We start from the raw sequence: 54,448 nt of genomic DNA, 5'->3' as shown, positions 1-54,448 counted from the left end.
GTCTCTCCTCCCTCCTTGTTCTCCGTGTCCCCTTGATCCTCTCCTTCTCTCTCCTCGTTCTCCTGCGCGTCCTCCTCTTTTTTTCGGCAGCGGAACCGCGCGATGAGCGAGGAACGGCACACCGTTTGCCGTCCGCCGCCCGCCGATTGGTCGCCACGCCGCATGCGGCGCCGCATTATTGGTCGAGAACGGGGGCGGCGCGTTCTTCTACCCCCGACCGAGCCGACGGGGCTTCACCCCCTCGCGTACGCGAGAGCGGTTCGCCGGCCCGCACGACGCTCCCGATTCCTCCGCGCGCGCGACGCAGAATTCTCACCTGGCGGCCTCCACGACGGACCGATTACCTGGATGTATCGGATTTCGGCGATTCTTCTACCTCGAGGGAGACGAGCGTGCGCAATTTCTCGTTTTCTTTTTCGTTATGTAACTGCTGCGGCGAATTATGGCCCCGTGCGCCGGACTCTTTTCTTCCGACGCTGCATTTTTTGTCGCACTTATGCGTTCGTCGAGTAAGCTGTTGTGCGATGAAATTCATTGCATCCTGCTCGTTTGACTTGTTCCGTAAAAATTCGTCCACGCACGAATTAATTCAAAGCGAAGGAAACCTGTTTGTTGGGACTTTGCAGTTTGCGGCTGGCAATTTAACGTTTTCCCGCGCGATTTTTATGTATGCGGTATAGATACCGTTTTCCGCTATTGCGGAGCTACCCTGACCAATAAACACCGGAAACGAAACGTGTCAACGTTACCGTACACCGTGTTGTGATTCCACGCGACGCTATCGCGCCTCGTGTTCGACTAATTTCACAACAACCGCCAGCAATCATCCACCCTTCGCCGGTGGATTTGACGAAAGAATGAGTGTCATAAATTCATTTATGGATCAGCATTTGGACGTCAACATTGTAAATGTTTCACCGTGCACAATGCGCGCGTGACGTGGAGTGAATAGATTGAGAAACAACTCGTCAATCTGACGAAATAATTTTATAATAAAATCAAATCAAACATTTGTTAAATCATCGCTCGCTCCAAGTTGGATAATTAATGTAATTATAATGATAATTCACGTTTACGATGTCAAGATGCGTATGCAGAATGAAAAGTTCTCCAAACAGACTCTCGTTGCAGAATCATGTATTGCAGGAGGCAAATACATCATTTTTCAGAGATTCATTCCCTTTTTCATCCCCTCGCGAAGGTCGTCGGCTCATCTCCGGAGTCATGTTATGATACACATTTCTGCAAATATGATCCAACGCGACAAACGTAACTTTAGCTGCAGATCGGTCCGAATATGAACTCGTACACGCCCAAGGATCGGTTTCGTTCATTCACGACCGTCGCATGTAGGATCGTTTGCCGTTACAAACACGTGTGTCTTGCGCACGCGTGTATTTCGCGATCGTTTACCCCGGTTTTATAATTTCGATGGAATTTAACGTCGCGCAACATTATCAAATGTTTTCAATGAAAATCTTACGATATCGCGGTTGAATGCAAACTTTGCAGAAAATTTTATATATAAAATACAGAAGTAAAAAAAAGTTTATTTAAAAAAATTAGCGGATAGCGTAATTACATTATTTGACGGTATCCGCGCGGATACTTCAGGGTTGATTAAATCGCGCGAGGAATAATCAAGACGGCGTCTCGCGCCTAGAGTGTTCATCACGTGACGGAAATCTGGTGGTTGAAAATAGCGAAAAGTCTGGTGGATTGCCAGGCGTTATGTAGATCAATGAGAGCCGATGCACCGATGATGATGAGCGAAGCCGTCTTTCCTCGCCACGCCTCGCCAATCCTTTGAATCCGCTCCGCCTTTTCTGACTAATTGCCGTTCGCATGTCGCGCGATGCAGACGTGGCGTGACGTACCTCGGAAGAGCATAAAAAATCCCTCGGTCAGGATTCAAGCGGAACATTCGTGAACCTATTATAGAACAGGCTCTTTGAGAGCAACAGCAAATCGTTAGGAAAGTCGGATATATTTCAGAGTCGAATCAACATGATTCAACTTGAAAATGAAAATAACTGTCTGTAAAGCAGGTGGACATATAAAAAAATATATAAAATTGAACGCGTAATGAAAGCTCAAAATTTAAATCGAGCTTGAAGCGAAAAATAAAGTTTCTCTGTCTGTTCGGACTTGCGAAGCAAAATTTTACGAAAAGTTGTACATTTTGAAGTGTTGCGAATCGAAATGGGTGTCCTGATATTTTTGCGAGGGAGAAATTGCGCCCCATATTTGTAATTTTATTAGATTTTTAAGTAACGTCACTGATGGCAAATTAAGGGTAGACCGCGAGATTTACGAAAACGGAGGAAGTATGATAATGATTTTGATTTACTCGGCGCGAGCTTGCAGGCGCAAGGGTGACACTGTGCCGAAGCCAAGACCCAATGATAAAGGGGCGGCGCCGCGCTTTGCGATGGCGTCTCCTTCGATTTGGTGTCGGATTACCCTCCGGGCCGCCATTTTCTCTCCTCCTCTCTGTCTCTCTCGCCCTCTTCCTCCGTGCGTCCTCCCGTTTCCGACCCTTAGGACAGGGATGATGCTCTTCCTTATCAAAACGAACCCGGAGACGACCGACTTTGTCGTACTTCCTCTCCTTCACCCCCCAAATCCCGTCAGATCCAAGGGCGCACTTGACAATCCGATATTCGTTCGAGTGTACGTCGAGTTTACGTCAACGAGCGATCCTGGAAAATGATTGATTAGTATTTAGTTAGCGTTCGATAACCGCATTTATTGTCACAAAGGGATACATTTAAAAATAGCTTTTGAAAGTGAAGGGTAAATTATACATTATACCTGTTAACCGTTACAATGTTACAACGTAGATTTACGAGATAATTTACTATTTAAAGTTAGGACATCTACTTGTAATATTTTTTCGTTATCATAGAAATTATAATACTTATAATACTTATAATCAAATGAATCTTTGTCAATGGCATAGAGAGAGAAAGATTAATTTAATTGCCACGCAGGACGGATATTTATTCCCTCACTTTAACTTCGCGGGTCTCTAGTCGTCGCAGAGGAGCCGAGCAATACATCGACGAAATGAAATGATTTTCGAATTAAATCGAGAAAGAGAGACAGAGACAGAGAAAGAGACAAATAGATGGAAAGAGAGCGCTTTGAAGCGGATGCGAACGCATTTCGCCGGAGATGAAGCGCGCGAATCCATTTTACGCCTCGTCAGGACTCGACCGTTCGGTAAGCTCTGAAAGCACGGGAAAGCACCCTGTTTGTTATACCTGGGCACATCAAGGCATTCGCGAGGCAAAGAGCACCGGCAGGTGCTACGCGGGTGGAAAAGCGAGGGTGGGAAGGGATAGAGATAGAGCATAGAGGTTGCGGAGGAGGGAAGCAGCAGCAACAGCAGCAGCAGCATCAGCAACAGCAGCAGTAGCAGCAGCAACGGCGGCGGTGTCGACGGCGTTGGCGGCATCGTGTTTCACTGTACTGCGTTTAATTGCATTCCAAAATGGCTCTGTGCAAAATCCTCCCCCTCTCGTCCGCCTACCACTCTCGCAATCCTCCTCCAACCGGGCACAGACGGCGAGGCATCTTCAGTGCCGTAAATCCAGATAAATTAAACCGGCGGTGCTAGTTCTCTCTCTGTCTTTCTCTCCCTTTGCCCGTCTGTCGGTCTCTCATAGATTTCAACGCGCCCTCGTTTCCCTTCCGTCTCGCCTCCGCCGTTTGTTTCGGACCGTACCGGGTCGTCCTCTCGCAGTCGCGGGCGAATCTACGGTTTCACGTAAAGCGACGTGGCGATAAAGAGCCGGCGAGCCGTTTGTAATGACGGATTCGCAAGTGCCATAAAATCGCGCGTGCAAAGGACACCGGGTCGGGAAGAACGGCGAGATGCATAAACTTTCCGAGGTACAGCGATGTGAAACACTATTCCACAATGACGCTCGCGGATGAGTGGTTCATGATATTTTCCGTGTTTTTCATCGCAGGCACTCGTGTAAATCAAATTTCCGTGGGATAAGAGGAAATTCCTCCAAGAGCCTACGATGATACGTCAAATCAATTTAATTAAACGCAACAAAACACAGTAAACAGAATGACGTTCAAAACAAAAATACACCAATATTTCAAAATTGCCTTAAATCTTTTCATTCCCATGGATAATAAAATAATTAGACGCGCCATAAATTCTCTCCGTCTCTCTCTGCAAAATGTCCCAGCCATCGGGTACAGGCGCTCGCGAAATGGCGAAGAAATATCATCACGAGGGCGAATTCGTGCGATCCCGCAGACGACGCCGCACGCTCGCAGGTGCATCTCGTGTTTCCTGACACGCGGTGTCATCGTCCGGCGCATCTACGCGCCGTTAAAATTAATATCGTCGAACAATAAGCCGGGTCGAGAGGTGACGAAAGGAGCTCGCCTGCTCGCGCGGCGACGGCGACGTCGTGTTGGTGGCCGGACACCGGACACCACCTTCGTCGAGAGATAGCGGCTATCTCTGCGTGCACACGTTACACGTACGCTGCACTCTGTCCCCCGAGTGCCCCCCGCTCCCCGTGGACGATCGGCCGGTCTTGCATGCGTGCGACCGGATTTATTTTTAGCAACCGACATTCCCGATGCGCACTTGAGGCGACGTGTCGGATCTCGTCGGCACGGAAATACACGCGCGAACAAACACTCGACGCAATCATTTCGGCGTTGATCACATAATCGTGTCTCCTGCACTTTTTGCGGAGTCCTCGTCGTTCATTATCACGCCTGCCGTCATCGCGTGCCTGCGATCTAGAATTCAGCAATCTCGATTCGATCGCCTCGTAAGGTGCCTTTAATTTCTCTTCTCTTTCGCCAAGGATGCAGAGATTACCCGCGATCGAGAGGGGACAAAGTCAATTATTCAATTTCGCCATGGTTCCACGAAAGGAAATAATTTGATTATGTAAATCATTAATATATTTAAGTATCAAAGTGCGGAGTTTAAGCCGATTTGAATGACGATCATCGGACTTGACGAGCGTCTCTGGAGGAACATCCCCACATCATCACACATCCGCGCACGATCTGGAAGAAGTGAGCGGGAACAAAACGCTCGTACTCGCTGGAATCGCTTCAAAAAACGCGATCGCGCGTCGAGGGGCGGATTAGGCGACATAATCCGTCGCTTATTTTCCCATTAGCGGCCACGGTGCAACGTAGAGATCGGCGCGCGAGATTTTTTGTCCCGTTCGCGCGAACAGGCGTGAACACAGGTAGCCGATCCGGAACCCGCACAAGAGAGTCCCCCGGCCTAATGCCCGAAAATATGCTCTTTATGTGTCACTGGCCACTTTATGCCGCAGTTCACGCCGTGTCAACGGACCCGTTCGTAGATTCGAGGGCTCGATAGGCCTTCCGCTCGTCGAGCGATACACAACGAACGTTATTTATAGCTGCCAAGTGTCGTTATTAGCGCGAAGTGAATAATCGGACAAAAAGACGAATTTTATTGATATTCGGTGTACGATGGCATTTGTAGATTTTTATATAATTTAATTTAAGGAAATGTTGATCGAAATGATGCTTCGTAGTTGTTGCATGAACGCACTTTTCTTGCAGCAAAGTTTTCCGGATTGCGCAGGCGTTATCGAGTTGACAATCTGTAATAAACCGTTGTAGATTAATGAGTCGCGTTATAACTATAATTATTATTACCTACCGTCCAGCGCGTGAGAGGCGCTGTCTTTATTAGGGCTTACGTAGCTCGTAGGGCGTCGTAATAGGTTGAAATTGTCGATTACACGGTTAGTTAGACGCGCTCGGTGATTTGAGGGTAGCGCGCGAGCGGTGTATTGTCATCATCCCCCCGTAACGTTTGTATGCATATCCCTGTATCTTCTTAGGAAGCGCATCTCGCTCTAAGTCCATGCGTTTCACAAATTAAAGAGGCGGAGGATGAAAAAAGATGGATGAGCAGCAACTCTCGCAAAGTGCAAAACGTGTCCAGCGATACGTGTCTGAAATCCCGAAATTGCAGCTATATTATTGGAGTCGTTTTTTTTCGATGCAAAAAGATGTAATCCAAAAAGATGAATCCATTCGATTCGACGAGATTCGTGAGGGGCAAGTTTTGTTTGGTAATACTTATATCGGTGCATTGCGTAAAACGGTGATCGAAATCGCGAACTACGTAACGACGAAATCACGAGCGACGCACATGAAGGATCGTATTGCACGATGCAACGATTACTATGCAACTGCATATGCTTTGGTATGCATACGACGCAGCTCTCATGTCGAAGATCGGTCAACCGGAAAATTTACTTCACATTCATGGATATTTCAAAGAAATATCCATGAGCGCGATAGCCGATGCCAATAGCATCGGTATTTTACGAACGTAACGGAATACTGCATTAAAACCTCGATCGTCGATTGTGACCGCGTCACTAAAATGAATCCCATAATTCGCGTTTGAACAATGTAAAAAAAGTATCTAATTTTTATAACAACACACAAGAACGAAATGAAATAGCGGTTCCTCGAAAGTGTTTTTCTCAGCGTCGAAAACAAGTAAAAAAAAATATGCAACGACGCGACGTCAATCGACATCGATCGAGCCAATCAATCGAACCTTTTTGAAGCTCTCTTCCTGTTTTTTACAGCTTTTATCGGAGGTGCAAAGGCGCGGAAACCGCGCGTGAACCTCTCACTTACCCCCTCGCTGTAACGAATAACGTCGCATTGGAGTTTTGCGAAAAGCAGAAAATGGAGATAAAAAAAGAAGGGAAAAGGGATAAGCAACGGGGAACTCGATGTTTAATGGCGTGGACTCGCGCGGCGGTGTCGAGATTTATGGTGGCGGCTAATTATTATCGGGACACGGGGGAGAAAGCGCGACATGTGCCCGGAGCGGCGTAATGGCGCAACCCTTACGGCAGCGGCTCAGGATAGGGAACCGTGGATGTGACGCCAATTATGACGATCTCTGATGGATCTGCCGGGGGCCGGAACGGCGACGTTTATTAAGGCTTGATACCCGCACCGGCTAATGGACGCCACGCCGTGTGTCACACGATGGGACGTACGTTTCACGCATCGCTTCGCCCACGATGAGACCGCCATCACAAATGCGTAACCATGATACGGTGGCGAGATATTTGCCTATCTTGTCGATCGTGAAATGCTTTAAAAACGATCCTCCGCATGGATCTCTCGTTCAACTGCAACGGATAAATAATTGGAGAGAAATAAATAATGAGTTAGTAACAGGAGCAAAATGGAGAACGAACGAGCTGCGTGCGTTCTCCAGGAAAGATATTGTTTAGCATTTTGCTATTAATAATTGTTAAAAGTTTCTTCGTCTTTCTCTCGCTGCGGATTAAATAAAATATTATTTGTTTAAAAGCGGACAGTGTTTACCGCGGAAAACCGATGCGGTTTTCATTATGTTGGCTAGTCCATAATCATTAGAACGGCGGTTTGCTGCTCGCACGGATGCACAATTCCTCGTACGAGAGACTCCTCCCCATGTGCCAGTTCGCACTTTCCACGTTCCCTTATCAGTGGAACCTGTGTCAGGTGAGTTTTGTGGGAAAAAAAGCTGGACGTAGTTCCGCGCGCAGCGGATCGTCTTACGCCAACTCGCACGATTTATCTGCAGGTACATCGCAACGCGCTCGAATCGTCGCGAAACGTTGCAGCGTGCCACTGCGGGGCACACTCTCACATAATCACTTTACGTAATTCGACGATAATAAAAGGATAAAAGAAGAGAGAAATATATCTCGAGAGTCCCGGTGAAGCGCGGCGCGTACTTTTCCATGAAATCGACCCCTCGGCGATCTCCTTTCGATCGGAAATTAGAGAAGTCGCGGGATCTGCAGTCCCAATTTGAAAGAATCCAAAATCTCTCGCGCGGTCACCTTTCACAGCGATCTGACGAGATTTGGAGTCTCCCACGATGCGCTATCGCGCACGGTGCACTCCGTATTACACGAATCTTATTCATAATTATGGAATTAACACCCGCAAACGTACTTTTGCCGTTACTGCCCATCAAACTGTAAGAGAACAATAAACAAATGGTCAATTGTACATTCGCAAGTCGCCTTGTCGAGTCAGACTTGACATCTAGCAATTTATTTATTCCTCATATACATTCATATATGAATACTGTATATGTCATACGTATTTTACAATTAAATAATCACGTAAAAAGTCAGACAATCCTCAAGTGGCTGATATTTCTTTGAGATATTTTGGCAGAATTTCCTCAAGATATCACCACGAAACTGCTTCGCTCTTCCCGACTTCCGGCGAAGATCCTTAGTCCACGATTCCTGCGACGCTTCCTACGACATGTTCGCACTCCCACAGGGAGTACCCGATAAAGGGCTTGACGCCATAGGGCGACGTCGCCGCTGTTGTATCGACAATATGTTCCGGATCCTTAATAACGACGACAGAGTGAAGCGGTATTAAGAGGCATTACAAAGCGGCGGACACTTGAATGCCCGTCGAGGAGGGTTCGCGCGCTCTTGAAAAGAGCATCTGAACACGAGGAACGCCGTGCTGCCGCCATCCCACCCTTCACGTTATTATGAACGCCCTTCTTTCTGTCCCGTGTCACCATGTCTCCGTCCTTCCCTCGTCGCCGCTTCGTTCACGGGACTTCCCTCTTCCTCTTTGGCTGAGACACCCCTGTACATGCCACTATTCGACCACCGAATGGTTCGCGAGGGTATAAATATATAAATATTATATTGTACTTCTTATTCACTCACTCGATAATGGCAAGACTCTGTTTCGATTCGAGTAAGTTAGGAAAACTTATAAATTAATTTTGCACATGCACGTATGTCCGATTGTAAATGTTTTAAGTTTATCTTCGGACTGTTGTGTGTATTTAATCTATACGCATGATTAAATAAGGCTAATGAAAATTGTTATTAATTGATTGATGTCAGTTTCAATTAAAAAATGTACACTTAAAATGTAAACTTAAATAAAGAAAGTTTAATATTGAACACTTAGTTGTTTGGAAATTATAGATCGCAGGTGTAGATCGAAATTTATCAACAAGTGCCGAATAATTTAATGTTTTATACAGCAACCATTGAAATTGAATACTCTTTTGCTCGGAATGAAAACATGTGAAATAAAAATGCGATGTTAATATGAGCAAATAAAGCTCCGAAATGTACATTTATGGCGGACCGAAAAAGGGGGGGTGAGAAAAGTTTTGCAGGTTTCGCGTTACATCATTGTCACCCTGGAGCACCCCAATAGGTAGCTATACGCTTGTAGGTAGGATAGGTGGTGGATGTACGAATCAACCCCACGAAAATCCCCCGTTTACGTGTCCGTGCGTCATACTCCCCGTTAGAGGGTGGTTTTGCAAACGATGAAATCGCCCGAGCCGCAACCAAGATTTATTCAATTAGTTTCACCGCGTTTCCTCTCCTTCCTCGGTTTTGTCCGTCGTGGTTACCCATACAGCACCGATTAATACAGAAAGCTTTCAGGAAGGTTTTAAAATCATTTCAAGATTTCACATTTCATATGCAACATTTCTGAAAGAATTCCGCAATATGTCATATGACATGTTGCAACAGAAATGTTTCTAAAACCTACCACATGCAATAAATTTGAAAAAATGTGAATATTGTAAAAAGTAAAATTATATATATATACCTAGACCAAGTATTCGATCTTTAGTGAAGCTAACCAGTTGACAAAAAAATGCATTATTTTCACGTATCCTTTTTTTCTTTCAAATATAAGTGTTGGTTGAACAGAGAATTATATATCTATATAATTCTTTCCTTTTAATCAACTATTTGGAGGAAGAAAAAGGAAAATATATAATATAAGAATGGCTCTTTGTCAATGTGCCAACAATTCACGCTTTTTAAAGGGAAACTTGGTGAATACTTGGTTTAGCTATGTATGTGTATATCTATATATCTTATATATATAGATATATATGCATATCTATATACATCTTATATATATTATGTATTTTTTTCATTAAGCATATTTCAGAAATCATATTTATTATATTAATTAGATTGTAAATATTAAATAAAAACGTACAATAAAAATAATAAATACATTTTATATATAATTTTTATTATAACTTTTTAGTATTTGCAATCTTCCGAATACTCGTATAATAAATTTAAATATAATTTCTGAAGTATTTTCAATTTATTTTAATAAGAGCTTTGTAATTTGTGTGCAACATCATAGGAAAGTTTCAAAATTATTTCAATTAACCTTTAGTAATATATCAAAAAGATTTCAGCTATTTTAATAATCTTTCGGCAATATTTCAGAAAGGTTGCAGATTGATCTATACCTTTCAGCAACCTTTCTATAAGGTTTTGAATGCAAGTGTCGCGGACATTTTGCTATTCCGGAGTTGTCTCATAACTGTTGCAGAAACATTTTGCAATGTTTATGAGATGCTTTCATCTGTCAGATGAAATACGTCTGAAATATTTCTGAAATGTTTTCGTGCTGTATGGGTAATATACTAATGCTTAAATTGAACAAAAATATTTCCTAACAGAATAAAATGCCGCATACTTGTGAATATTGCATTTGCCGACTTATTATCACAATTACACTCCTTCTGCAAACAACGCGCAATACAAAAATTTTTTTCTTTGAAAAGATCGCGCAATACAAAAATTTCAAAATTTTTCTCGTATTCTTGCTCTTAACATTCTTCTACATCATTATCATTAAAAAGATCTCAGAATCGTCGAATCTCGAAGGTGCAATTTGGACGCTGAAATGTTCTAGAACGTTGGTTCGAAGAATTTCGCTAATTCGTGCGGCAAGCTCGGCAAGTCCGACATATCAGTACTAATTCTTTCATTCTTTCACGCTACACACGTAAGAAGATGACGTTTTCACGAAGACGAGGACGAAACGCTGCCTACGACGATTCTTCGAGCTGACCATGCAGACTCGTCAAGGCCGCGTCGCCTTTTATCGACTTATCAAGACGTTGTCACGCCGAGCCGCTCGTCCACGCTGTGGGAACTGAAGAATCATCGCGTCATACATCCAGGAGGTGTATTTATAGCGTCTCTAGGAAGGAAGGATCTCCTCGGTGAGTCCACGTGTGGGGCTGATTATAGCGCGACTTTGGAGCGCTGCTGCATCGACGCTTTCCCGCCAGCGATAGCGAGCCGGTTCAAACGAAAGAGGAAAGTATTTTTAACCCGCTGCTAAACAGGCGTTAGTATCAATTCAATTACAAAATGACAAATCATCCGATCGTATGATTGAGTACGAGTCATTATGGTGAAAAAAGTTGATTTTATGCACAGGAATGATTCATGAAAATATGTCAACGAGATTTGCGTTTGAGAAGGCAGAATGCGTGCGAAACTATAACTTTTAGAAAAAAGGCGTGAAACTTGGAAAATACAGAAATAAACTAAGAAAATTCTCCGCGAATAGAACATTGTTACAGACGACTTAATTGTTTGTAAATTATATTTAATCGTGTTGAACGATCTCCCAATACATGCGTACTAATGAATTAATAGACACGGCGCTCGATATCGCCGATCTGTCTAAGCGGCACGTGGCGGAAGTAACAGGAGAAATAAAGTAGATGTTGCAAACGCGGAGTCAAGTATTCCATTCAGGCTGTTTAGAGCGTGCTAAATTAATGTTGATTTAACCGCAAATCCCGCCGGCTACCTGCGCGCAGGTACGAAACCACTGGCCTGTCAAAATACGAGCGCAATTCATCACCTCCAGCCTCTTCAGGTTTCTACGAGGACACTAGCCAGGTAAATGGGGTGTTATTGTACGGGGTCTCGTCCACGGATGGGTTTTACAACGAGTTCGCACCGAAGGAAGGTAGGTGGTTGTTTCTTCGTGCCTAACAAGGTGTGAAGTGGTCGCTGACAATGGCACGGTAGTTATCTGCGTGAAATCGTTGTCCTAAATCGAGACGCACCGGGCTGATGAGTGCGTGTACCGTAAAATCATCAGGTTAAAAGATGTACGTTTGTTTTCGACGGGGTAGTGATTAGAAGGATCAGGATTATTGTATGTACAGGAGTATTGTATTATTTTAAGTATTTCTTTATATTTTGTTCTTTAAATGTGTTATAATAATTATAAGAAATGCAAAGAGTTGTAAGCGCGTTCAAGGATATGCATTTATTGACATTCTGACCCATCACTGTTATCCGTGATTAGTCCGACGTCTGTTTAAAATTGTTTTAATGATTTCAGGGTAATTTATGAATATATTTCAATAGCTTCCAGGGCAGGAAAATAGCGAATCGTCCATCGTTCGGTTCCAAACGACGTCTCGCTCGACGTTCTCGCCGCTAACGAGTTCGAAGGGATGAAAGGCGGCGGGTGGGCGATTCGCTGCAACCGCGGTCGTTTATTAACTCAACCCCCGGCGGTGATATCACGCGAGACATAACTTACGCTTGGACAGGGTTGCAAACTACACTATACAGAGAAATAGAGAGACAGAGAGAGAGAAAGAGAGAGAGAGAGAGAGAAAAGGGGAGGAAGAAGGGACGAAGGGTGAAAGCGGGGAAGATAACCGTACGTAACGACGCCCAAGGTTATGGCGTTACACGGCGGATGGTGGAGTGGCACCGGTGTCCAGTGACTCCCATGTCGGCTTGTTATCCGGACCGCCCCGTCGTTATCTGCAATTACCCCAAAACAGCCCCTAGTTTATAAATTATAGACCACCCCCGCCGTCCCGCCGTACGTACGTAGAACGAGGGTACGTACGTACGTACGTACTCCCTTCGTTCTCGCTCCGCTCATCGCACGCGCGGAGCATCCCCCTCGGTATCTGGTACAGTACATCTGTCATCAAACGCAAGCCAATTACGCTCAATTATCCCGGTCACCGGCCGCGTTCGCCATGCTGCCGGCACCGCGGCCGTGTTATCGCCGATGCGGCCACGTTATCATCCGACGCGCGCGAAGAATAAATTTCCGGCAAATTAAGCGAAACTGTGTCGCGGTAATTGCTAATTAGGCGCGGGTCGGCCAATTACAAACTCGCACGTGACCACCGCGAGAACTGCGAATATCGCCGGCGAAATTCCGCCGTTCGAATTTCCACTCCGGTGGTTCACGCAAGCTTTCCCGCCTGATATGGTATAACGATATCTCGCTATCTATAATTGCCCTCGCGCAAACGAATGAAATCAATGAAAGCCGACTCGGTTCCGGAACTCGCGTGGTCCTACGAAACCAGTTTAGGTTCGCAGTTTCGTGATTTGATCCGGACGTTAAATTAGCGGAATGGTGGCACATCGTGACCTAATTCAACAGCGTGATCTCCGCGCGACGAGACGTAATCCTCGGTGACGGGGGCAGCGATTTTTCCGATCGCTCGCAGGGGCACCCGCAGCCCCGGGATGCTGTCGCAGACCGACAATGCGATCGTCCCGTCGCGCGCCATTGTCGCGCGAGAGATTTCAATGGACATCGCGACAATGAATTGACGACGGTGCCCCGCGTTGCGCAAAGGGAGCCCCTTCGGACTGGCATAAGCCTGCTTGACTGTACTTTTCACGCCCTTTCCGCAGCGCGAGATTATTATGTCTCCGACCCTCCGGCGCGTGAACGCCAAATAGACATCTGCTTTCGAAAGGCGTAATGCCCCATGTATATGAAACGAAACGCGATTACGGGATCCGTATTTTGTCTGTACAATGTTAAGCGCATTCATCTTTCTCGATGGCGACTACATGAATCAGGTATAAATGTGCTCTTACGAGCGTTACATTGTCACTCCAAGAGAGCAGAAAAGAGTCGCTTTGATCATTGAATAATTATCTGGAGCGAGATATTTGTATTTAAGACATTTGCTTTCTATGGGAATCTTTTGCGGCCACAGCCAGAAGCGGTGAAGCAAGAAATGTTCGCTTTCGAACACCCACTTCATCTTGATTGCTCGCATCATTGTTTGCTGTGGAAGCACGTGTAGATAGATGCAATCGACCGTACGCGCTCGCGTGAATTTGTATAACAGCCTTTATTTGATCGATATGATACAATTTTAGTAGATGTATGTCGCTAAGTTACGTGAAATCTCGGTAATCCGTCTCTCCCGTTTCTCTCGCGGTCCTCGTGGCGACGCCACGCATTGCAGTAATCGTTACGAGGCTTGACACTGCGGCTATAATAGGTCACACAAGCGATATGTTCAGAATTCGACGACATTCCAATGCGTCATGAAAGTTTCGCGATTCAGCGGTTTCGCGTCATCGCGCGTCCCTCGCAATTTTGCGGAAAGGCAAGCTACGCCGCGCGACTATCGCCAAAGACTAACAAGCCGAAAAACCGACCAGGTTGGCCGTATAGCGAGACGCGAAACCGCGAAATCGCTCTCGTCCATCTCGATAATCGCCGCTACGATAATGATTGACTTTTAGCACAAAAATACATCTCCGTAATTATAAGGTGGACCACTCTCGTGCTAGTTATCACGGTACCGCGAGCATGCGTGATGTTCTGTCGATCTGTTCGATCTACCTCCAGAGGAAAACGCGCTCTAACAATGCTAACTCTGGAGACTCGCGTCTGTCGAGAGACCGTCCCTATATTGTACAGAGGGTAATCGTTTAAAGACTGCTTCGTAGATTTACTCAAATCCTTTCAAGATCTAGTGAATCGTCATAACGCGGCCGGCCACATTCTCACGTCGACGACGACGAATCTTGGAAATACGATACATACGATATATCCGTAATATATTTACACACGAAGTAACTTTAATATATGCATTTGGAAGACAGAGGTTTATATGTTATGCGTATATCGATAACGTAAGTTTAATCTTCATGTATATATATAATATGTATATGTCTATCTATACGAGACGTATGTGTGCGCGCATAATTATGTATAATCTCCAATTGCATGCACGCGCGAACGCATACGCCTTACACTTAGGTACGCCATAACTCGTTAATAACTATATTAATAATTATCGCGCCGCCATCGCCTGCGATCAGCCACGTATCCGATGTAGAAATGAACCTGCCTTCATCGTCAACGCACTCAACCGTCCTTTCGTGTCAATATATGCGTATGTCTTAAATAAGCGATGAAACCGCGGAATATCGTCATTTGCGCGACACCCTCTTCCGTTCCGACGTGAATTTATGTTGATTTAATTACGCAGAATTTTATACCGACCAAACATCGTTGGCGTAAATCATTCCTCAATGACGAATGATTTACAACGTTCTTAACAAGCAAATATTCACGATGATAACTGGATATATCCAAGAAAATTCGAAATAGAGGACATAGAATACAGAGAGAAAACTCTTGCGAGAGAAAAAGTTTGCGAGGGAAAATCGCGTACGCTAATTCTCACAAGTGCCCTTTCGCGTTCGTAGCATACGCGTGACATGTCTTATTCATCATCGCTCATGTATTTACATGATATATTATACAGCACACACAGTATTATATACCTCGAATGAAAGAATCTTAGCCTTAGCGTAACGCCGTTCTCAATACGAGCAGTTTATTAGTATGGTTCTTAAAAATTGACATATTCATATAAATATCTCGAAGAAGATTTGAGAAATATATATATATATATATACGCTGCGAGATACATATGCAATTTCCCGCCTACTACGAAAAAAAAAATAGCGAGTTCGAATGACAAGGTAATCTGAATCATAATTTACGATTCGTCACAAATGAAAACACCAACGGATGACAAATTAATTGTATTTACAGCTGAACGCGTTAGACACAAATAAAAATCGAGTAGAATCGATACGTAAAAAATTGCCGATCTACCGTTAAATTATACAGACGACTGCTATATACAAGATGGATAATTAAGGCGTCCCGTCGAATGTATCAGTGCACGTAATACATTCACGTTAATTAATCTAATCCGCCTATCTAAGATCGTTAGCTGCCGGGAAGGACCGTTTTACGTTCTCTCGGGCATCGGAGCCACGCTTCGGAATTTTTTCATGTGGATTGACGTTATCACTACACGTAATCTATAGTTGTGTTCACAAAGGGAGCGAAGGTATCGCTGTGTCCCCTTAATTGCGATGCGAGTGCCTGTCGCGCATGACGGACGTTAACTTATATCTTTTTGGTCTAGAAAATTATGTAAAATCCAAGAATCTCCAAGTAATTGATGTTAAATTTTGATGACGACAAAATACAAAGGCTTGAGGACTGTTTCTCTCCCAATGCTCTCATGTGTGATGTAACGACGCGCAAATCGGGATCTACCAGCTGCAAAGTCTACGGATACAACCGTCCGAGTTTGCGACTCTCATTTCTCCAGTAAATTCCAAGCGAATGCGAATTGACAGACGCGTAAGATATGTTTAATCAAGAAATTCTATTGCATCGTCCGTCAACAGTTTGATAATGTGATATCTCGATATGTGTGATATCCAACTCAGTGTTCGCATATTAAGGGGGGAGCCTGCTTTAGAACGCTGAAAATAAGGTATATTTTACGAATTGTTTTTGGAGAAACTATACAGCGGATCATTATAAAACTTTGATGCATTTATTAGTACATGTTTAAAGATAAAAAAAATTATTTTTTTATTTGAATATATCGCTTGTAGAGGTCGTCCTGGAGAAATCTTAGTGCAGCCGCGTCGCCGGCATTGCAAATTGGTGAGCATTCTCCTGCCTCCAAATTTCGTCTAAACTGAAAAATTGAAATATCTTCTCGTTATTTATGAATTCCCATCGTCGATGAACCAAAGAGAGAAGAAAAAAGTTGAAAAGTGCCAAAATGGTGGAACTTAGAACACAAAAGTACGATTTTTAGGTAAAGTTTTTGAACTTTTTCATGCAAAAATAATTGTTTAACTTAATGTTTTTATGAATATTAAAGGTTCATCGACGATGGGAATTCATAAATAACGAGAAAATATTTCAATTTTTCAGTTTGGATGAAATTTGGAGGCAGGAGAATGCTCACCAATTTACAATGCCGGCTGCACTAAGATGCCTCCAGGACGACCTCTACAGGCGATATATTCAAATCAAAAAATAATTTTTTTTATCTTTAAACATGTACTAATAAATGCATCAAAGTTTTATAATGATCCGCTGTATAGTTTCTCCAAAATAATCGTAAAATTATACCTTATTTTCAACGTTCTAAAGCAGGCTCCCCCCTTAATACATTAAAACGCAAGAAACGTTCCAATTTTCGAATCGACGAACATTTCCAATGATTTCGTTAAAAATGGTACTCAGCTGAAAGTTTGATAGACGATTAATTGACGATTAATTAACGAGATAAAAATGCGATTAAAAATCATTTTAAGATATGTATCGCTTGACTTGACGCTTGCCAGATGATCGGGGAACCACTATTATCACTGGGCAACGAATACCAATTTACCGAAAGATAGTGGAATTCTAATGTTGGGTACTCGACGTTACCCAACACATCGAAACAATAGTTTCTGCTAAAATTCTTTAAAAACTCCGATTACGCACACGCTGCAAATGTATATTCGTAAGAGGGAGAGATATCGGATACTCAGATATGTCTACTTAAAAGGGTATCTCTGTATGATATCTCGCCTGCTCGGAACCCGCTTTAACATCGCCGGATTTCCATCTCGCCGATCCGCTCATCAAGATTCCATCAGCGACGATTGCGAATCGTCCCGGCGAGAAATCCGCCGATGCGTGCGCCTCGCGAGGAAGAAGAAGCGTCCAACGGAGAACTAGATGAATCTCTGATTTCGGCTGGCGCGAGGGGATGGTCGGGGGTGGTGCTTTAAAACTGCGGTGGTCGCCCGTTCGCGATCACCGCGGCGTTGTTCTTATTCCTTTTTGGCGGTACGCTTTGCTGCTTTGGCATCGTCGTGACAGTGGGATCCTCTTCTGGGGTTCCTTACTCCATCGTGTCGTACTTGACTTTCTTCACCTTGAAGTATCGATAGGCCGCGTAACCGGTGATCGTCAGGAGGACCGCGGCGGCCAGCGTGGAGCCGACCGCTACCGGCGCGGTCTCATCTCTTCCGGCGCGCGCGCTCAGCGCAGTGCACGAGAACTCGGCGGCGAACTCGTTGTTCTTGAACTTGAACGGCTGCAGCTTGATGTTCCTGAAAGTTCCCATTGCCCCCGTTAGTACCTCATGCATGTCTTTTTCTCGCGCGACGCTCGAATACTTTGCCGATAAAATACGGATGGTCGTAACGATATTTGTTACGTAAGATAGGAAGGAATTTATGTCATGGAAATTTTTATCAACGACAAGCTCGCTTTCTGATGTGTTTAAAGGTTTGGGGATGTTAAAGCTACTACGACTAATTTTTATCTACGTAAAAAGTGATTTAACGTAATATTAATTGGATGAATGGTACCATAGAAATACGGTGGCGTGATTCTTGCCGTCGGTGAGCGGAATTTGGGTTTCGTTGGCGCAGGCGTACGATTTGCCGACTGGCGTGGGGAACAGCATGGAACTGTGCTTCTGGCCAGTGCTCAATCGAATAGTCTTGTCTGCAATATCGAAAAAAAATCATTAATTCTGGTTAATATTTGATCGAAACATGTGAAACATATTCGAGTAATTTAATTTTATCGTTTACAAATTTGAAGAGAAATTAGATTCGACAGCTTGATGTATTCACTGCGTAATTGTTAGCACTTTGCAAACAATTAAGTAATTGACTTGTGCGACATCATCTCGAAACGTTTCGCGTGGAATGGAGAATTACGCAAAATTAGTGAAATTGACACCAGTTGCACTCACTCGGCTGATCAATGTGCTCGAAGTGTTTGTCGCTAGAGTTGTAGATCAGTTCAATCTTCTCGACGTACCAGCGTTCGCCACCGGGTGTCTGGAAAATGAGTAGCGAAATCAAATAAGTATAATTTAGTATTAATAAGAGTTAAAATATAAGTACTAATATAACTACCTTGAATAAAAAAATGTGTGCCTTACTAAGAGAAACTCTTTATATGCTTAATTATCTTTTAACGTGAGTTACTGAGAAATTAGAGAGACAAGACAACGCGATGTAGTCCTAAAGCAGATTTTCATTGTCGCATACGGGTAACATCTACCGCTCGTCGAACGCAATTTTTCCTTTGACGATATCGCGTCACTTTCGATAGAGAGAGTTTGAGTTATTTTTACCCCGCCTACTGTAGCGGTTCGCGATATAATTGTGAAATAGCGTGGTGGTACCTCCTGACACGCAGTCAGCGATACAAAGGTGAAAATCAAATGAACTATATGCCGGCAAAAGGGTCACGTATTGATTTTCGCGGGAAGCGACACCGTACCTGGCAATCCGGATTTATCCCCCGGCTAATTGCCCTCCGACCTGACAATTATTCTCTTGACGTAACTGAAAATGAATAAAACATTTTCGGAAAATTACCTTTGCAAAACTCCAAGACAACACGTAGTGTTCCCATTTGAGCGACATCGTCACCGTATTCTCGTTGTCGCAGTTTCCGGTTACGATCGCGTCGCTGGGCACGTAGATGCCTGCGTCCTGAAATTCAGCCTCAATTATAATTGCCAATCAATTTGTTGTTAAGCATCGTTAATTTATTATTATTCTCGCTATTGTCCCTATTATATATTCTATTATATATATTACTAGCTTTAATACCCGACCTTGCCCGGTAGAGTTTACATTAAACAGTGTTTAATTAACTTGTAGTAGGTATAGATACATATAATAGTATAGATAGATTATTTCCTCTGAAAAGAATTATTTAAAAAAAATAAAGACGTTAAGACCTTCTTCTCGTCAAGACGAACAAAGTGATATAACACACTTGTAGGTATAGTTCATGTTTATTGAGAAAATGCATCTCAAAATATGCACTTTCAAATTTATATAATAGTATAGATTATTACTATTACTAATTAATTGGTTCTTGTTTAACGAGCAAGATCTTTCCGTCTTTCCGTGATGCAAGATTCTTACCCGGTTGTCCCCGAGCTTCGTGCGATACTTTATGGTGATCAACGCATCCACTTGAAGAAGTATGCAGGCTTGCCCGTTGCTTCTATCCAATCGGTACAAAGGTTGTTCGGAGGAGGGTGCTCTGTGTGTGGTCGTCGTGGTTGAGGGCATGGTCGTGGTTCTTTTCAGCTCGGAGTTGGCTACCGACTTAAAAAGAAGGCGACGACGTTAATTAATAAACGAGCGATGTATCAACGGTTATTTATCGATTACAACGACAAACAAAATCACGTTAATGTCAGCGGAAAATTGTATCAGGGGAAGCTTTCAAAGAAACAAATTGGCTCGAATCGTTCTGCCCACCGCGTAATTCTCCTATTTGCAATTCACATATGTGCAATTTTCATTTTGCGTTTTGCGAGCAATAAAACAACTTCCTTCTATACGCGGCTGACCTTCTGTCAGCGGGCAATGCAAATATGATGCAAATGTACTTTCGCAGGGGCAATTTTTTTTCCCGCGCGCGACGAGTCATTAAGGGCCCGCGCAGCAGCGTTGCAACAAGTGTAAACCTGCTGTTACATCAGGAGCATGAGCAGGGACATAGCTCTCTCTCTCCTAAGTCCGTTGCGGGTGGGTAATAGTAAAAGTTTCCACTAGGATGACGCAAAGTCTTTGCACGGTGATGTCACGTAATACCATCGAAATGTCAAGGAGTATAAAGCCGGCTATTAAACGTTAGAAAAAACTTAACGTCGGGGAGTGTAAATACTCTATACACGCGAGTGTAGCGAGTTGTCGAGATTCTCTCTCAATATTAAATGGATAACGATTACTTTTTTTTCAAACTCATACTCATTAAATTATTTATTATTCGAACGTTCTGTCGACATTGGGCTAATAAACGATTAAGTTTCATTCGTGATTGCGAGAGGCAATTTTCGATTGTAGGGTACTTGATAAGCTCATACTGTGCGATGGCTGAGTAAATAGCGCGCGATTGTAGCATAGTTTATAAGAAGACATTAATGGAACGAACAACACGCAAGCCGTTAGCTCCTGCAAATTTTATCAGCTATTTAGTATACACCCGAGCGTATTCGCAAGACACGATTCTGCTATCACGATATACAGAATGTCCATATAGATAAAGCGAGTTTCTCCATTCAATTTAGAAGTCAATTTGGATTTTTGTCTAATACAAAATTCCGCGTCACCAGTTTTCGCCTGTCGGCACATCGAAGGTGTCTCTCTTCGCTTAAGGTGCTCCCAGATTCCCGAAAAGGGCAGCGTTCCGCTATCATTAATTCAGCACGCGCAAATTACGGTCGATCGCGAATGATCGCGGCAGTAAAATCCTATACGCGCGATATGCATAGATAAAGCAGAGTACGCCGGTGGCATTTACAGCCGGAAGTTATACGACTTGTGTCGCGACGGCGGTGAAACGTAAATTGCATGCGCGTGTCATTCAGCGAGATATTTTCAAGCAGCAACAGGCCGCGTCCGACGCGAGCGATAAACGCGTTTTATTATGAGGGATCACGCTAGGCGGAGCGATCGCCGGACGATATAGCGTTTCCGTTCTGACACTTTGCGGCCGAGGGCGATCTGGCTGATCCGATTGCAACGGCACACGTGACGCACGACGATACAGGAAGACGCAAAAGGTGTTACGAGTACCACGAGAATCCCTCAGACAATATCAATGTTCGACAGAACTTTCGCGTGGCACTAGCATTGCAACTGGAAGTGGCTGTCATTTACGCTATCGTCTCGCGATAGCGTTCATAGAAATAGCGGTATCGTGACGATGTCACATTATGCAAGAAACAATTGTTTCTTAACTTAAGTTCCCTTTTTTTCTTCTTCTAAATCCCTCCCCTTTACGGCGCGGCGCCGTCGTACGCGCGAATGAAGGCCGGCACTAACTTTCGACGTTAAAACAAAAGAGAGGACGTAAAGGGAAGACGCAAGGAGCAGGCAACAATAAGGCCAAGGCCGCGCGAACAAGTTTCTGAGATTGCTTTACGTGCCGTGCTCCTTTATAAATTTCACGGGTTATTATACGTTATAACGTGACACCGGCGTAAAACCACCCTCGCGGTCACGCCGGAGTAAGGTCGCGGCTTTGCCAGGAGGAAAGCTTCGCGAGGGCGGCTTTCCCAAGAATGGAGCGCGATCTCAATCGGATGACGACGTCCGGGTATTTTCTCCGGAATTAATTATCGGATTTCACCCTTGGATTAAGTAAACCGCCCGTAATGAGCGGTAACGCGATTACACGCGGATTTTAATGCGGCTCGCGTACGTAGGAGTGGTCGCCGCCCACCCTGCACAGAGGGTATTAATGGGTGTAGATGGGTGCACGTAGATATGCACGATCCAACGTCGGCCGATCGCTCGCAACCCTTAGCGTGAACATATTCCAGCGTGTTCCGCGAATCCATTTAAATAATTACTCCTGCGTAAAAGAATACGATTGTGCTTCTAAAAATGCATACAAGTGCATATCGATCGGTGAAAAGAAAACGCTGCACTCGCCTGGTAATGTAACGCGGTTGCAAATAAATTGTTGAGGAAGCCCGTAATTGAGCGTTTAACGCGCGCGCTGAACTGTTCCGAGATCTGAGTTTGACGATTAATGACGATTAATTGTAGATTAATTAGGATTGATTAATCATGCGTACTTTTAATAATTGAGTTTGATCGTCGGTGATTGATGAAAATGTAGGAATGGTGCTTGCAAAGAGAATCCCGGAGAGTAAGTGAGAAAAAACGGTGCTAAGAATTCCGAGCATCGCGTATACGAAATCTAATGGATACTTACAAAAGGTATTCTCGTTCTCGGAGTGGGCATGTCTACAAAGACTTTCAGTGTCCTACGTGTGGTGTAACGTAGTTGCTCCTCCAATTTAAGTGGCATCGGCGAAGGGAGAGAGACACTTAGCGCTATACCTGAGACACACCCTGCGAAAAGTGACTTTAGTAAGAATGTGGTAATGTCACAATGCACATATACACGTACTACATTTTGCGAATTAATGACAAATTAGAATGGATGCATGCAAGAAGATTGTTTACAGTTAAATATTAATTTCTAACTCGACGAAATGAGATGAAGGAAAGAAGTGCAGAGTTTAAGTCTCTCTAGTCGAGCTTAAAAATAAAATAATTAAGAAAGTTCGCCAAATAAAAGGCGATTCAGAATTCATTATTCAACGTTCAACATCTGAACTCCTTCGGTCTAACTTTCCCCTTCCGTGAATGAATAATTCGCGCCGCCCTTTTACGTTCCGCGCGAATTAGGCTCCGAAATCGAGGGTTAAATCGAAACTGAGGCCAAAAATAAACATCCTAAAAATACTGGGGAGTATCCCTCAGATCGATTTAAAGTGTAAGTTGAATCTGGATTTTCAGTTATAAAAGACCTCGAAAGCACATAATTTATTTAAGAGCCTCGTCCGCGGAATTTCTTGAGAATGCCATTTCTCACGTGAAAGCACCCTCGTTTGTCTTGCTTCTCACAATATGCTTGTCTTACTTCTCACAATCCTCATATATACCACACTGGTGCTGTAGCAGCACTACAATCGCGTAATTGTAGGGTTGCCAGAAACACCGAGTAAGCGAAGAAAATAATATTCCGCGAACACGGCTATTCAGCACAATTCCGTTACGGCCAAGTCCACACACACACACACACACACACACACACACACACACACACACACACACACACACATATAAATGCACGCATACGCGTTACCAATTTTACACCGGAATTCCATAATGACTTGGATTACAGCCTCGAGCTTTGCAAGTAAATAAGTGAGAGCTTTGATCAGAACTCTTTGATCGCGCCTCTTTGAAATCTCCAGTTACCGACGTTCGCGGCGCTTCAACCCTTCGACGCACCGAACGCTCGCGGATCTCCTCTGCAACCCTCATTATTCCGCACGTACTTTCACCGCGTTCTACTTCAGCATCTCACCAACCACGAGCAACAACTCCAATCCTCCCTATCCTACAATCCGATCCAACTGGAAGTTCAAATTGACGCAATCTTCCAGTATCGGGGCATCGAAGGGTCAAATGACGCAATCCGCCCTCGCCGTTGCAACCCCGTTGACGAATATGGATGTACGTGGAGAAAGAAAACCCGCCAAGTGTCGGCGCACAGCGAGAAAAGGAATCTCGCGCGACCCTTCCGGGAGACTCACACAGTAGGAGGATCGCCCTGCCGTGTTCGCCGCGACGTGACATGGCGTTGCCGCAACTTCCTCGCCTCCTGGTGCACTCCTGATGGCCGATCGACGAGACGGGGAGCACGAGACGGTAACGAGTCGCACACGGAGTCGCAAATCGGCACCCCCAGCGTTCGGTGGTGTGCCGGGACGGGTTGCTCGGTGGCGACGTTTGCGAGGCTTGTGAGGACGAGCGGGAGCGAGCTCGGGGGTGCGGATGGATCGATAGTCGCGCGGCTTTCAGCATGCGCTACTACGCGGCTGCCGTTCGTGCCGTATAACGCACGATGGTAGAGGCACGGTAGGGTGTACTCGGTGGCGACGCCGCCACCACTGTTTCCCCGCCGGTGACGTCGTCGTCGGCCCGTCTCATCGTCAGAGGCTGTTCATTCACATTATGCGCGCATAGCGATTCCGCGTAGGGGAATTGCGGGGGCGACGCGGCAGGAATTTCACCCTTCCGTTTGCTCTCTCTCTCTTTTTCCTTGTTAAAATTTTATTTTTTTTTTTCTAATAGCCAAACGTGACTTCTGGAGGATTGTCTTCAAGATCAGAATTCTCCTCACGGCCAGGACTAAAGGACTAAAATGTGATGAATTTATTTCATCGGTATTTTAGAAATGGAAAATAGCCGCAGCGAGCCAAGTCGGGTAGAATATCTATATGAGATTCCATTTTTTCCTGCTGCGGCGATGCTGCGGGATGCGCTTCTCTCGAGTCTTATATAAGAAAGATATATTTCTAAACTTTTCCAATCATGCAACCGCGCGATAACCCGTGTTCAAGTTCCGATAGTAACTTCCGCAGTTTCCTTATTCCCAATGCAGCAGCCGTAACGTTGTGATATATCCAGCATACGAAACTCTGCGGAACCGCTGCAGTCATATCGCAGTGAACTTTCAGTGGGCGGCCGACGAAAGTTCAAAAGATCATCGATTCTCTTTGCAGATTTGACAATTATACGGTCTTAAGAAAGCTCTCCATAATTCTAAATGTAGCGACTTGTAAAATTGCACGCGATCATGTATGTGTGTGCAAAATATGGTATCTCGTTTGCAATCTCCATCGCATTTTTTAAATGTCAGACCGCGTTCAACATGACCGCGGGGCGCATATTTTTGTTAGCTCTCGTATCAGGATCAGGAGCATTCTGCTTGCACAAATCCAGCTTCAACCACGCTCCGTTCGGAATAAATAAATACAATTATCGGGATAATATCGAAAGCGAAATGGATTCGAATGAAATTCAACCGGTTGCTTCATGCGGGAGAGAGATCCCGCGTGAATACTTTGCGAGACGCACGCCAGGGCATACGCAACGCGACTTGATGTCGCGGAATAAAATGCACTTTTTAAGTTCCATGCTTTTATTCGTGGCAAAGAAGAAAAATGTAATTGTGTGAAAAAATCATGCAATTTCATATTTAATCTCTTCCTCAATCTTTGCAGTCAGCGGAGTGAAAACTCGATCTCACGAAGGAAAGTTTGTAAAAGAAGACCTTCCATTTCGCCCTCCTTTATTTCGTTTTTCATTTTCTCGCGGAGCAAACGTTTGTCTATTAGATTTACACCGGAACTTTGCCGAAACGGCAGTTCGATCGTACAATGTAAGATCGTAAAACCCGTGACATTTACGTGATTGTCGAGCGTTTGGACAAGTGTCCATTAAATGGGGCTGAATTCCGAGTTACCGTTTCGCTGAGGGTGCGCTAACGCCCACGGGCAATTCCACCCACGAATTCCCGCGAATCGCCGCTCATTTCGGCCGTGACTGCGGTAAAAGCCAGACTGTTAGCATCCGGTTATCGAGGTAATTAGATTAGCTCTTATTTTCCGCGATGAATTGGTTTACCGGCCTGGCGAGACTGCCATTTGCAAATCAAATTGCCGCTTCATTCAGTTTTACCGACATCGATCTTATTGCGAGTATAATTGTTCATTATACATTCCACTCCTCGAGCAATATCCCCTTTTTAACTCTTCATTTCTTCATAAGAAGAATCCATTATTCTTCGTTTATCTTCGAAAAAATGAGAGAATAAAATTGCCATTTGTTTGGAATATTATTATTAGATATTTTTCATGTTACATGTAGTCAGGTATTAATTTCGTGAATTTTTATTTATTTATTACTCCAAGATAAATCATTAATTTCGTCACGTTTCTCATTCCACCCTCACCCCCCCCCGCCGAAAAAAAAAGATTTCAACCCCTGCGAGAGGTACATTATCATCGCGCGATTGCTCGCGCTGAAGCTTCGTAACACCGCCGCCAAGTGACAGCACTTGTACGAAAAAGTGAGAAAAAAAGTACCGCTAAACGTCGCGAGGTGGCGGTACCGGCCTCGTCGCCAGCTGATTGAAAAATCTTCAATTCACCGCGTTAGGGCAGCGGTGTCTTCGCGATACGTTTATCGAATTCGTGCGGCGGAATTGTCACAGCGGCGCCTCCTCGCTATCAGCGACGTCGATGACTGGCGAGATTCTCGGAATCGGAGCGAGTCGCGGAATATGCTGGTTCTGAAAGTAAGGCAGACGAGCGTGCCCGGTCCCGCGTGAGCTCCGCTGCGAGAACTGCTTTTGGTTTCTAGGCGACCGTTGTTAGTTGCTCCCGCAGACGCGTCCGCGTCCTTCCGAGCTTCTTGTCGAGGTGCAATTCGGCTGCGTCGACCAGTCCCTGTGGCAGAATGTCGTTCGACGAGGAAAAACGTAAGAGGCCATGATGTAGCGGTCGCACGGTTGAATTGGGGAGGCGGGTTGATCTCGCAGGTATTATCACGTGTCTTTTCTGCGACTAGAGAAATTCTTGAACATGCCGGCGGAGGAGAAGCGAGGTTTCTACAAAGGTAGCGTCACCACCGTGGACCAGGTCCCCACGTGGCCGGAGTACTGGGACAAGAACAAGTCCAGCGTCGCCAGGACCCTCGAGAAGGCGGACAAGGTCGACGAGCAGTTGGCCGGCAAGGTGTCCATGTGGCAAGGAGACATAACGTCGCTCGAGATCGACGCGATCGTCAACGCCGCAAACTCGAGTCTTCTAGGTGGTGGTGGAGGTACGAAGCGCTCTTGTCACAAAGTTCTGCGCGGGATGCACGCATGTTTCCGTGTTCAGTGATGATAACTATCCTCTGCAGTCGATGGAGCCATTCACAGAGCGGCAGGACCGAATCTGAAGAAGGAGTGTGCGACGTTAGGCGGCTGTCGAGTTGGCGAAGCCAAAATCACGGGGGGTTACATGCTCCCGGCCAAATGTTAGTGATCAGAAAATCAAGCCAACGTACACACGTGATTCGCATCTGACTGACGAACAATTGCAATGTTCCAGACGTTATTCATACGGTGGGTCCCCAGGGCGAGAAGCCAGAGAAATTAAGGGAGTGCTACGAGAACAGTTTGGCGCTGGCTAAGGAGAATCACCTGCGCACCATCGCGTTCCCCTGCATATCGACTGGAATCTACGGGTACCCGCAGAGGCCCGCGGCCAAGGTGGCCCTGTCCACGGTGAAGAACTTCCTCGTCGAGAATAAGGACGCCGTAAGGGCATTCAATTTTTTTCGGCACTTTTGCAACTATCTTGGTAGTCTGTGACGTAATAAAATTTCTATCATGGATTGTTCTTTCTTCAGGTGGACAGAGTTATCTTCTGCTTGTTCCTGAAAACGGACAAGGAGATCTACGAGGATTTACTGCAGAAGTATTTCGGTCTCGATTAAGTCTATCAGGTGAATCTCCCATTTTTGCAAGTTTCTTTACAATATTTAGTGTAATTTCATATAAGGTTGTACCTCTGGTGATAAATATAAAGCATTAAGTTCTGCAATCATGTTATCCCGTTCTCGACCTTATTTCCAGAATTGCTCAACTAGCTGCCACGAATTAATGACCCGATTGTACACGAAATCGTGGTTTCGTTATTGCGACATTTACGATGGACTCGCAAGCGGCGTCGTATTACGCGTTTCACGCGCCGACATTGCGTTAATCGCGAGCCTGTTCTGCAAAACTGCAGTTAACAGCAATTACGCGTCACGAGTCGCCGCCGTCGCGGTGCTACGCACGTCTTCAAATTTCAATTTCGAATGGCAACACGGCGCGGAACCGCGAATCCACGAAAGAACGTACGGTTCAAAAAGCGCGCGCGTCGTTCTCGGCGCGCAGGCGCGACGGCGCGCACCGGGGCCGACGACGACGGCGCGCCGCCATGTTGAAAAATCGAAGTGCAGCGACGTCTGTACTCGAGGGTAGGTGGGGGACGGTCGGTCGTTAACGCGGTGTATCTCGAACGGAAAATCCGTCGCGAATGGGCGAATATCCCTGAAGACCGAGGCCCGAGCGCGCCGTCGTACGAGCCGCGTACTCTGCGAGCGTGTCGCGCGACACGGCACGACAGCCCAGCGGAGCGGAGCAAGCAAAGCAAAGCAGCGACAACAACCGTCCGTCGACGTCGTGATCGCCGCCGCCGTGCAACCGCATCGTTACCGCCGCCTCGAGCACACCCAGGGCTTCGCCGGTCGGTCGGTCGGTCGGTCCTCGGTAATCCCCCCGTGGCGAGGCTACGCGGGCACAATTGCATGCCCGGTGAGTAGAGTGAGATACAGCGTGCGCGCCGGAAAGAAGAAAGAAGAGGAGAAAGGAAGAGCGAAGAGGTAGAGGGGGGGCGGAGAAGTACAGTGTCGATAGTAGAGCCGTGTGGCGGTGGCCGGTCGTGCCGTGTATAGCTCGGAGCGAGCGTCGCGAACGCGAGCCGAGAGTGTCCGAGCGTCGCGAGCGTGTCCGTTCGTGTCCGTCCGCGGTGATCTCGCCGCCGCCGCCGCTGTCGTAGCCCGCGCTCGATGCTCCGAGAAGGCGCGATATCGTTCGTCGTCGCCGTGCAACGTGAGAAGAGGTTTCGTACCAGCACGGCGTGCGCATCCGTAATGGGCGAACGGAACGTGCGCGCGTCCGCAACGTGAGCAGTATCGTCCCCGTGTACCGCGGACGTCTCGTTTGGACGCGACGTGGTGAAGGTGCGCGCGAGTGCAGTACGTCAGCGAGCAGACGTATCGCCAAGTGGAGAGAAAGAGAAGGAAGAAGAGTAAGAGAGAAAGAGAGAGAGGTGCCGTCACCCTCGATCTCGACCAGAGGCGAGACAAGAAGGTGGACGTACGTACGGAGGACGGAGTCCCGTAATCCTGAATGGCCGCCGCGGCCGCAGCTTTCTAGGTTACTGACGGACAAGTCGAAGTGCGCGCGCGAGAGCGACCGAGCGCGAAAGAGAGACAGCGAGACGGGAGCGGACGTAAGTGAAAGAAACGGAGGTCGGAAGAGGCGAGGATCGCGAACGCGGGAGGAAGAAGGACAGCGAGTCGTGCGTGCGCGCGTTCGTCCGTCCGTGAGTGAGTGAGTAGTGAGTGAGTGAGTGTGCGAACCGAAAGGACGGCGGCCGAGAGAAAAGAAGAGAAACGTGCGCGCAGGAAAGAGAGACAGAGAACGACCGTGAGCGCTCGCGGGCGCGCACCCGCACCCGCCGCCGCCACCATCGCCGTCGTCGCCGTCGCCGTCGCCGTTCTCGTGCCCCGAAGCGGGCTCCGACGACACCCCGCCGATGTGCGGCCACCGAGGGAACTGTGCGCGACCAACACCGTGCCCGGGGCGTCCCTGCTCGCCGGCGGAACGTCGCCGTCGCCTCCACCATTGCTGCCGTTCGTGAGTCGTCGGAAGTCTGAGGCATCGGCTGTCGCTTCCTGCTACCTGGTGCCGCAGCCGTTCGTCGTGAAGCAAGTCTGTGCATCCGCCAATTTGTCACCACTGCAGCAGCAGTAGCAGTAGGAACGGCACGCCACGCCATCGTCGACGCCGACAGCGGCACCGCCACCGTCGCTCGTCCTCGCACGTCCTCGTTGCCGTCGCCGAGGCTCGTAGCTCGCATGTATGCATCTCGACGCGTGAGTACTCGCTACTATGCATTTTGTCAAATTTAAAAAAAAAAGTCAGAGAAAGAGACCGAAGAGAGAGAAAGTACCGTTTCGGCACGTATATGGACGGGTTTCGCACGCGTGTGTTGCACGCGGGAGCTGCGTGTGCGTAGGTGAGTGCACGGTGTGGTGAGTGTCCAAAAAAATCGGGTGGGGAGGTCGGTTAGCCAGTCGAGAGTTCGCTGCCGCGAGGAGTCACTCCGCTTTTCTTGCTGCTCCCTTTCTCTCTTTCTCTCTCTCGCTCGCTCGCTCTCCTCGATTTGGCTCCGAGGAGGCTTCCTGCCTTCACTCTCGTCTCTCTCTCTCTCTCTCTTCCTCTCCCCGTTTCGTTCCTGCCGTTCGTCTATCTCGCTTGGAACCTGTCCCCGCGTATTTTAACCAGCTCGAGGCTTCCTAACCTCACGTTTTCGTCTGTCATCAATCGTCACTTCCGACGAGAGGAACATCTCCCTCCGCCCCGCCCTCTCTCTCTCTCTCTCTCTGCGCTCTCTTGGGAGCGGCTTTCCCGACATTGTCGCAACGTAAGTTTCGCGTACGAATCGAACCTCGCGGATATCGATTTCAGCATCGCGGATATTATCGGCGTTAAGGTTAGGCGTGCACGTGAACTCGCTCATTGACAGCCAGCATTGCGATTTTTATCGTCTGGCGAGACTTTGCCGCATTCGACAGCCGCAAACGGCAACTTATTGTTCGAGTATCCGGGGAATAGGCAAGGTGATTTCGTTAACAGAGACAGCGAACTTAACTTCCGCAGCTAACTTCGCGTAATCACGAACGCTGCCTGCTGATTCGTTCGTTTAACCTCGCCGAGAGACGAGCGTCACGTGCATCCGCGTTAATCGCAGTCGTGCGCGCGCGAATGAAAGCTTCTCGGAATTTGCCTCTCGGGGAAAAATGCGTTATCGGGCAATCTGTTTTCGTCCTTCGGCTTTGAGGTGTAAGAATCACGGATCGCCGTGCGTTTCGTATCTCCGTTATCATGTGCGATCGACCATGCTCCGAGTCACTTCCGTTACAACTCGATGCCACCGAAAACCCGTGTAAAGGGCTTGGAAAAGAGACGAACCCGCTCAGGAATAAGTGAGATGCTGATGCTTCCTGAGGAAACCTAACCTTAACGTTGTCGGGAACGAGATACCGAAAAGATCGTTTTGAGGTTAGTTGAATTTTTTCGTATTTCTTGAATCCTTGCTGACGCGTTGCGTTACTCATCTCAATATCATGAATATCAGGCAACTTTTGTGTGTGTGTGTGTGTGTGTGTGTGTGTGTGTATTGAAGTCGCAAGTGAATTGAATAATCACATTTCGAAACATAACAGATAATCGTTATAAAACGGGTCTCTGCTATAACGGAGGCACCGAACCGTCGCGGCGGTGCTTCGAAATGTGTCAACGATTGAGAATAAATAGCAGTTGCTTTCTATTGTACGTAATTACGTAGAAAGTAGTGGTTCAGGCGGTCCGCTCGTATACCATTGTTTACGCGCTCGCGCTGAACGGTGGCCGGTGGCATATCGTGTAATCGATACGCGATGACGTAGAGATTCGCAGAGTGGAAATGAAATCTTGTGTGTGTGAAGAGAACGAAATAAATTTCAGTCAAATATAAAAAAAAAATTACGTTGCATAAAATAGAATTTCTTTCCGCGCGACGACAGTCGAGAGTCTCTCCAACTTCGACGTTCGATTTTAATTTCGACTCTTGGGAACCACCTACTTCTCGATATCGTATCTTCTTTTCCTTTTCCGAAAGCCTCGCACGTAGCTCTTTTTTCCCCAACCTCTCGCCCTCGTTTAATCGTTCACCGTACACGTGGCTCCGCTGGGTATCGCATCGAGAAACATGGAAAAAGTTTCCATTGTAGCGGCACGTCACCTTTACCATTGAACGACTCGGGAACATTTTCATGACCGGCCGTTTCCCCGTAGCCGACGTGCGGAGCATCGACCACTCTCGAAACGATCGAAATGGCCTTTTTATTAGTCGTAGCCCGACTTTGCGAACGACTCTGACGCACAAACCAATTGCCTGCGAAACTTGCATCTTTTTTCACACTTCTCTCGAGTCACGAGAGTCCGTGCAATTATTCCGTGCGTTCTCGTATGCTTTTGTTAAAACATGATACCGGCCGGCCTGCCCTTCCTCTGGCCGTGGAAAAATTTTATCTCGCAGCAACGGCCCCTTATCGGATATCTACCGGTCGTAAAGGAATCCTACGATAATCTATATTTATTATCCGAGTATGAAAGTATTGACGTTGCTTAAGTATAGTACATTAACGTATACCTTCAGTCCTGCACCTTGGGGCTCAGCTTTCCACGAGTACGATGTATCTTGATGGAAAGCTCCTTTGCCCGTGCTATCTCGTTGGTATCTCAATGAGGAACTTCATTTCTGCGTAAATCTGCGCGTAGCGGCGCATCCTTCTATCGCCACCGTCCTCTCGCAACGTCGTCTCGCAATGATAATGGCAAGAAAATTCTATTAACGAGAAGCAATAGTTCCAAGACTCATAAATTCATAAGTCCCCCGCGCTTCTCGCGCATTTCGAAACTTTCGCGCGTAATAATTCGCGGAGCGACTCACAACAACGCGCGTGGCGAGGATTTATTATCGGTAGATATAATGTATCCCGCTGCTTATGTTCCGCGTCTTACGTTCTCCTTTAATTACATTTTGCACTTTCACGAGCTCGCGTACCCCGCAATCGGTGTCTGATACGCGACGCTGCTCGCGTTACGTCGTCATTGTTCTAACGATGGCTGCCTAATGACGAACCAACGGACGCCGCCGCCTCGCCGGAAGTGCTTTTTAATGTTGCAAAAGTGCCGTACACTTGCGAGGCAATTATCGCGTGTATCGAGATCAGACCCCGCAGCATCCAAGCTCGGTTAGCCAACCGTACTCAACGGTACTGTCCCCTTGCTCCGCTCGTAATTGCATCTGTATCACTCGCTTCACATTCTCCACGTCCGTCTCTCAAATAATGAACGATTAAAATCCATTCAAGCTACCTTGATACGAATTTGTACGTGGTGGATAATAAATTAACGCTAACAAGAATTCGGCTTTTGAGACACACTTACACGGAATTGTTTCCTCAATCTTGAATGCATTTATCTATTGGCACATAGCACACTTATTCCGTCTATCGATCGATCCTCATTCACCATCGTTTATCGTCGTTTGCGCCGACTAAATGAGCAGAGTGTCCTCTCACAAGCGCGTCCGCATAGACAGCGAGGATGGAGAGTAATCTTCTTAGCGCGAAGACTTGTCGCCGCCCGGCGACGATTTATTCTTGGATTACGCTATGGAAGCCCGGCTTCTAGCTTTATGCAATACCCTTCCTCGTTGTGCTGGCTGTTGAATTCTTCCGCCCGCCGGCGGAAAGCCGCGGGAATCGCTCGAGAAACGCACACGGTAAGCGTACAAGCGGAACCGGCGACGTACGTTGCATGCCCGATAACGGCGCGGCGGCGTTTTGACACGCAGGTCGCCGCAAACGCGGGTAACAGGGCCGGCTCGATAAGCTCCGCTGTATTTCTGGTATCTATATTTGATACGGTATCGACGATACCGCTGGCCGGTTCCCCTGAAACGATGAACGGGAGTATCGATGTTCGTACGACTAAGGTAGAGGAGGCGTTTTCCGCCTGGTATGCAGACGATAATTCTGAAGTGAAAACTGATAGATTCCGCGATCAATTTTTCTTCATTGAAAAAACACACGTGCACTACGCTTCCGCAATTTTTTTCGTCATCGATGCAGATCACGTGATAGTTTGATAAAAGCCGAGGAATCCAGTGAACGGACAAAGCATTTGTGCCACGTGCGTTTCGTTCGAGGTTTCGAGGATGAAGAATGAAAAGTTCGCGCGGTCTTGGTTTCTGCAAAATCTCTAGCCGGCCCTGGCTGCATGCCCTAACTGCGCGTGTACCGATGACCCAGTTCATAAGGACGGTGGTCTAGGACCTAATTTCGCGTGACTCCGAGTACCCTAGATTGCCGCGAGCACCTGCGAGCACGCTGTTATCTCGTGCTTTTTACGGGTAATTTGCATCTCGCGCGGCTTTCCACGTTCTACAGGTGGCTCCAAGTCTAATCTACCGTGCCGTAGACCGTTTCTTCCGCGATTTCCAAGCTGATACCCATCGATCGGCGCGGTTACATAACTTCGTCATATTGTTACATGATATGTACCAGTATGTAAGGTAATGGAAGAAATCAGCTCTCAAATTAACGTGACAGTATCTTGTAAACGGGAACGTCTTCGAACGTCAAATTTGGAAATTTGAGAGCTCATTTTTCCATCGTTCGCTGACACAATCATTTCGATTTTAACACCACAGTAATTTGCAACGTTCTAACGTGACTCGACATCGCGACAATTTTATCGCATATTTTCCATCGCAATAATCACGGTACTCTACGACTATCACGTTCAAGAACTGTTGGTTTCCGTAGTTTCGAAAATCACACGTGCCCCGCCCGCTCGGGCACTTTCGCCGCTTTTGAAGCTCGCGCGTGCGAATTCGCTCTATAATTAGCGGCTAATGTCTCGCAGGTGGCCGCGGAACGAAAGTATATTCGAAACACCTGTTCGCGACGAAATAACGTCGTTACGAGCGTATTCCTGAGGCCGGGCGATTCGTCTCGCAATGTCCTACAGCTGTTATCACCGTCGTCGCCTACGGTCATCTATCAAATGCCCGTTTTACGTCATCATCACGCGTGCACGCATGCGAGCGTGCCCTGCGTGATCACGCACTTCCGTGTGTCGCGATTCTCGCCGCGTAATCCTTTCCGCCTAATCGAGATTCTGCTCTGCTTAATCTTGGAGATGGGCCAGCACACTAACATCCTTAATTAAACGTGCAAACTCGCGTTTATATGCGTGCTTCCTTAACGCGGATTTTGCAAGAACACAAGAATACGTAACGAGAGTTGCTGAAGTAGACGACTCATCATTTCGTTCTGTTCAAATAATTTTGACTAATTTTATTATGTTATTTTAACTTGAATGGTTCGCTATTGCAAAGAGTTCGACATGTAATTTCGATCGAATCGAAATAATTTTGATCACCATGTAAATTCTGATTGCGATGAATAGAATAGAACGTTCAATTAAAATAATATCATTCGGTTCATTATCCTTGTGTAATCGCCGATGATTGATTGATGCCGTCTGAACGTCGATATTCACTCGACAATCTTGCAGTATATACGCTCTCGCCGCTCCTTGAATAAATTTTCCATTGAAAACCGGCGATTGTGCAGCTATCCAGTTGAATCCAGTCGAACTGAATCGCGAAATCCGTGAAGCAGTTATCGATCGGTGCTCGTCGCCCGGTCACGTAGCGGAGGAGATAATGCCCATCGGGATTATTAATCTCAATGCTGAGAGACGACTTTCGCCAACCTTGTTTCACCCGACCAATTACGAGAGACACAGACTCCGCACACGCACGCGAACGCCATCGAATGCGTATGTTTCACAGGGTGATCCACGTGATGTCGCGTGCGATCTCGATCCTCGGATCTAGCAGCAGACATGAGAACAAATTAACATATGAAGAATCGAATTATAAGCGATGGGAAGAATACAAACGTGCTTTTCAAACTACTTCATAATCATGAAATATGAAGAGTTTCAGGAATTTGTTTTATCTTTCAACGCAGGAATGTATGGAATTAATTTGATTAAAGCAATTACGTGAGAAAAGATGAGAAAGCATTCTCGTATGTATTTCGATTTTAATTTGTCACTGTTGGCAAGTTTTATGATTATTTGATTGTTTTATTAATTATAGATTTTATGACACGTTTGAATTTTATTAATTTGCGGGATACAAATTATTCGATTGTACGACAATAATTGATTCTAGCATCTGCAGCTACTTATACGAAAATGCTTTTGAAAGCATTGCACAAAAAGTTCCTTACGCAACACTTACGTAATCCTGAAAACGCCTGAGAATCGTCGTGAGTAAGCGTGGATCACCCGGTATGCACGTATCTTTTCCTTCGTTTGTTCTTTTTCTCGGCCGTCGACGTTTCTCCCTTTCAGTCGTTTCCGGAGATTTCTTGTTCCGCTCGATTAGATAGAAACCTTAGGTAAAACCGAGACTAGAGAGTGTCGCAGGACTATTGATTCTGCTTAAAATTCGCGATATAATACGGCGATACTCAGCACTCCTTCAAATAAAAAGTTTCTCAGATTGGATTGACGTTTCCTTTATCCAACAAAAATAGGCAAAGTTTTCTATGATCAAAAAACGCGTTGTGCGATAAGATATTCCTGGCGCTATAAAGTTCGGGGCTAATCCAGGTTGACTTATTGGTTAATTAAAGAGACACTAGTCACGTTAACTATACATATATGTTTCTCTCTCTCTCGATGACGTCAATAAATAGTGACGAGTTTATTTCTGAGACTGTTAATTTTAAATTCTTTTTTTTCCACGATTGCAGGTATTTTTACGAGACCCTGAATCGTCGCGATTAGCGATCTTCAGAAATTTCCCGGTTTTCCAATATCGGCTTCGCGCATCGAGCGTGTAGCGCGAGCGACACATTCTGCGTCCGGTTGCGTAAAGAGACGCAGTTAATTTCTCAGACTCGGAACATGGACATTGGCGGGCGTGTGTTTCGCGCGTAAACGTGGCCGCGCGCGTTTGTCGCGGGTGTATAAATAGAATTGTAATATACGAACGTATCGCCCGTCCGTGGGTCAGCAGACACGCGAGAGCCGAAGTTGGCCCGATGTTACATTCCGCCCGTACCCGTTGCTACAAGGTATGATTCACTCTCTCTCGCCTACCTACCTACCTGCCTGCCTGCCTGCAGGTTCGGTCACGCAGGATCCTGTCCTTTTTAGCCCTTCCCGGCCGCCGTAAATATAACCCGGCAGCATAAAACTTTTCATCCCCGAAACGAGCGAGAACAAGCGAGATGTTATTGTCAACCGGACTTGCTGCGGCCGAACACGTTATCATTTAGTATCTCTCGCAAAATCTCTTGTAGTTCTACCTTTCGGCGAGTTACAGCTGTCGTGACACCGACGATTCCAAAACGTCCAATCTGAGCTGGAAACTCAGTTACAAGGTAAATAAGATTTAGTCGAGTAACGTGCTCGCAAGAAAAATGCGCATTTTAAAAAATACTTGAAAATTATTTCTGAAAATTTGAGATATGTATTATCGATAATGACGTACCAGGTAAAAGGTCTAATTGAACTCGCTTGATGCTAGTGTGCCCATAATCGACAATGTATTCAATCGACAACGACTGACTCATCGCATGAATTTCGCGCAAAAAATATTTTCGATGCGAATATTTTCATCCCTCCGCCGTGTGGGCGATGATACTCGTGTGCATCCCCATACAAACACGATGGTGGATTAGCGTGATTTCACAGTTCGGTCAACCGAGCGTGCATGTGACGATCGAATGATAGGTATGCGCCACGTATGAACGCGAACGGATACCGAGCGATGGTGGTAATTGAAGCCCACGGTTTACCACGTGCATACCAATTAATAAAGCAGGACTTCGTCAATCAGCGCGATTGCGCCGCTATGTCGAACAGCATCGATCCCGGCGCTCTCGGCTAAATTGCCCGAAAATTGCATTATCCGACCGTGATCTCGGTGAGTGCGCGCGATTATTTTCCGCAGAGACATTGGTACCCTTCTTTGGAGTCAGAGAAGATGATTCGAGCAGTCGGCGGGCATGAAATTAATATGTTAAACGAGCGTTACTTGTACGTCCAGACGTTCGCGCGATAAATCGAGATTTATAAAAGATATTTTCGTACTCGTTTACCTTCCTCGGCAGAAGCCGCTTGCTCTCCCATTGCAGTCATTTTTTACGTCAAGTCACTCGAATCGTTTATGATTCATCTCGTGATCTCATCTTCCGATGGCGCACTATTCCTGCCGTTGAGTAAACCTTTTCCGATTCTGATGCTCTGAAAAGGACTAGGAAAGGCCAAAGAGGACTCGTCCGAACAATACGTCGACCCTATCAGTCCCACTTGCTGAATGTCGTCATTCTTTCTTTGTTCCAGGCGTGAGGGGAGAAGAGGGTGCGTCGACACAGCGTTGGAGGAGGGTTTGAGGCTGGAGTGAAACTGGCTGGCCTACAATGTCCGCTAGCATGCGGAGCACCCTGCAAACTGTTCCCGAGTCCGTGCCGGCCGACCACGTCACAAACTCCAAAGTAAGTTCCTTGAAATCCGATTTGCTACAAGTATCTCCTTCCGTGGAAGACCACGCTCGTCGTCCTTTGTGCCTTGCATTCTCATGGCGAACGACCTCCGACGGCATGCTCCTACCTGCCCTGGAGACAATGAGAAACTTTAGTACAACAAGCGCGCTTTCCGAGATGTCGCCTAATTTGGAGATGTTTCGAATACAGGTGTACATTTTGTATACGAAACAAGGCGAGCGCTGATGCAAATAACTGTATCTTCAAAATGTCGAATCATTAATATTTTGACATTTCTCAATCATGTTTTGGTATTTGCAAATTACCAAAGCTTTCTCATGTTTGAAGAAAAAATACTAAAAGTTTTATCCTCTTTCTACTAATTAATCGACGAAGATCGAAACCTCGTTAGAGACCTAACCAGAAAATGTACTCGGAAGCGTAGCGGAGGTGAACGGACCGACAAATTGAAAGAGGTTCGCCGGCATATATGTTCCTTTTAAAATATCGCGTGCTATATATGTGCTCGATGCAGCCATTCCCCCGACCTTTGAACCTTTCCGAACGGGCAGGGGTTGAAAATGTCACAGGTGCATCGGTTAGCACTACGTACGTCCACGGACGACCCTGACGCTCGACTGTGCGCGCGGTGACATAATGCTACGCTTGATTTACCTGGCAAATTCAATTTGTCCCGCGACGGGAAATGGACTTTTCTTCGCGCGATGTCACGGCACTTAATTATCCGTTGCGTAACGCAACACGTTGAAGCGTGTGATGCCGCCTCGCGTGGAAAAGGCGTTCCGTATCGACGACTGCGCGTGAAGTCGCGTCCTTTGACCGTGACTGAAAAATAACGGGAAGCTCATGTGGAGTCCATGGACTGCGTTCGTGGATCGCTGACGGAGCAGCGGCACGGCTTGATCCGAATTCCAGCGACTTACAACAGAATAACGCGAATCGCGTGCAGAGTTCTTTCCCATTGATCGCGATTAGTACAATTACAATGGAAAGAACAACGGGATAACAAGACCTTTAATCGTCCCAGCACGAGCGTCCAATTTTCTCACTCTGTCATTTCCCGTGTTCATCGAACAATGATGTTTCCGATCAGTATCACGATATCAATCAGCGCGAGGATCAGCCGGAAGGATTGGCAAGCTTAATTGAAAGGCAAACGCGCACGCGGAAATTACAAGCCATTATCGTCCACCTCCGAGCGGACCTCCGAGGCATGCGGAACCATGAATTCCATCCATGAGTGCATATCTCATTGTCTCCAGGCGTGAAACGTTACGCTGTCGTTCGTAGGTCGACCATGTGCCTCATCACGTGCAATGTCTTAAGGCTGTGGGTCGACGTTCGCAGATGCAGGAGAGTGTCCGAAGTCAGGGTACACTATGGGAGTCGCAACGCGATTTTTGAGATCTGAGAAAGAGAGAGAGAGAGAGAGAGAGTTTGACAATTACTTTTTAAATTAAATATTGAAAAACTGAGCAAAACTCTCCCGTGAATCGTTGTCGAAATACCAAAGCATCGTCATTTCCGGCGATTCCCAGTTTTGCACCCTCTTCGTGCACATTCGTGCGTACATGGCGCGGAGATGATGTTCGTGATGCGAAATGTTGCTCTCCCGCTCTGATACCACGTCACTGCGTGCCGCAAATTCGCTTCGTGAAGGTACTGGGTGATCGCTTTGTATCAACGTCAATGCTTCCTCAGGCTGAGGCGATTAGTCGATGTAATCGGGCTGATGAAGGCCTGAATACATCCTGAAATCAATCAGGAGATTAACACAGCGTGTCGCGTATCTTTTAGCAGTGTATAATACATGAACATTGAAGATATATTGAAGTTTACTCGATTGGGCAATTATGTAACGTTATTTAATTAAAGAATAAACAAATTCGCAAACAGTATTTTTTCTCGTCTGGTAACTTTGCTCGCGAGATTATTTACTGGTCCCTTGAGAGGACTCGTAAATTGTACATGTAGTTTTATGCTTTTATGCTTTATAGCGTTCACGTTTTACTGCCAGAGATGCCGAAATTTCGTCTGTTTTTGTTGGACAGACGCTTTTTATTCTCTCGCCTGCTCGGGGGCTTCTGTTTGATACTGTATGCATGTATCACACACCATACACACAAAAATGATGACAGAAAAAACCGAATATGATCCGTTCGAAAGGCACGTGTCATAAATAGGCTAGCGAATCTGATAAATCTCTTTTTTTCTCTCATACGCACCTAGCCCAGATTTTTCGTCCCGAATGAAACAGAACGGAATCATAGTCGATGACTCGGCCGAACAGGTTTTCACGAGCGGCGGCTTTCGAATTTTCTCTTGGCAATAGTCGCCGGTGCTTTATCGCCGCCACTGGCAGGAAGCTTTCACGTTTTCACGCTCGCGAGAGCGTCGATGAGTTATCGAACGGAACGAACGAATTAATCCTGCGCCTCGTAATTAACTAACGGCGCGGGTTATAACTTTCGATTTTTGCCGGTACGGACCACCGTAATCGTTAAACGGATCGCCCACGAGGAGAACGATTCTCCGCGCCGCGTTGAGAATTTAATCTCTCTCGATTCGATATTAAGCGAGATAAGATCAATCCTGGATGGCTCTCGAACGGAGTCATCGTGCCTGACGATTTTACAGCTGTTATTAATTTTATCGGATTTCACGGACGGCGTTACGATCCGACGTTTCGCGTCACTATCGCATTTACTTCACGCGATTCAATTATAACATCAGAGACATTTTATTGAGAGGAACTCATTTTTAACACCCACGATTAAGGCGCCCCTTAATCACCTGCCGTATATGGTGTTCATTTTTATCTCACAAAGTTACCTCTGTCAGCTTTAAAGTGACCTCATCTCTTACGGTATATTAAATGCTGATTTATACTGTTACGATACTCTGACTCACAGTAACGTGCACTCGCTCGAGCATTGCGGCTACGCTCGGCAACAATCCGTGCGGTATATCGGCGATGATGATTTAAGGTCATCGAATCGTTGGACCTTGAATAGGGCTCGGTTACCAAGCCGCTCAATTAGGTGGAATCTGTTCCACCGGCGACGTCCGGAATAACGTTCGTTGGCCGAAAGGCGGACCGAAAGGTGGTGGCGGCTTTGTCACAAACGTCGATAGGATTTACGTCACGGATATTCCACGTCGCGCGTCCTACAGATAAAGGGTCCGCCATAATCAGAGTCGAGCGGACGCTTACGTGCACATGTGGACTTACATAGTGCATGTAGATTCAGTCCGCCACACATACGTGCAAGTATAGATCGTTGGACAAACGCGTGTTTACTTTAACGCTAATACGTTGATATGCAGGGATCGCAGAATCCTTGATCTCAATTTTAATAATAGATCTTCTATCTGAGACAACAGATTTTTTATCCTGCACGAGAGATTTTACAACAAATCTTGTTCTCTCGATATTGCTTTTGTAAAACGGATATTAAATCTGTGTCACTCATTTTTATCAAGAAATCTAATTTCCGATGAAGATGTAATACGTGCTTGCAAAAAAGAACGATTACGAAAAAGTTCGCACGAGCCTCTCATGAATAACAACGCGCTCCACATATCCCCATTGATGGACTGATTATGATGGTGCATCGTTCAGATTCTTCCCCCTTCGTGTTTCTACTCCAGATTGCATAGCGTGCTACTGCTCGGTGGTGGGATATAAGTTTCGACTGTCTATAGGCATTCTATGTATATCCTTCCGCGTAGCTGGAGGGGTGTGCCAGCTTGTCCGACGAAGGAATGACAGGTGGTGCGAATCGTTACCTGCAGAAAATACGACTGTTAATTATTCGTCACGTACACTTCGCCTCGCGTGGCGAGGCTCGCCCTGAGTGCCCCCTTTTCACCATTTGGACATTTTTACGTCGCTCAATAATTAAAAGACAAATCGTATTATTACAAAACGCTGACGTGTGTGATATTCTGATGAAGGAGAGCAGATGCGCAACGAAATCGATCGCGGATGCTGTTACCACCACGCGCGCGTGGCCGATTCGCTCGCGATACGATCGAGTGGCAAGTTTTACGGTCCGTTATTCGCGCGTTACGCCTCGTTAACAATACAAATCGCGAAAGTCGATGTGGAGGAAACCGCGTGGATTAAAAGACATGTAAAAGGCCTCCTCGGAGGCCTGATCTTGAACGGCGCAACGGTACCAAAGTCGTGCAGAACGACGTCGATAAGCTTAATTAACCCGGTTAACACACGCGCGGAAGATGCAAGAACAGCGGTGAGGCAAGGTCGCGTTTTTATCTCGTGCCGGCCTCCTTGCATCGGATGCTCTGCCAAATCATAATGACCGTTTGGCCTGATTAGCGTCGTTATTAAACGCAGCGACAATTAGTGCTCGAGTCGTCGCGTTTCGCTTCCAGCTTTGAAATGATTTTGAGCTTTCGAGTGATATTTCTTCTTTACGGCACAGGTTTTGTAATTTCCTCCGGCAGATCGGTAAAAAATAAATCAGACTAGTCGAGTCTGCAGAGACAATTTACGCGAGTCACACATTTGTTTTACGCTGTTTTTTATGCGTCAAATTCTCGCAAAATTGCGTATCAGGGATACAATATATTTCTCGCGTCGCTCAATTAAAACGAAGACGTGAGGATTTATTCGCGCGGCAAGGTGCAATTTGTAAGATCGATGAAAATTACCTTTCGCGAACGCGCTTCCCTTCGGCGTATCTCGGACTTTACGACGATTTACTGCATTGCCGGACGCAGAAGACCATCTCGTTCATAAACGCGACTCACGCTGACTAATAAACTAGGACTAATCCGCTTTTTACGGTTACGCTTTCTCTACGCATTTGTCCAGCGGTGACTGATTGCAGCGACCGTTTGTGAATCACGTACGGGGCCACGTTTGTCGGATGTAATTTCGCGATCGCTCGTTTTCCGAAGAAAAATCACCGGCCATTTTCGCGTCGGAAAATCGCACGAGTAAGTCGCGCTTTTCCGCACAATCGAGGAAACAGATTTTTCGGAATTTTTCATCGTCGTGTTTGAAACTCAAGCTTCCGGTCTGCTTCCCAGGCACTTTTCTTCTATTTTCCGTGAAACGTCAGCGACATCGTTAGCGTTATCGCGTTATATCACGCGTAATCGAATAAGCTGCTTGCTATTTCATTTCGAAAGTGCCAGAACTCCTCGAGGGCGAGGGCGTTCGTTTTTCTCGTTATACCGGTCTCGTCACGGAACGCGCGTTCAATCGCGATCAATTAGACGTCCAGGCGGAATTGCATGGGCGCTGAGTCGTTTCGCGAGCTCGTCGTGTGTGCACAACCGTCTTTAACTCGTCTTCCTCTATCTCTCTCCTTCCCTCTCGCTCTTTGTCTCTCTTTTACTCGCCTCTCATCGCAAGCCACGCGACATCGACGTGAAGGATCATCGTTTCTGCACAGTACGCGCGCTTTATAATTGTCCATTGAGCTCAATTCTAGCCCGGGATGTTGGAGCCGAGCGAAGTTCGAAAGGAGAATCAACATTCCGCTATTAATTGTTAGCGGCTGGTCCTGAAAAAGAAAATTTCAACAAATTTGTATCTCAATCCGAGACAGAAATGCGTCCGGTAGCAGCAGTGTTATCCTTTCTTTCTTTTTTTGTTGATCAAGATCGATCGACGAACAAGTTTTCCGCTAACCATTCGGTTTTACTCGTAACTTGCCAATGGATACAATTCAGCGGCGAACCAGAGAACCGGGCCCGTTTTCTTCGCCCGTTCACCTTGCCCCGATCGCCTTCTCGGACGTTCTCGGAGCGGGTATAATGATAATGCAGTCGTTCACGAGCGGTATCCAGTTTTCGCGACGGAACGCTGGATTATGATTGACCCAAATGTAGCAACGGCCTTGCGGACCCGCATACCCGCCCGGAGAAATGCGGATAAATATAAGAACCGGCCGCGGGACTTGTCGTTATGTTGCGGCGCGCAGGAACTCGCCAGCATCAGCTGCAACCGCGTTAAGTCCATACATTAATCCACTTCCCGCGAGAATTAGCAGAAACGATAATTATTCGAGCATCCAGTCTGAGAAAAGTATTTCATGAGTCGAAACTAGACATCGTTCCCACAAAGTTGTAATGAAATGTTCAAACAGTTACCTGCATGAGGAGGCACTGCACGATACGGACGAGGCTTACAACTTTTGCCGACTGAAACGACGTTTCCTCGGAGCTATCAGTGCGAAAAGTTCAATTTCAAGACGGCGCGGAGACGCTGGAAATTAGATTTTCCTTAAAGCTCCACTCGATGTAACAATAAATTTCAACGGCTGCAAATACGACAGGGTAACAAGTAAACCGTGGGCCGTTCCTCTCTTGCCCTTGCCGTTGCCATCGTAACGAACGTCCTGGCTGAACTTCCCGACGGAAACTTCGTTATTAGATCTATACGATTCTCAGACGTGACGTCGAGATCAAATTTCGCGAGTTCTCGCGAGAGAGTTTGCATAACCGAGAACTCGACTTCCGATCCCCTTCGACTCGCACACCTTTATCTCCGGTTCTGTGCTAAATGGCCCGTCTTTCAATCTTTAATACTGACGCTGTTTCTCACGGAAAACTGACGAGACAATTTTCGATTCTCTAAACGCTTTTATGAGATTCAATTGCGCGTCGATCTTAAAATAGTCCGGATTACGCAAAACCCGCAATACGCATAACGCGATCCCTTCGTTGTTCGTTATGATTGCATTGAGATTGATTGTCTCGGTACTCCGAAATTGTGATCGGGCGCGCTTATATTTGACGATGCCACTAGATATATAATATTATATTTGTGAGCATGTGTGGACGTAGATGCAACGTATAATCATCTTCTCGAATGTCGCTTATAATCGTTCGGATTTAGTCCACGCGGCATTTCGCCAATACTACTACCCGGCACTAGCTGGCACATTTAACTGTCACACGGGGCTGTCGCGAGCTCGGGACGGTAATAATCAGATCGATACGCCGGTTCATCCGGACACAACGTGAAATCGAGAAATGCGACAACGTCTCCTGGACGAGACAACAATCCGATCGTACGTAGCAGTCGCACGCGAATCCGCTTTTCTTCGTCTCTCATTGCGAGAGGATGATCGCATCAAGAGACTGGCAAGGTTTTTCCTCGACGTGGAAAACGCACCTCCAGCCGTTCCACTTGCATGCCATTGATTTTCAATTGACGGGAGCATCGCCCGATAGTCGGCGACCGCGTTCCAAAATAGAAGCGATTAGAATTCGGGATTGGAAATGCGACGTCGCGTGAGGATCAGCTTTCGTCCCAGTTTCATCCATTGAATCGGAACATTTTAATGACGAACGATTATCTGTTAGAAAGATCAAGATTAATCGTTCGTACGAAAGAGAGAGATTAGATCTCACAAAATGCATTCGGCGAATAATGTGGCGCAGGAAGATGATCATAAGGCCGATTGATCGTAAATTGCGCGGCGCCAAAAAAATTCTGAGGATGCTCCGGTGAAAATATATACGGCGTGGATGAGGCTTTAGACGCGTCGACGTTATACAACGTGCAGTTAATTGCGGTACCGTGGAAGATTTTTCAAGATCGTATCGCGCTACGGCACAGAGGAAATTTCTCTGTCACGAGAGTGCGAAGGCATGCTGAGCGTGCTAATGCGCGTGATTAATAACCGCGTTGGCGATAAATGTTCGATAAAGGTCTGATGCGCCAATCGCGAATCTCATGACACGTGTCGCACTAAATATACGAGTAAAGCAAAGGAAACGGGCTGTGTGATCGATTGTTCATTGTTGTCTTTCTAAAATTTTGGCATTTGAAAGTGCCCGATGAGTGCCTGTTTGTGTCACTCTCCCGCTCGAGAAAATAAGATTCTCCTCAAAATTAATTATAATTCTCGACATAAATAAATAATTCTCGATTTAATAATTAAAAAATTAAAAGGTATGCTTCTGTCGATGTCATATAATCGCTGCAATCTTTTGGCCGAATGTAAATTTGGAGTCTTTGGAGGAATCTCTAATTTAATATAATCTCTAGTTTAATAGAAAAATCTCGAATTTAATAAAAATACAAAATTTTCTTTTAAAATATCGAAATATCGATTTACTTGAACGAGAGACTTCGACACTTGTCTATCACTTGTTTTTATCGCTTGCAACTAAATTGTCGCTTGAAACTTAAATGCAACTTAAAATTATGCGTGATGCATTACACGTGTTACAAGTAATACAGTATAATGCACCTAAGTATTCCGACTAATAATAATTATCGATGAGGTGTGGGTACGTCGCTGTCGCTACCGATGGAGTTTCGCGGTCGCTCGGAGCATTGAAAGAGGTACGCCAGATGGCGAGCGCAGGCCCTCCCGGCTCTCGACTCGGCGTGACACGAGGAGGAAGACAAAAGCGCGCCGACGTCGTCTTATCAGCCGCATGACACTCCGAAAAGCTGACACGCCGACACGCTCGTGAGATGAAGAGTCCCCTCTAGCTTATCGTCCCGGCAATCGCTTGATCTCCCAGTCGCGCCGGAAGTGATATCTCGCTGCAAATAGAGACGATCGTTATTTCTTATCTTTTACATAATCTTCGCGCAAATCGATTAAAGAAAAACCAAGATAATAAAACGGGAAGAAATCTATATATCTCTATATATCTATACCCCCCCCCCCCACACACACACCAGAGAAATCTGAAATGAGTTGCTATAAAATTAATAATTTAACGAAAACGATATTTTACTGTCAATTCGCGTCGTTTTCTCGGTTGGCTTCTCTTTTTTCTTCCTTCTTCAAATCGTCTCGAGTCGACGCTCAACCGATGGTAAGCGTCGAATCGACAGTGCGCCTGTTCGCATTCGCAAAACCGTGTGCGGGACAGCTGCTCGAGGACAGGGACGACTTGCCTGCTGACGGCATTTGCCATAAATGGCATCCTCGATCGAACCCGGGGATCTATTGTCCTCCGCGCGCAATGTCGCTGCGGCCAGATCCGATGAGCGCAAAGAGTCGATTGTTTCGAGGCGAACCACCCTCGGTTTCCACCTACGACGCATGTACGCAGCGATCGGGCTCAAGTCTCGTTCAGACGGAACGATACTTGCACATTGTTTCCTCTAACAAGTCAAAGCGAAAAGTCTCTTCTGGCTGCGTGACTCAAAATTTTCTTTGCAGAAAGCATTGATTTTATTAATAATGTTTGTAAACTGATTGTTTGCTTTCTATGGATGTTATTTCACAAACTTCACTTTTGGCAGTCTTCTCCACATTTTATCTCATCAGGAGTATTGCATTTCGTCCAATTTAGCTAATAATGAAATGAAAGAAGTGGATGAAATTATGTTGCAACGATATTTTAGCAGAGCTAGATTTCAGAGTAAACTGTTGAAATTACTTACTTCTTTCTCGTATAATAGCAGACCATCGTGTACGTTATCCGCAGCTGTTTGCGCTTCAGTGCACCGTGTTGTCGAGGAAGAATCGATTCGTATTATATACGATGCACCGTAAAAACCACCGGATATTCCCCCGGAGACGAGAGACCGATTTTAAAACAATATAAAATATTCAATAAATTATTTATCGAGGTTTACAATTTATTAAAACAGATTCCGAAAAATTAAATTAAGAAAGACATAATTGTGAAAAACGAAATTCTCTGCTAAGGAAAACTTAAGAATTTTAATTATTAGAATCTCTAGTAATAATTTGTACACATTTATGTTTTTGTTTCATTGCAACTCTTTTTCATTAATTCTTAGCATACCTTACTCTGCACGCTGTTAATCGCCTCGGGCGACCTGAAAGGGTTGCTTTTTTGCCGGGTGTTTCGACGCTCATCGAGATTAGCTCGTCGATTATGCTTGCAGCCTTCACGTAAATCGGTCGCTCGTAAAATTTCATTCCGTTCAGTTTCGAAAGTGCCAATCTCGGGACACCACGCGCTTAATCGGGTCCCGGCCGAGATTTTGCAACGATAAGTGCGATCGGAGGAATTACGGGCGGCCAGCTGTGGGTATACTTAAAGCTCGGATAATAGAATAGGAGGATAGAAAATGATACGTGATCGATCTGAGCTCTCGCTCGCTCGCTCGCGCAGAGCAGACCGCAATCGGCCGAGAGAGCTGCCGGAAATGTTTCAACGTGAAATTTAAAACGCGTTATTAAAAATCATCCAATCAGCAAGATATTAATAGTACTGCGACTTCTGTATAAGATTCTATTTCAGTAAGATGAGAGGAGACAATTATAGTTAAGCACCGCTTCCCGAAATTTTTCTGTTGACGCAGGTCCAACATGCGAAACGAATCGACTCTCTCGGTCTTTATCGAGAGACACGTTTGCCGTGGAAAGCACATTTTAGTACGTAGTCGCACATTTGCTGAGACGACGCGGTTATGCAATCATGCTGCATTATCGTTCTCCCAGGTTTCCTAGTGTCATCGCGGTGAGATCACGGCAAAAATGATGTCACGTAGCGAGGCGGAAGATACCGGACATTTGACTAATGATCGATGATTACGTAAAGCGAAAAACTTGCGCTCAATATTGCGATTGCAGTAGGAAAGGCCGATTCGCGATTCGTGAAGACGTTATAAATGGTCCGTTTGCTGCACGACCGAACGAGAAACGCCTATTACCGTGGATTTTATGCCGACAGGAGGACTCGTTTGTGCCCCGTTATTATTGCTGTAAATCTGTTTCAAGCCAACTCTAGCGTTAATACAATGCCAAGGACGTTTTCGGGCGGTTAACAATTACGCGAGCTGAGCAGATCGATAATTCGATGGCGGCTAAGCGGTTGGAACACGTGCGTGGATGTAATTTCGTCCTTTCGCCGGTATATAATCGTACAGGAATTTCAGTTCGTGAAAAAAGACACGATACAAAAAGACCCGTGCTTCTCCAAGTGTACTCTGCACGATCTTCACCAGAAAATGACGTCACACATCGCACGTCGTTCAACGAGACTCGTAATTTCATAATTGTATTGAAAGAATTAATCAGTCATTTTAATCGTGGTTTTTCGCACAGTCATTGGTAAGGTAACACACTGACGCTCGAAATTTTGTGGAATATTCCGCTCGAGGTTATCACTGGCGTCGCTTGGATATTTCATAATCGCTGGTCGCTCTAATCAAATTTCTCGGACAGTGTATACGTTCGATTATCCACACGTTCCGCGCGAGAAATTTATGCGTGTTTGTATTTTTCCTCTAGATACTATGAGCTTCTGTGTACGTGCATTCTCGCCTTCGCCGCACCGAGACTCGATATTTAAGACTCTAACAAATTACAGAGAAAAAACATTTTCTCGTAGTTTTTCGTAATATTTCGAAGTTTCAAGCTCTTTTGCGCAAGTAAGCGTTACAGGCGGATTAAAAAAAATTCCGCATGAGCAAGTACGAATAGTTGTTGACATTCGAATTAAAATTCACCATGTCCACAGTAGACTCGAAGCCCGCGTATCGAGGACGTTATCGAATACGACACACACCGCGCGGCGAAGGGGTGGCAAGGGGGATCTCGGTGCAGAATTAATTGATCGAAGCCTCCAGCCGGGAGGACGCAGTGCTAATCATAGCCCGTCCAGCCAGCGTGTGGTTGTTCGAACGGTAATGCTGGCAGCAACGGTAAGGCCGGAGCGATATTCTGGCCCGTGAATCATTACCCGCCCGGTCTTGCGTAAGTCTTGTTAGAATACCGCGGCCGGCTTCGAAAGTTCCATGAAGGAGAGAGAGAGAGAGAGAGAAAAAGACAGAAAAAAAGTCGAGCTAGCCGACGGTTAGTCTAGTCTAGGCCGCTATAACATGATTCACAATCGTACGAGAACGAACCGCCTGGCCGCAGGCTCGTTGCAGAACGGGTTCAGACGTAAGGTCGTCGCTACGAATCTCGTTGTCGCCATACATATGCAGATTATCTTGCCGCACGCTCGAAATTTACCTTAGAATCCGCGACTCCGTCGAGAGTCCCCGATTTGAATTCCGCTGCGTCCCGGTCGACGCTGAAGAGGCGTATTCTCCGTCGTGGAAGCAGAGGAAATTCCTTTGTACGCCGATATCCCGGAGTCGAAGGAGTAAAATATGGGGAATGTAGAACAGCGAGAACGAAGGAAAAATTTTTATATTATATACAAAAGAGAGCGATATACGTTTACGATGCGACTAATTGAATATATTTACCAGTATCGAAGCGCAATATCGCAGTATACCGAAGCGAAGTATAGAATAGTATGAATCAAAAGAGAAAGAGAGCACGTTTACGGAATTCGAGATTATGAACTAAATCCTGGAATTCTGTATTCTCTTTACATTGGTCAGGATTAATGATAATGACTCGTACGCGAAAGCTGGTCTCATTATATCTCGTTGTGCCCGGGGCGAGAGCGTTTTCGATGATGCACTCCTCTCACGTTGCCGGCTGTGAAAACTAATTTATTGAAACGATCTTCTCTCGCGCGGCACCTCACGGCTGTCTCATAAATTATTTGGACCTTTGCCGGTCTAATTTACATCCAGGTGCGAAGACACGGATAAGTTCCCGAAAATTTTTCAGTTTACGCCACCGGTTTAGTGGATACCGAGCACAAAGTGCTCCGAAACAAGATTTCCAGCGGTAAATTAGCCTCTCAATCTCGCAGGCAGATGACGGCCCCTTTACTGCTTCACGTGATAAAACTTAACAAATAAGAAACAGTACACGAAGGCACTTGTAAATTTACCATCTCCCTCTCTCTCTCCTTTTCTCGTGTTTTTTACTTCGTCTATTCTTGGCGATTCAATGGACGAAACGAAAAAACGTTTCACGTCGTTGGGCGATGAAGACGTGGGTAGGAAACAGAAAAAAGCGTGCATTGTATGAACAGTAGGCGCATGTATGCTGTTTCTTTTTTTTAATATATTTAGAATAGGATATACATAACTTCCGGCAACGCTAATTAAAACGTTGTTAAAGATCTCGACCTTACCTTTAATAACGCCGTCTTTCATCTCTGGTATTATGTAAAGTCCTTCGCGTTACGCAAAGAAATCCTGCTTGTCCGCCACACTTTATCGTCGCGTTTAAATCAGTGCGCTGTCGCGCTTTTAGCATAACGCTCGAGTAATCGGCGACCGGGTTAATTAGGTTAATCTTTATGCGCTCAAAGGGCGAAACCGAGAATTTCTCATACGCACATACACATCGCCATGAACGGTTTTCCTCTTTTTTCCTCTCTCTCTCTTTCTCACTCCCGTCTCTGGACGTTCTGGCGTTGCGCTGCTCGCACGGCGATCGGCGAGCAGAAGCTGGTCGAGGCTGAGCGTTATTTTAATTGCCGTTCGCGTAACTATCGGCCATTAACTAGGTTGATTTTCTTGGTGGATATAAAGAGAAGGTGTCAAGGATGCCCGCACGGGAAGTTTGCTCGCGATCGATCGATCCCACCTTTTCACTCCAGATCCGATCGCTCCGCTTTGACACGGACTAGGCCGGCGCAGAAGCGAAGTCTGCAAAACTCTAGAATAAATTCATACTCGCATGAACGATGAGTTCATGAGGGTCTCTCATTGTTATAATTGCATCGATTTTATCCTCGTGGATTGCCACGAAATTTACGCGCTCGTTAACGAAAGGATCGATGAGCATTCGACGTGAAGAGGGACGTAACTCGAAAGTGGCGAAACTGTTGATACATCACGGTCCATTTAGCAATTGGTAGTTAGTGTAACAGATCGTCGGTGATGCAAATGGGTTAATGACCATGAATCTTCGTGCACACGGTTCGTGCAGACAGTTTTTCCATTAAGTCCTCGTTGTGCCGGCCTGGCACTCAATGACACGCCGAACGTAACGCGTGTATTTTCTCCTCGTAGTATAACATCACTTTCTATCGCCAAGGATACACCTCGTTCATACTTCGAGAAAGTTTCCGACCGCTGTGGGTTACGACCTGGGCTTTTCACTCTGATCCAAGTGGCTCGTCCATTATCCCGATCTCCGTCGATCGTTACTTAGCATCGGCATCAAATGAACGTTTATCTAAATCGAGTCTGAATTGCGCTGGAATCACCGCGAATCGGAATGAAACGAAACGCTTGCTCGCAAACGGCTAATCATGAAAATCACCGGCCTCGTTGGTCGTCGCTTGCATTCATTATTCCCCGTGTATCATTATCTCCTGTTTATTCGACTGTGTTAATAGAGTTGCACGTCAGCTACGTGCACATTAACAAGATTAAAGACATTTTTATACGATATTTTTATGCGAGCGTGCCGCATACACGTAGGAATTTTACCATGACGCTACCGTTGTCGCGCTAATGCGCGTTTTACCCATGAAACGGCGAGAGTAAAAGATCAGCTTAACCGTCGCGGGGTCCCATAGGGTCTCGCCTCCAGCGGTTTGCAAAATAGAACCGCGTTCGTCCAAGGGTTCAAACCTGCGAGAGCTGTTGGCGCGCGCGCAGCTCGTAGCATAAGCAACTCGCCTCCACGTACACGCATCAATTCCCAAAGTCAATTAATCTAATGGATCCGTCCGCTCGTTTCTCCGATCCGCTCCCTACCATCGGGGGAGATCGTCCCTTTCCCTCCTCCTGCGCGTTGTCGGATAGTTCTCTCTCTTTCTCCCTTTCTTTCTGGCCATTCTCTCTCGCTCTAAATGCGTTCGTTGTGCAACGAATGCATCTAGGAGCGGTTGCGGCGCATTTAATTTCTATTCGCTCGCCTGTTCGGTGCGTAAACGCACGCGGAATACGCGCACGTAAATATGCGAGCGCGCCTACGCGTGCCGCCTTACCACTCTCCGGCCAGGTGAGAAGCGGAAACAAAGACGTGTTTCTATAAGCTTGATGAAATAATGTTCGCAGCAAGAGACAAGCTGAAAATCTCATTGAATTCTGAATTAATGATCTGCAGTCCGATTTATTCGCAAGCTCACACCGGAGCGTGGTTCTCGTGCGCGTTTGATAATTACGAGCATCGCATAATCGTCAGATAAAGCAGCGAGGAGCCGCTTCTGCTCTATTTGCCTGCAAGTTGCGCAAACGGCGGCAGATTATTGGAATTTTATTGCTACGCTATACGCGCCCGTACGCCTCGCGGCCTATATACTCCGCGAGCGGACGTGGTCGAGCGATTTCAGAAATCGCGGCTCCGAGGGTCTCCCGGGGAAGAGTCGGCGGGTTATCTGGAACGCATGACGCGCCGTGTGATGGATCGCCGCCGCATTAATTGACCGCGGAACGCAGCAGCCCGCGAGGGAGCTCGCGAAAATTACGTAGATATCTTCGCGATCCCCGTTACTCGCTGACACGTCCCCGTCAGATGCGACTTGTCCCGCAAAGTGTTACAGCGGCATCCCCGTTACGCGAATAATACACGCGAATATACGTAAGCAGCGCACGTACGTGCGCGCAATTGTCTCTCTGAGATTTCTCGTGCATTTTCCGAGCCGCGGAGTTTGTAGGCGAATCAATTATAACTGCGCGCTGTTTAACCCGCGAGAAACGCCGGGTTAAATCCCGGTTCTCACAAGAACAAGCGCCATGGGAGCTTTCCCGGCCTACTTGATCGCGCGAAAAATTGCGAATTGCGTGTCACGTAAACCGCAGATAACGGTGGGTACTAATATCGGTACTGGAAATCGATTGAGCGATGACGAAACGGATGAATAAACAGATTACAAGCACGCGTGATTAACAAGCATCCAAGCAAAATTATATAAAAGATTGATCAAACAAGCGCGCGAGTTCTCTCTCCCGCTTTTCTTTCGTCTTTGCAAAACTGCCTCGACCGTGGCTGCCGTCCAACGAAAACTCGACGGAAAATGGTGAAAGAAGAACTTCGGTAAATCAGCACCAAAATATTTTCATCCTCTTTCCCACCCACAAAGAAGAATATCGTATTCGTGTGGTGTCGGGTACTCCGTCCAGATTACGCAGGTCTCAATTCTGGCGAACGATTCCGCGAGGGAGGCCGGATCGAGAGGAGGCTGTCGCGGCCACGTGTGTGTGTGTGTGTGTATACGTGTATGCCGCGCATATATTCGCATGTACTCACACGTGCATACACACACGAGGCGGCAAGAAGCGGGCGGACGGACGG

At 46.2% G+C, this 54,448-nt stretch overlaps 2 protein-coding genes and 1 long non-coding RNA gene across 3 annotated transcripts; 1 reads left to right on the top strand and 2 right to left on the bottom strand.

Annotated features, from left to right (window-relative positions):
* Nucleotides 1-13,995: 13,995 nt before the first annotated feature.
* Nucleotides 13,996-24,438, bottom strand: LOC105276361. The gene is made up of 8 exons (XM_011333899.3): nt 24,152-24,438; nt 22,759-22,898; nt 19,950-20,135; nt 19,392-19,508; nt 18,758-18,845; nt 18,366-18,504; nt 17,359-18,104; nt 13,996-16,453 (listed from the first exon to the last, which is right to left on the bottom strand). Exons 1-7 carry the CDS (start codon nt 24,420-24,422, stop codon nt 17,894-17,896), a joined length of 1,152 nt encoding a protein of 383 aa, XP_011332201.1. The 5' UTR covers nt 24,423-24,438; the 3' UTR covers nt 13,996-16,453; nt 17,359-17,893.
* Nucleotides 24,439-26,528: 2,090 nt separating this feature from the next.
* LOC105276360 (macro domain-containing protein CT2219) lies at nt 26,529-27,994 on the top strand. The gene is made up of 6 exons (XM_011333898.3): nt 26,529-26,700; nt 26,766-26,883; nt 26,973-27,227; nt 27,309-27,425; nt 27,500-27,708; nt 27,801-27,994. Exons 1-6 carry the CDS (start codon nt 26,686-26,688, stop codon nt 27,885-27,887), a joined length of 801 nt encoding a protein of 266 aa, XP_011332200.1. The 5' UTR covers nt 26,529-26,685; the 3' UTR covers nt 27,888-27,994.
* Nucleotides 27,995-45,115: 17,121 nt separating this feature from the next.
* On the bottom strand, nt 45,116-48,003 carry LOC105276355. Its single transcript, XR_893391.2, has 2 exons — nt 47,103-48,003; nt 45,116-46,905 (listed from the first exon to the last, which is right to left on the bottom strand). It is a non-coding gene; the product is annotated as an uncharacterized LOC105276355 (long non-coding RNA).
* Nucleotides 48,004-54,448: the final 6,445 nt, after the last annotated feature.

The sequence above is a fragment of the Ooceraea biroi genome, chromosome 8 (genome assembly GCF_003672135.1).
Source record: "Ooceraea biroi isolate clonal line C1 chromosome 8, Obir_v5.4, whole genome shotgun sequence".
NCBI lineage: Eukaryota > Metazoa > Arthropoda > Insecta > Hymenoptera > Formicidae > Ooceraea > Ooceraea biroi.
The sequence above is the reverse complement of the archived record's forward strand: the minus strand, read 5'-3'. Positions and strand labels throughout refer to the sequence as shown.

What these genes read in the sequence shown, in the direction of transcription:
- LOC105276361 (XM_011333899.3), bottom strand. Translation starts at nt 24,422, where the DNA reads ATGCTGAAAGCCGCGCGACTATCGATCCATCCGCACCCCCGAGCTCGC. An exon ending in CGAGAACGAGAATACCTTTT is followed by an intron (nt 20,136 to 22,758) that starts GTAAGTATCCAT and finishes CTTCTTTTTAAG; the next exon opens with TCGGTAGCCAACTCCGAGCT. An exon ending in TGTCTTGGAGTTTTGCAAAG is followed by an intron (nt 18,846 to 19,391) that starts GTAATTTTCCGA and finishes CTCATTTTCCAG; the next exon opens with ACACCCGGTGGCGAACGCTG.
- LOC105276360 (XM_011333898.3), top strand. An exon ending in GTCGTTCGACGAGGAAAAAC is followed by an intron (nt 26,884 to 26,972) that starts GTAAGAGGCCAT and finishes TTCTGCGACTAG; the next exon opens with AGAAATTCTTGAACATGCCG. An exon ending in TTACATGCTCCCGGCCAAAT is followed by an intron (nt 27,426 to 27,499) that starts GTTAGTGATCAG and finishes GCAATGTTCCAG; the next exon opens with ACGTTATTCATACGGTGGGT.